Genomic DNA, 68055 nt, shown 5'->3' with positions numbered 1-68055 from the left:
CCAAATATTCTTGAGATATAGTTTGAGAACCACTTATTTGAACTTCTAGAAACCTGAGAGACCATAGTGTGCATCCATTTTCAAATGACCATGTCCATGCTCAAGTTACTTAGCCTTAACCCCTCTTAATAGTGCGATCACTATAAAACTATAAAACCTATACTAACCTAAGTGTCCTTCTCAACCTTGTGACACTTAGGACTAGAAAGATCCTTAGCCTTGACATATAATTGAATTGAAAACCGAGATCGCCTTTTTGAATAATGAAATTTAGGGGCCTCTTTTGACATATGACCAAATGAGCGATAATGATCTATTAAGCTGCACAAACTCATTAGTCACAATAATGGTTGTCATTAATCACCGAAACATACCTTGAGGGCCTAGATGCTTACACCCTCTGTACCCCCTTTAGGTCCCGGATCGGTTCCATCCAAGTGATGGCCGAGACTTTCTCAGGGTTGGGTTCAATGCCCCACTGGGAGACAATGAAGCCCAAGAGCATGCCTCGAGGGACTCCGAACACGCACTTCTCGGGGTTGAGTTTTACCCCTTTGGCCCTAAGGCAATCGAACGCAATCCTGAGATCGGCTACCAGGTCGTCCGCCTTCTGGATTTTACAACGATGTCGTCGACATATGCCTCTACAGTCTGCCCTATATGATCTCGAAACACATGGAGAATACATCGCTGGTACGTAGCTCCAGCATTTCTAAGGCCAAAGGGCATCGTGACGTAGCAGTACATGCCGAAAGGGGTGATAAAAGAAGTCATGCGCTGGTCGGACTCTTTCATCTTGATTTGGTGATAACCGGAATATGCATCAAGGAAGAATAAAAGTTCGCATCCCGCAGTTGAATTAATGATTTGATCAATGCGTGGCAAAGGAAAGGGAACTTTAGGACATGCTTTATTTAATCTAGTGTAATCTACACACATCCTCCACTTCCCACTCTTTTTCTTAACTAAGATAGGGTTAGCAAGCCACTTGGGATGGAATACCTCCTTGATGAATCCGGCCTCCAAAAGCTTGTGCACCTCCTCACCGATCACCCGTCGCTTGAGCTCGTCGAAGCGCCGCAGGCGTTGCTTGACCGGCTTGGAGTTCAGCAGGATATCAAGGGAGTGCTCGGCGACCTCCCTCGGGATGCCAGGCATGTCCGAGGGGCTCCACACGAAGATGTCAGCATTGGCACGGAGGAAGTCGACGAGCACCACTTTCTATTTGCTGCTGAGGGTGGCGCTGATCTTCAGCGTCTTGCCATCGGAGGTCTTTGGGTTGAGGGGAACATCCTTGGTGCCCTCGGCAGGCTCGAAGGTGCCCGCGTGCCGCTGCTTGGAGTCCATGGCCACCTCGGCCATTCCTTGCAGCTGCGCGGCGAGGGCCTCGTCGAGCGCCAGAGCCTCAGCGTGCTCGACGTCGCACTCGTAGGCGTGCTCGAACGAGGAGCCGACGGTGATGACACCCTTTGGGCCTGGCATCTTCAGCTTGAGGTAGGTGTAGTTGGAGATGGCCATGAACTTGGCGTAGCAGGGACGGCCAAGGATGGCGTGGTAGGCTCCTCGGAACCCCACCACCTCGAAAGTGAGCACTTCCTTGAGGAAGTTGGCTGCCGTGCCGAAGCAGACGGGTAGGTCGATCTGGCTGAGGGGTTGGACTTGCTTCCCCGGCGCCACACTGTGGAACGGTGACTTGCTGGGGCGGAGCTTGTCCAGTCCGATCCCCATGAGCTCCAAGGTGTGGGCGTACATGATGTTGAGGCTGCTGCCTCCGTCCATGAGCACCTTGGAGAAGCGGGTGCTGCCGATGATGGGGTCGACAATGAGTGGATACCGTCCCGGGTGCGGGACATAGTCGGGGTGGTCCTCGCGGCCAAAGGAAATGGTGTCCTTCGACCAGTCGAGGTAGGATGGCGTGGCCATGGTGACGGAGAAGACTTCCCGGTGCTCACGCTTGCGCTGCCGAGAGGTCATGTTCGTCGTCGGCCCTCCAAAGATGAAGAAGGGGGGAACTCGTCGTCTCCACCTTTGTCGCATGCGTCCTTCTTCTTGTCCTCGTCGCGATTCGCGATGTGGTTGTAGTATTTGCGGAACATCTCGCACTGCTCGAGGGTGTGGTTGACCGAGCCCTTGAGGTAAGGGCACGTTTTCTTGAGCATGTCGTCAAAAAGACCGCCACCACCTCGATGGGGGCCTCGAGGACCCTTGCGGTTCGGGGCCGCAACGAAGGCCTCGTCGGAGTCCTCCGCCTGCCCCTGTCCATGCTGATTCGGTGGGGCCGGCTTCTTTCCTTTCTTCCCCCGCTTTTGTTTCTTGGCGGGGACCTTGGTCTTGCTATTGCTGCCCTCTACGGGCGCATCTTCCTTGCGCATGTTCGCCTTGCCGTCAAAGATGGCACCAACTGCCTCCTTGCCAGCGACATAGTTGGTGGCAACGTCGAACAACTCGTTGGTGTTGGCGGGACGGCTTCGCACAAGCTCGTGCACCAGGTTCCTGCACGTCGTGCCTTCAAGGAAGGCATTGATGACCTCGACGTGGGTGACGCTGGGGAGCTCGGTGCATTGCTTGGAGAAGCGCCGCACATAGTCGCGCATGGACTCGTTGGGTTTCTGTCGACACCCTTTGAGGTCCCAGGAGTTTCCATGGCGCACGTAACTGCCCTGGAAGTTGCCCATGAAGATCATGACCAGGTCGGCCCAGTCATGGATCTGATCCGCAGGCAGGTGCTCGAGCCACGTTCGTGTGGCATCGGCAAGGTGAAGAGGAAGGTTGCAGATGATCACGGCGTCATCCGTTGCGTCGCCCAGCTATCATGCCAGGCGGTAGTCGTTGAGCCAGACCGCGGGATCGGTCTCGCTCGAGTACTTGATGAGGGTAGTGGGTTGTCGAAAGCGTGGGGAGAAGGGAGCGGTGCGAATCTCCCGACTGAACACGCGGATGCCCGGAGGCTCCAGTGACAGTACCCTGTCGTGCTCGGGATCGAAGCGGCCACCCCGTCGAGGGGTGTATATCCTCCCATTGATGATGTTGCGGGCATCGCCGTCGCCGGCGTGCCCGCGCGTGTCATGGAGGCGCTTCTTCGCAGGAGTCCTCTTGATGCGGTCGTGCACCGAGAGTGCTCTCGCGTCATCAGATGCGGCCGCCTTGCCTTTGTCTCCCGGGGGATTGTGCACCGAGGCCTCGTGGCCCTGATGCGCTGCTCCTCCGTCCTTTGAAGCCGCCGAGCGCATGCGAGATGCAGAACTCTCAGCTTGCTGGACTACAGCTTGCTGGACTGCAGCTTGCTGGATGAGCATCTTTGCCTCATTGCGCATATTGCGTCCCTCGGTCGTAGAGGGCTCCGGCATGGCTTGAAGCAGGTAAGCCGCAGCGATGAGTTTTTGCCTGGCCTTTTTCAGTTCCAGTGGTTTGTCGACATTGTTGTCGGCTAGGATCCGCTCCTGAGCGACGAATCCTGCCACCTGAGCCCGCGCACCACACGCGGCACGCTCCTGCTCAAGCGTAGAACGAAGTAGTCGTGTCTACCGACGCTCCTCGATCTTTTTCTCGAGCTCCGTGAGTTGCGCCAGCTGCGCCTGCCGCGACACCGAGCTTGATGAAGTGGCGGGGTTCGGAGGGGGCACTGCCCCCCGGTTCGCTGGTGGGGGTGCCACCACCTGGTTCGCAAGTGGATGCTCCCTGTGATTCCCGTCGTCGCTCGACGCTTCCTCGACGGCCCCATCCGCCAACTCTGCCATGAAGCATTCCCGAATGGGATCGTAATCCCCCTCGCTGGAATCCTCAAAGCAGGTCAGGCAGTAAGCCGTTGCAAGCTGGAACGAGCGGAAGACGTCGGGGTCACGGACTCCGTAGTAGTCTTCGGCCTCCTCGGCCGTGAAGTTGTCCATGAAGAAGTTGATGTTGTCGGCGATCAAACCCGCTGTCTCGGGGTAGGAGTCGTCTGGAGATGATGTGATGAGGTTGCGGATCGAGAAGAGGTGATGACCCGGCAGATCCTCGTACTTGGTGAAGTTGGTGCTGGATGAAGAGGCATAGGTGGCAGCGTTGCGTATCCCGAAGGGAAAGGGCGACGGCACAGTCGCGCCATCCCTGGGAGGCACTGGGGCTGCAGTCGATGGTGGTGCTGGCGCAGATGGTGCCGGAGCACGTGATGACAAAGTGGTGGCTCCGTCGGACGTGACGCTGAGCTGCGACATGCCAACCTCGACCCACGTGGGGGAGCTGAGGCGTGCCGCCCTACGCCGCTCCATGCGCGCTTGCCGCGAGCGCTGGCTCGAGCGCCTGTTGCGCCGGGCTGGTGAAGTCGGAGCGTCGGGGTTGCGTCTGGGCGAGAGGAGCTCCATGAGATAACCGTTGCCAGTTGCCCTGAACTCAAGACTCCAGAACTAAATCACGTATCCCGCTGGGAGCGGATCCGAGGCACCCATGGGAAATGGGTTGGATCTGCTCAGCATCCCTGGAGATCAAATGGGAACAAAAGAGGAATGTCACACAGCGCTCCCCTACCTGGCGCGCCAACTATCGGTGCCCAGACCCGGGCGGCCTAGCACCAACTAGTGATGATACTGCGTGTCCCTAGTCCCAGATGGTTGATGCAAGAGGCAACACAGTAACGCACGGGTTTATCCTGGTTCCGGCCGCGGGGCTGTACGTCCAGCAAAGGGGTGTGTGAGTGCACTGTACTATCTTGCACTGGGGGTGCCTGTAGTAGGGGGTACAAGCGAGGTGAGAGAGGGAGGGAAGCTCCCAAGTCTCTGCTAGAGGAGAAGTTGATTGAGGCGAGTGCCAATATCGGGAATCAGGAACGTGTGTGCTCTGTGAGTTGTGCTAAGTGTGGAGAATAGCCCAGATGGAGAAGATAGAGCTCGCATCCCCCTTTTATAGACACAAGGAGGGACGGTGTACATGCACGAGGAGATCGTGGAAGTCGTCATCTTCTCCCCGAATTGCGGGGGTGCAGTGGTCGAGCACTGTAGAAAGTACACTGTGGAGTATGGCGTCTGGCGTGGCAGTCGTCCTGGGCATCGTACTTGGCCTTACGGAGATCGCGTCGGCGTCCTGACAGCTCTAGCGGGCGGCGTGGTGGTTCCTGTGGAGAGTACCGTTCCCTGCGTTCGATGTGGCGGCGCTCCGAGGGTCCAGCAGGCGGGGGTCCTGCCCTGGTCAAGGTCGGGGCCGCTTTCGAGGGCCGTGCCCATGCCGTTCGAGGTTTCCGTAGAGGGGAAAGCACGAGGGAAGTACAAGGAGTTGGCAGCACAGTGGCTAGAGCAGTGCCGAGCACGTCTCGCACAGCATCGTAGGTTCCCACAGTGGTGCCACAGCGTCCGGAATGGCAGAGCAGTGACCGGAGTTGGCGGACGGGACTCCGGTCACTGCCACTGTGGGAAATGGAGGCCTGACGTAGTCTGACCCGGGCGCTGCAGAGGAGTGGTTGGCATTTAATGCCTCCGTACGGCGAGCGGGCGATCGGAAGGGCCGTTTGTCCTTTCCGTCGAGGTGTGGCCTCGAGAGAGGCGGAGTCAATCTTCTCTCTCGAGGGTAGGCTCGCTACCCTCGAGCGAGGCGGAGATGCGGGGCGCCTTCGAGGGTCTCAGCGGGAGGCCGTCGAGCGAGGTGGAGATTGCCCTGCGGGTTCGAGGGGTGTGCGGATGGGCCGCACTGTGTACTTGGGCCGTGGATTGGGCTTCTTTGAGTCCTTTACTTTCCTTTGGATTGGAGGGAGGCTGTAGGCCTTTGTGAGCCCGATCGCCTAACATATGTTTTGCGTTTTAAGGGTGATTTAGTCCCCTAGTTAGGGTGACCCTAATCATGGTACCCGACAAAACTCCTTTCATTATTTTGATTGAAAATCAGCTTTGGCCAGAAGATGAACTGGAATAATAAAATTTTGCAGTCACACATTCATCAATCAGCTTTGGCCAGAATGATGAACGTGTGCTACACTTAATCAGAGTGTTATTTCTTTTGCAGCGGAACCTTTATTGAAAATGACCCATATGACTTGACATAATTTCTCATTATTCATATAGTATTAGCTTAATCTGATGAAACTTAGTTTATGATTATGCCTAATATTGCTCAAGAGCTGGCAACTTAGTTACTCAACCAATCTTAGTGACATATGACCATATACAACTTTGGTCAGTATATAGTCATGAGTCACAAAATTAATCATAGTCTTCAGGCTGAGAATGACATGTGGCTACAAACAATTTTTTTTCAGTATGTAGTCACAAGTCATATAATTGGTTATGTTATGCTAATATTCTTTTAAGCAAATATTCACTTATCAGAGAAAACTTAGTGTTTCCCTGACATTCTTATCAACGTTATTTGTGGCTCAACTAAGAAAATATTCAAAAGCCATCTATTAAGATTTATGTAAAAAAATTGGACTCACTAAGTACGCATGGCTTAAGAATAATATACTTTATTAATGAATTAAATCATGATAATCCATGATTGTAAACAATTTTGGTTAGAGTACAACCATGAACCACCATTGAATATTCTGATCTTGAATCAAAATATCACGTTGGATTGATTCAAATCTGGGGTAAACTTAGAAGTCAGAGCCACTTAATCATTAGAATTTGTGTATTCCAATCGTTATAATAAATGATCCCTTAGTGGTGTTATAAATGGAATGCACATTTTCCAAATGTAAATGAAAGTATTAATGACATCAAACGAATATGGCCCATTATTTATATTTCTTAGGTAATTGGCCATTAAAGATGTCATTATTTGATTCTTCCCAAAATGGGTCTTAAGCTTTATGCTTAACTTACGGGCATATCAATTCTTATGAGTAAAATATGCTCACATAATTGATAATACTTATGGGTCATAAGATGCTTCATAACTAAGTCTCAATTCAAGTGGCACATAAGTATGTGGCAGATAGCTTAATTTCATAATGAAAGTAATTGATCATCATAATTGGATCATAAACATTACAAATAATGCTTCAAATAGACTTAAAACTGAATCTCAAACTTTACTAAAAACAATCCCAATTTAATTGGAGAGTATTTTTATGGTTTTCAGTGGTAACATAAATTGTACTAAGGCAAAACATAAACATAATAAAGTACTTTTAGAAATAAAGTGAAGTATTAAAACATAATGAGAATGCTTAACTATAAACATAAGAAAATACTTAATCATAAATGGAGAAAATTTTCCATAAGGCCTGACTTAAAACAGCATTATCTAAGCAAAAACTAATTATCCATGACTACATAAATTTACCATAATTTTGCTTAATTTTGGCTTTACTTAAAAAGAGAACTACTTATAGCACATAAAATAATAATTTTAAGTAATAGCCATAATGTAATCATCACAAAAATTAAATAAACATAAAAATTTCATCACTTAACAAGTCTAGTCATAATCCTTATTATTATTTGCTAAAGGCCAAATGATATATCTTTAAACTTTAAACATGAGATAATAATCATAATCGTAATACTTAAAGGTAAAACAATATTTATAACCTAAAACAACATTATTTCAGCCCAAAAAGCCTTTTAGGCCCAACACTATGCAGCCCAATATCATTTCATAATTTTCCTGAGAAAAAACATAATATAAATCGGCCCAATCTCAATTTTCCGGCCTTCGGCCCGGCCTACCAAACCGCGCCGCCTCTCTTCCCAGGCTCCAGGCCCAAAAACCTAGGCCTGGGCCGGGAAAACGCCGCGCCCGCCGGCCTCCGCCGGCCCGATTGGCGCCCAGCGCGCGCGAGCCGTTGGATTAAATCCAACGGCCGGCGTTCCTCCCCCGGCCGTATAAAAACAGCCGTCGGCCGCGCCCCCCAAACCCTAAGGCTCATTCTCTCTCTCTCTCTCTCTCTTCTCTCCACCCGGCGGCGGCGAGCGATGGCGCTGGCAGAGCAGCGCGCAGCGCTAGCGCGACGAGAGGGAGCGGCACCACCGCGCTCCGCTCGCCGGATCTGCGTGCCGCGGATGCGGGCGCGCAGCTCCGTCGACCGTTGCTCGACGGTGCCCTAAGGCACCGGCCGGCCGCGCCAAGATCTGCAGCGGCAGCGACGGCGGTCTACAGCAGATCCGGATTCGGCGAGCGGCCTACCACCTCGGGTTCATGGCGCGCGCGAGGGGTCGGCGGCGCCGGCGCGGGGGGCCGTGAGGCCACTCGGGACTAAGTCCCGAGCGCACGCTCGCCATCAGTGACGGCCATGGCAGCGGCCATGGCGACGGTGGTGGCCATGCCGACCCTTAAGGTAAGCCCCCGGCCTCTTCTTTAGATCTTAGGGTTAGGGTTTCGGCAGTGGGGATTTGGGGTGTTCTTTAGCCGATTTAGGGTTTCGGGCTTGCATAATTTTGGGCACGGATTTGGCTTGACAGAGGCACAACATGTGTAATTTGAGGACACAGAGAGCTAATAGGTTCCAATCGATGCTAGCCTAGCTCTTGATGCTATTGTTAAAAGTTCTAGGATCTTAAGCTCAAATAGGAACCACAAAATGACATACCTTGGTCACTAGGACCTCCCATTTTTATTTCTTCTCTTGTTCTTAGCCTCTGTATTTGAGTGTTTGGGCATGCCAGTGGAGCTTCCCCGGTGGTGGCAATGGGCAGCCGATCGGGCAGGCTGAACGGGTTTTCAACCCCTGTATTTATAGGCCCATTGACCACTGGGGAACCGACATCCCTTAGGTCGGTTTCCACCCCCGATCAGGGTGGAATGGGATGGAAACATCCTGTTCTTCTTATCTTTTTCATTTATTTCTTCATTAATTGCTTTGATGTACATTCACAGTTAAGCTTATTGTTTAAGCTTTACAGATCACTCGGTTCTAACAGAGGTGACATGGTCTGTGAGTTGTTGAAGGCAAAATATCCCTTGTTTAGTTGCATAATTCAAAATTCCAAAAAAATTTCCGGCACCTGTATGGAGACTTAAATCTAGACGAAATAAAAAACGCATTGCACAGTTTGCCTATAAATCGCGAGATGAATCTAGTGAACCTAATTAGGCCGTAATTAGATGCTAAATTGCTACAATAATGCTACAGTAAACAACCTCTAATGACGAATTAATTAGGCTCGTTAGATTCGTCTCGCAATTTACAGACAAGTTCTGTAATTAATTTTATGATTAATCTATGTTTAGTACTTCAAATGTAGAAAGATTTTCTTTCAAAAACTTTACACCCTGCAACTAAACAAGGCCATACTTGAAAAGGACTAACTATGCTAGTTACCAAGGAAAAAATGGGTCTCAGTTTTGTAAAGGAATAAATAAGCTAAAGAACAAATTTCTGTGGGGTGCTTCCTTTGTGATGTCCTGTTATTTGTTTACCAGAGTCCATACTGCATACGCAAGCACGAGTGCAACTCTTTGGTGATGATAATTTGGGATTGATAGACTTTGGTTGATCAGAGCTGAAGCTTGTTTGCGAATTGAAACGCCGGAATCAGACCGATGGCTGGGTGTTTGCTAAAGCTCATGCCCTCCAGACGAGCTCTGAAACTCTGAATCCGGTGATCACTCAGCTACGCAGCGCCCGGCGCGGTCTATGTGCTCCACCACCACCGCCCTCCCCGGCCGCCCCACACGGCACGGTGCTACTGTGCTAGTGTTGACGACTACGCAACCAGCCCGACGAGTCGGCGAGCTCCGGCGGTGGTCGCGCAACTTTCGGCGCCGGAATTCAACACGCATCACTACCTCGCTGGGGCTGGGGGAGACGACTAGAGGAGGGTGAGTGCGTGCTGGACCGACCAGGAGTGGCGGCCTAGAAAAGGAGCACACACCTCACCAACCGTTTGTCTCGCGTGCCGGCCAGGCGGTTAGGATTTCGACCCCGGGGTGGGTTCGACGCTTGGCGCTGATCCACTGTGCAGTCTCTCTCGCCACTTCATCATGGTAGCTATGTATGTGGGGGGCTCATGAAGTGGGTGACAAGCAAATGTGTTGCTTAAGCATGTCCCCCCTCCTTTTTGAGTGGACTCAATTTGAACCGGCAGAGGAGGAACGATGGCCAAGCGATTTTTTTGGGGCATGGCAATGTTTTGTTTTCCTGAAAATAAGTGTTTTTTCGAATGCGATTGGGACTTTGCATGAGAAATTATACTGAAAACTTTTTTTTGGGGGGGGGGGATAGAAAAAGGGTCCTAGAAATAGAGACAGGAAATTGGCCTAATCTACCTTTTTTTTTGTTTTTCTTGAAATATTTACACTTTGTTCCCTCTTTACAAGGTGCATGGTTTACTGCAGGGTAAAAAAAAAGAACCAAAACCGCACACACACCATGAGAATTCAATCCACATTCACATCGTGTGACCCCAGTTAATCGGCTTTCATATCAAAGAGGAACGGAAAAAAAAGGCAGCCATGAGCAGCAGTTCCTTTGCTCCCGGGCCAAACAATTGGGGGCAAAAAGGGAAACGAAGCGCCTGCGCCAAATGGGATGGCACGGTGCCTACAGCCTAGTACAGCCTAGGCCTAGGAGGACCAGCTCCTGAGGAGGGACGGCTTGCCGAACATTTGGTCGAGCGCGAGGACGACGGCCAGGGCCAGCGACACCTCCGTCCCGGGCTGCACCACCAGGCGGAACACGTCCGAGCCCACCGCCTCCTTGGGCCGCACCTCCGCCACCGCCCGCCGCCGCTCGTCGTACACCGTGCAGCACCGGCGCAGGTACGACCCCTCCACCTCGTACCCGCCGCCGGCCTGCTTGCCTCCCGCGGCGCCGGAGCACGGCGCGACGTGCGCCATGGACTTGCCGCCGCCGCGCATGTACTGCGCCGCCCGCTTCACGGCGTAGAGCGGCGGCAGGCGCGTCTCCTCGCCAGGGTACACCAGCCACTGGTCGGCCCCCAGGCCGATCACCTTCCTGCGGCGGACGGTGAGCACGGCGCGCCCCGCGGCGTCCATGAGCACGACCTCGGCGCGGGAGTCGGAGGCGTAGCTGTCCACGCGGTACACGAGGTTACCGCTGGCGTCGAACACCGTGAACCCCCTGCAGTTGAACAGCAGCGACTTGCGCCACACCGTCAGCGTGACCGGCTCCTCGTCGGCCGCCGCCGCCGCCGGCTGGCCGAGGTACGGCACGGCCACGTTCGGGTGCACCTTCGCCGTCATGCTTCGATATGGATGCAGAGACGGGCGGATCAAGATTCAAGAATGGTGGTAGTGGAGGGAGGAGGAAGAGGCAGTTAGGTCGCCAAGCTATCCGGGGGCTGAGGGAGGAGAGAGCGATGGGAGGGAGCTTATGATTGTGCCACGGCTTGAGAAATGGTGGGCGTGAGCAGAATATATACACGGCGCTTGGACAGGAATGCCCCTGGATAATTAGGTTGGGTAGGAAGGGTTATGTGGCAGATGGCTCTCACGTGTGTTGGGGGCAGGGGATGAGATTAATAACTATATATCCCTCTAATAATGCTCTGCCACTTTTTATGTAAAGTTAACTATTTTTTTCAAAAAAAACTAGTAATTTTGGACAATGGAGGCACATGTAGGCTCAGGCCGGTTAGCTTGAATCTTGGCTAGCATGCTCTTGGGGTCACTAAATATTGGGTAAAAGGATGCTTATATGTACTATATGTGTCACTTGGTCAAAAATATATATTTTTTCGATGAACGTCACAAATATATGAGTCGATTTGTCGAAATGTATGTGGCAATCGTTATTCCCCTGCAAAGTCAGTTCACCAAAATGAGGTTATAATTATAATATCATTGTATAGTGGTAGTGAGGTTGCAGGAGGGCTCATAAGTCATAAGAGTGTAGTAGAAACAAAAAAAACATTGTTATTAGATATATATTAAGATTATAACCACACCAAACTGTCCTTAGTTTCATAGAAGATAGCAAGAGGTGGAAACCCCAACAAAATGTGCACCGACTTGCGAGATGCTATCCGAGAACTTTAAGCAACACCAAGTTGATGCACACTGTCCAGTGCCTCACTTATTCTTGCCATATGCTTGGGAATTCAAACCTTCACCAATTTCCTTGAATAAATTGGATCTTGGCACACCTGAAGCATCATTCGCAACCAAGGAAAAAAATACAATCAGTGAATTAAGAGCATCTCCAAGAGATTAGCTAAATCATTTTGTGAATGTAAATTTGACTATTGCTAAAGAAAAAAGGTCTCCAACGGACTTTGTAAATGACCCTCCAAATTTAGTGGCTCTCCATCCCACCTTATTTGTTCTATATTTTTTTATAGCCTACCTGACTGGCCATCCTCACAGAGTCTGTTGGACTACTCTGTTATTTTCTTGTCAAGTCTATTTTAGAGAGTAACTAAATCAATAAATTTGACTATTTTTTTAACTAATCTCTTGAAGATGCTATAACAGTGTAGGTAACAGTTGCCAACTCCTCTCCCTTGCAACTGCAACTCCATAAGCTAATCACCTTTTACTTGCCAAGACCTGGAGCTGGATTCATTACACTGTCCTCCTTTGATTTTTCTCATGCCCCTCACTGTACATTTCCAGCCACCTCATCTCGGCTCGACGTCACATCCTATGTACAACCACATAAAAAACCCCATATTTTTTCACATTCGGCGATCGCTATCATCAGCCCGGTCGTGCGATTCTGGTTTTGGTTAGGACAAAACATTTCTTTACGCAGTCTTGCCTTTGTTCTACGCTGCTGCCGGTCAAAATCATTCCTTGAAATGGACAGAGCCGACGCGTGGCAGAAGACGGAGGCTCGGGTGGCCAGGATGAGGCGAGCGCGCGAGGAGGGGCGGCACCCTCCTCCGGGGCCCCGCCGCCCCCGGTCGTCAGCACCCGGCGCGGTCGGCTGGGGATTACGATAAAAACGATTCATTAGCGGCAACAAGCGCGCGAGATCTTTATCTCCAACCATAAGCGAGAACGGCGAGCCTTATGGGTTTTAAAATTGCTGCTAAGTGATGTGATTAGTACTTTAGTAGCTGGTAGCTTAAGATTATTTTACTTGGAAAAAATCTAATGGCTATGAAGTGATCGTCGTTGGAGTTTCAGTGTTGATTTGTCGTGATGGAAGAGATGAGGTAATGCATGCCTAGGATACTCTGATAATCCATGCCATGCATTTTTTTTATAGAGAGTTCATGAGTTTTTTTAAAATCTTTTTATTGAATTTTCTGCAAAGAAAAAAAGGTAGACATCATCCGGTGCAGAACTGGGAATCCAGATATAATAATTCCAGGAAACGAGAAACGGAGATGGTCTGGAGCATGAGCCTGTCAAATTGAATTTCCCATTAAATACACAGATTCGTAATCCCAACTGACCGATGCGTCTGCAAGCAACAAACCAGATCCACAAGTTCGAAAAATGTACTACATCATCACAATGTACTAGCAGCTCTAGCTCATCTCCCTCAGATGCTGTATGAACACACGAAGAACAATGTAAAGTTTTGTCGTCTAAGCATGGTTACGAAGCTAATGGCGACGACGGGGAGGCGATATTTTTTAGCCGTGGATGGCTGTTCCCGGCCGGATCACGTTGCGAGCACTGCAGCCACCAGAAAGATCAGTGCTCAGAGTGAACCAGGGTGCCAGAAGCCAAGCTACACACACACACACACACACACAGATGACCGCAAATAAAGGACAGCCATCACATTAGTGCAGGCCATGTACTGTATCATCTAATTGCCAGTAAACAAAGCTTGATGATGTTAACGTCTAGCGAATAACTAATGATTGATGATCTGGTTGATGACTTGCATCGAGCATTTTTCGGTTGCATCCGACGTAGATCCTTGAGCTGGTAGCTGGTCGTTGCCTTGTTGGTGTACTGCATGTTCTATATATATACACACAAACTTCCCCCTTAATTTTCTGAAAGAAAAAGCAAGTGAGTCCAACTAAGTCCATATCACTTTTTAAACACATCTTTATGCTATCAATTTTCTTGCTTTATACCAGTGGTTTCTCTTCAATTATATGAACGGCGATTAACTGAATCATACGGGGCGATCCTTCAATTTGTTTGCTCTAAAATTAATAAATTAAATGTACCGTATCCGATCTTTTTCCTAAGAAAAATAAAATTCTCTTTTTGTGCAATTAACCCCAAGTATAATATTTAGAGAATCATTTCTGTTCATAACCAATCATTAGATTTCCTAATCATTGGTCTGGACGCAGAAAAATGAACAGACCTACCTTGCATTGGTTGCTAGATGTCAATCAGCTAGGTGTTTTGAAATCAATTCAGTACAGCAGATGGAGTTGAGGAATTGGTCAGGAACTCTTTAGCTGCTAGTAGGCCACTGGTGTCTTAATTTTCCAATGCGCACAGGCACAGGAAAACGATGTTTCGCAGTCAATAGATCCTGTCGAAATCTCAGGATTAAACTAACAAACGGACCTTATTGCTTCCACCGCTGTTCTAGAGCGTTCCGTTCCCCTCACCTGGCCTGGCCTCAAAAGGTAGCTGAGATATTTGCCAAAGGCTAGTCTCTGTTTCCACACTATATTCTTGGCCCTTAATTTCATGAAGCCAACCAATCTGCATGCACTGATCAATTATTTGTGTTTGTGTTTTTTCCCAATGATTTTCACCATAATAAAATTGTCTCGCCTCAGTGAATTGGGATTTCTAATTTCATAGTCTAAGTGAATTGCATCAGAAGCCCTTCAGCTAGCTAGACCAGTTGCATTGCCTGGATCTCTCAAGTTTTGTATCTGCAGATCTGCTGGACCAATGACCTCACAAGAATTTACCGACAACAGTATAACTCCTTTGGGGCCATTTGGCCATGTCAGTTCAAGATCATAGGTCCATAGCTCGAATTTACCGACGACAGCAGAAATAAGAGGGAGCATGACTGGTTCCATATTTGCATCAACGTAACCTAAGCACATTTCATCCTCGCTCGCTCGATCCTGTTCCTTTCTGCCGAGCCATGCATCAAGCAGCCCTCGCGTCACGCCATGCTGTTCGCCGGCCCCTCCACGATTCGACTGAGAGGGGACGCTGCTGCCCACGGGATGGAGTAGAGAAGAGATCGCAAATGATTCTGCCCATTATATTCGTCCGATCCATCTGGCTGCCTGCCTGCCAGTGCCACTGTATATCCACAGCCGCATGGCATCAGTGGCAGGAGATGGATGATCGATCGGAAGAGTCCAAGCGGAACTGTTACGCGATCGACGTCGGTTGACCGGACCGGGCCTGATTGCAGCTCGGGATGGCGCGCTGGAGCAGCAGCAGCGTTACCTGCCTGCTCAGGGGTTGCTGCCCGTGCCATCTTCAGGCAGCACATGGTGCGGGACACCGTCACCAAACAAACTGTCAATCAGCCCGGGCCAGCTTCAACTCTCAACTGCCGGCTTGCGATCTTTCTGCACGTCTCACTCTGCCCAGGAATTTCCTCCAGTGTCCCAGACTGTGTGTAGTTCACTTGTGTGACGGCAGCCTACGGAAGTTATCCTGTATTCCTGTTGCGTCGAGGTAGTTGGGTTCAGTTCAGGTATCCGCATCTCTGGCTGCTTTGCCTGGTACATTACATCAAAAATATTTTTCTTTTGAAACAAACCAAGAAAGTTCATCATCGAAATGTTATCGGGGTTCGCTTTTCCTTTTCTCTGATGTGGCAACTGGCAAATGCTGCAGGTGTTGAGCAACTTTCCATCAGGAAAGCTTGGGACAGTGCGCGCTCAGATCCACAGTATTTTCGCCGAGATCGCGCTGGGTGAGGGGTGAGGCTTGCCTTCTGAATTTCCGGAGTGGGCGCTCCGCCTTTCTGACATCATTAGCAGATAAACAAAGCGCGGAAAGGAAACCGGCCATGTGCGGCCCGTCGATCCTACGCCATTCAAGGGATCGACTGAACTGAACAATCGCACGATCAGAAAGATTGTTATCAGAAAGAAACGTTAGGGCACAGTGGCACCCCCTCCCTGCCCGCCATTGTCCATACCTGTAGACCATCACCTGGGAAAGGATAAGAGCGAGTGGAAGCTGCTCTCCATCTTTATGCTACTGCTGCTCACAGTTTTCTAAGCAGATCACCTGTCCGTTGTGTTGTTGGCATCTCTGGAAGAGAAGGAACGGGATCACCTTCCGTCAAGAAAGCATGTCGCTGCGGCAGACACTGCAAGCGTGCAAGAACGAAGCTCGACTGTGGAGCTGCCGCCTGCCGTGCGGCGAGAGAAATATTACTGCACATTGGTGCTCTTTATTTTCTTTGGCAGTGTAAGCCCAAACCACAAAGGTAACATCTGCTACTATCTTATCATTAAGGGCCAAATATTAAATGAATGAATCAGGTGGGGCCCTCTCCCCCTCTGTTGACCCCTCAAAAAAAAGCAGATCACCTGTCCGGATGAGTCACCCCACGCGCCCTACACGGGTCCCGGGCTCCTTTCAGTTGGGCGGGGACCCATGCAGAAATATAATCCGTGGGCACTGCTGCTCCAATCCAAACAGATAAGAGTACTGACGAACAGTGAGTAATTCAGTACTGGTCCTACCAGAAAACAATCGATGGGTTGGCCTGGAAATGGTGTCCGATCGATCGGTGTCTGTGAAAGCCTTCGTAACTGTTCTGAAGATCAAAGCATTGTTTCAGCTGGCCCTTGGCCGCCCATAAGAAATGGAGAACTACTAGACTAGTACTTTATTGCCAAGAAAACAGAAGAGTGATCTCCGATCAGTGTTCGTGAATGTTCCGGTAACAATGTTCGAGCAGAGATAAAACAAAAGGGGAGGAAAATAAACGCAAAAAAGGAAGATACTACTAGTAGGAGCACTATAGCTAAGCAACCGCCATCTTGGGTGTCTCTGTGTCTGTTTGCCGCACACCTCTCTCTACAGACTAGTACTACAGGTGAACAGGGTCCACGAGCCCGGCCCTTTTCAACAACCGAGCTGAAGACACGGCGGCATGCCGGCACCGAGACCCCCGACCTTGTCCCCCTCCCGCGGCGACGTCGGCCACCGTCTCCCCTCCAGCGCGCCCCCATCCATGGACCACGGCCCGTGACGCTGCCGGAATCGAACGCACCTACGAACAGCCCATGCCCGACCGGCTGCCTGGGCGTCTGCGCCGCCTCACCCTGGCGGTCTCCCCTGGCCGGGCCTCCCCGCCGTCGAATTGATGATGATGCTCCCGGCTCGAGCAAACGCGTGCATGGAGACGGTGGCGGTGGCCGTGTAGCGCGTGGCGCAGCCGCGGCGCGCGGCCACCCGCTACACGTGCTCGCTCGCGAACGTGTAGGCAGCGTCTCCGTCGAGTCACCCCGGTCCCCGGCCGGCTGCTGTTCCTCGCCGGGCGGCCTCGCTCCCCTCATCAAAGCTGGCGGCGGGCTCCAACTTCCGAACGACCTCGGCCGGCTCTTGATGAGCAGCAGCAGCAGCCAGCAGCAGTGAACGGTGATGACTGAGACTGACCAGAATGGAAGTGATGCGTGGCCCCGAGGGACACCAGGCGCAACGCCGCATCGGCACTCCACGCTGCAAGGAGACAACGCGCGGGCCGAGGGGCTCCATGTCCATGAGGCGGAGCAGGCCATGTGGAGGGTTAGGGAAAAAAAAGAGAGGATAAAGGCCAGGTGGTCAGGCACCTTTGCTAGGGGGGTCTCTCGAGGGTTAGTGATCCAAGAAAGCCTTCTGTGGATTGAAGCCCACGCCGGTCGCCGGCCGCCGGATAAGCGGATTAGAAAACGATGGAGCGCGCGCGCAGGGTGATCCAAGTGTGGCGTGGTGCCGCGCGCGCTGTTGCATTGCATTTCATCCCCCTTCTTCTGCTTGGTTTATGAACAAAGTACGTGTTAGGGTATGGTTCATAAATATAAATTCCATAAGTAGGTGTAATTGGTGGAGCTGGACCTTGTCTCCAATTCCATGTAAGATTTGGACTACATTTGCTTCCACGAGAAAGGAAGAACGCCGAAAGAAAGACCAAACGTAGCAAAAATCCCTTGTACTTAGTTTAACTTCGAGAGCAATTTTTACCACTGAATCCTTATCAGCAAACTCTAGATCTAGTTACTAGGTCTGTTGGTGAGAAATAGTTGACAACTTCATACTAATATGGTAAACCATTATTAGTTTCTGCGGGACTGCAAATATTTATTAACAAAGTTTCGATGTCTGGAAATAAAGGAAATAATAGAATCAATATTCATTTCTAATAACATGGATGGAATGAGTATAAATTCTAATGGAATTGAAGAATCTTTTTCTTCCTTGTCCCTCCCCTCTATTTCGAGCTTGATGTTGTTTCTCATTTTCGTAACAAGTGGTCCGATCCATATTTGTGTTTTATATTCTCACACCCTTTCTCCTATCGCTACGTGCTACTTGATCAATCCGAGGCAGGTGGAGCACGTGTTGGCTGCTGGTTATCGCAGGAGGATCAAATCAATTTGAGTTTCAAAGTTCAGATATGATTTTTCTCTTAAATTGTTAATCCATTTTCAAATCTGTTTGAACCACGGTGTTAGTTAGAATTAACACCACAACATAGATCTGATATGATCACATTCTTATTTATATTCTTGTAAAACTCAACATCTAGAGTGCAGAGTTTTAACAATTTGCTTATAGTAGTACAACATTTGGTCATATTTTTAGGGGAAAAAAAAGAGAGAAAAGTTTGCTCAGCTCTGGGCCGCATTTTGCTGCTGCTTTTGCTAGGCGTGTGCTTAATTGCTTGGGCTCCGGTCCATCCTTGCTGCTGCTAGCACTTGGGCAGGTTTCGCACGTACTTGGGCTATGCGATTCCGCTGTTTGGCACATATCGCACAAGGTATATAGAACCCCCTACCAATAACTCTACTCGAGGCAATCTCGTGCAGGAGGAGCCCTATGTCACTTGCTCCTCCCCCCATTACGTCCTCTTCTCCATTGTAACCTCTTGGGGGAGGGGGCTTTCGCCCCCCCCCCCCCCCACTGGGTGCAACCTCCATTGAAATGAGGGGGAGCTAGTGGAGGAGAAAGTCAAGGGGGGGGGAGAGAGATGAAGTAGGGGAAGATAAATTGAAGAAGACTTCATCCACTTTGTGGCTATGGGCTGGATGCACCACAATTGTAACCCACAACCACGAGCATGGACCTCCTCACTAGGTCATCCTTGTGGCCCACAACTAGGAGCATGGAGCTCCTCCGCTAGGTTTTCTTCATCTAGCAGCAGCTACTCAACTACTCGCGGCTCAGCCATTGGTAACATATGCGTAGCTAGTGGTATGCACGGGTATGGCCCGGCATACCCTAGTCTAGCCCAACAAACAAATATATCTATCTATATTTATATCTATTTCTATATATATATATATATTTATTTTTAAAATAAGTAAAGTTTTCACCTAAATTTTTTATTTGGTCCGTCATATATCATTGACATGTGGGTCTTAGTCCATCTCGTATGCGAGTCAGACCATCCCTCCGTTCAAGACTCGATCACGTAGATTCCTACAAATTAACGCACAGTCAATTTACCAACCTTGTCCATAGCAACATACGGACATAATTGCCTATTATACTATAACAAAAGTTGAAAGCGTTGAAACTCTTTATTACCAAGATTAGACCCACTGTACTTCTCACAGAGGTCCCACTTGCTAGGTCAAAGAATTGACGAAAGAGGATGACCCACGATAATGATCTTTTGGTAAGACTTGTTTGACATCCTAACTTGTCGTGCCGCCTCGGTTCCTCGCTCTCGTCAGGCACCAGGCCGCCTCCCACCTCCAGACCTGGTGAGAGCATTTTCTCCTTCATTCTCTCCTCAAGTTTTCTCTAAATATATAACCCTAACTTTTCTTTACTGCAACCAAATTTGTTAGCTAGTTTTGTTGTAAGATTTAGAATGATTTAGTTCAATTGATGTAGGTTGTAGATGTATGCAGTAGAAATTAGGGTTGTATTGCATTGGTCGATTACTCACTCACGTATTATGCGGACTTAGGAAAAACACAAGAACACAACAGATCCAGGAAACCAACAAGTGAGCCAAGAACTGACACAAACGACACGAGTTTCCCGCTCAACGTTCCACTTCGCTCCACTGTTAGATAGGCAATTCAATAGTTACCGACGAAAGGAGTTCTATGCCATTTAGTAGTTTTTGCCGAATTATTGGATTATTTTTATGAAATTTTACAGAATTGCTAAATAAATTTTACTAGTTTGCATACAAAATTTTGGTTTGGCATACCCCATACAAAAATCCTAGCTACGCCACTGATTGGTAACCCTTGCCCGCATCTACGATGAAGGTCTCTCTATCATTAGTTGTTGTTTGGTTTTGTTCCAACGATAGTAACTCTGACACAAAGGGAACAAGTAGCTCCATAGTTTTGGTATAAAATTTATTTGATTCTACTGTGGTAATAACGGGGAGGAAAATGGAACGCACCGGTGACATGCTTGCTAGCCATGCTCGAGGATGGCATAGATGATAGATGGGCGCTCATATTCATATGGCTTCACCGTCATGGTCCATGGGAGGCTAGGTTGGGAGCGGAGGGGGAGAAGCGCGAGGAATAATATGGAAGGTGTCTGTTCCTTTTGCTGTAAGCTAGTAACCTCAACAACATGCTAGTATTCCCTCCGTTCAAAGATATAGGTCATTCTGATAAATCTGCCCCCTTTCCCGTTTCAGTGTCTTGTAAAAGTTTTCAAATCCATAATTCATTAATAAATTTACCTTAAAATAAAAAATCTTGCACACTAATACATTATCATATGTTAAAAATTATAAGGCTTTATTCTTTTGGGCTGATTCTTAGGGTGTGCTAGAGCCCACTCAGTCCACACTTTGGATCCACCAGTGCATGAGGGTGTGGATCAGATGACCATATTGTGCCAGATGGGTTTCATCGTGATGAAACTCTCCTCACATCCCATGAAACTCCATCCTTCTCTCACCTTGTTATATTAGCAAAATTGATGATATCTAATATCATGAAACCCTTCATGAAAACCCCAATGAGACTGGCCTTAGTATCGCTCGTGCGTGCAAGATACTCGGAGTGGTGGCAACTTAGGCACATCTCCAAGAGTCTTTCTAAATTTCACTCTCTAAATCATCATTTGAAGAGTCATATACATAAAAATCGCTCTCTGTACATCTTCACTCTCCAACAGTTTTTCTATATCTTGTTTATACTCTAGAGAGCCATTTTCGCTATCTTTGACTAGCGAGAAATCCAGAATAGATGATGGCTATATTTGAATAACCACTTAGAGAAACTCTTGTGGGCTATTTTTCCATTAAAATCTCTATTTCTAACAGTTAAGATAAATATAGAGAGTCTCTTGAAGTTGCTGTTAACTAGGGCGAAGAAATGGAGAAGATGAACCGTTGGATCAGCCAGATCAAAGTCAGAAATTTCAGTGTACGGTGAACTTGAAGTGCTTACTGCTTAGGTGCAAAATGGATAGACCCAAAGTTCTGTTTGCAATCTAGTATGCGTACTTGCTCTGGAAGTGATTTCATATTCGTCAGTTGCCTGCACGGGCACTGACATATCAAAATTAGGCAACGGGAAGCGCAAAGTCCCCGGAGAACCGGCCAAAATTTAGCCGTGTGGAACCCCTGCCACGCGTGTTGGCGCCCGGCTCTGACCGTTTCCACGCCCCGGGCCATTTCTGCTCACTGCATGCTCTCCCTCCCGAACCTTTCTCCTCTCCCACAGTCGTCCTAGGGCGCTCGCAGTCGCAGCTCGCCACGACGCTCGGGGGGTCACGCTCGCCCATGCGCCGAGATGGCCACGGTGCTGCCGACGGCGGGGGCGGCCGGCATGCTGCCGCCGAGGAACGCCACGGCGCAGGTGACGCCGCGCGGCAACATCTCGAGCGCCGCCTCGGTGGTGTGCTACTCGCCGATGATGGTCACGGCCTACGGCATCTGGCAGGGGGTGAACCCGCTCGAGTTCTCGCTCCCGCTCTTCATCCTCCAGACGGCCATCATCGTCGCCACCACCCGCCTCCTCGTGCTCCTCCTCAAGCCCATCCGCCAGCCCCGCGTCATCGCTGAGATCCTCGTGCGTAAGCCTGATCGAGCTTGGTTTTTGGTTTTTTTTGGTTGCCGGCATGCCGGGCGCCCTGCGCGAGACATGAGTCACTGACACCTGCCGGGATACGCCTGCTGCTGCATTGTTGATGTGATGCGCGCGCAGGCCGGTGTGATCCTCGGGCCGTCGGTGATGGGGCAGGTGGAGGTCTGGGCGACCACGGTGTTCCCGCTGCGGAGCCTGCTGACGCTGGAGACGGTGGCGCACCTCGGCCTCCTCTACTTCCTCTTCCTCGTCGGCCTCGAGATGGACGTCAACGTGATCAAGCGGTCGGGGACGAAGGCGGTCATCATCGCCGTGGCCGGGATGGCGCTGCCCTTCTGCATCGGCACGGCCACGTCCTTCGTCTTCCGGCACCAGGTGTCCAAGAACGTGCACCAGGCCTCCTTCCTGCTCTTCCTCGGCGTCGCGCTCTCCGTGACGGCGTTCCCGGTGCTGGCGCGCATCCTCGCCGAGATCAAGCTGCTCAACTCGGACCTCGGCCGCATCGCCATGTCCGCCGCCATCGTCAACGACATGTGCGCGTGGATCCTGCTCGCGCTCGCCATCGCCATCTCCGAGGTGAACAGCACCGCCTTCTCGTCCCTGTGGGTGCTCCTCGCCGGGGTCCTCTTCGTGCTCGTCTGCTTCTACGCCGTGCGCCCGCTCATGTGGTGGATCGTGCGCCGCGTCCCCGAGGGCGAGACCATCAGCGACGTGCACGTCACGCTCATCCTCACCGGCGTCATGGTCGCCGGCGTCTGCACCGACGCCATCGGCATCCACTCCGTGTTCGGCGCCTTCGTCTACGGGCTGGTCATACCCAGCGGCCAGCTCGGCGTCGTGCTCATCGAGAAGCTTGAGGACTTCGTCACGGGGCTGCTGCTCCCGCTCTTCTTCGCCATCAGCGGCCTCCGCACCAACGTCACCCGGGTGCACGACCCCGTCACCGTGGGGCTCCTCGTGCTCGTCTTCACCATGGCCAGCTTCGCCAAGATCATGGGCACCATCCTCATCGCTATCTCCTACACCATGACGTTCCGCGACGGCGTCGCCCTCGGCTTCCTCATGAACACCAGGGGGCTCGTCGAGATGATCGTGCTCAACATCGGGAGGGACAAGGAGGTCAGTACCTAACTGCTGGTTATCAACTGTGACTGCGTGATGATCAGAGCCTTAGTATGAACCAACCAACGAACGTACCAACGAAACCTGCAGGTGCTGGACGACGAGTCGTTCGCCGTGATGGTGCTGGTGTCGGTGGCCATGACGGCGCTGGTGACGCCGGTGGTGACGACGGTGTACCGGCCGGCGCGGCGGCTGGTCGGGTACAAGCGGCGCAACCTGCAGCGCTCCAAGCACGACGCGGAGCTGCGCATGCTGGCGTGCGTGCACACCACCCGCAACGTGCCGTCCATCATCTCGCTGCTGGAGCTGTCCAACCCCACCAAGCGCTCCCCCATCTTCATCTACGCTCTGCACCTGGTGGAGCTCACGGGGCGCGCCTCCAACATGCTCGCCGCCCACCACTCGGCCTCCAACCAGAGCCGCAGCGCCGGCGCCAGCGAGCACATCTTCAACGCCTTCGAGAGCTACGAGGAGAGCGTCGGCGGCGTCTCCATCCAGGCGCTCACGGCGGTGTCGCCGTACCAGACGATGCACGAGGACGTGTCGGTGCTGGCCGAGGACAAGCACGTGTCCCTCATCGTGCTCCCCTTCCACAAGCAGCAGACGGTGGACGGCGGCATGGAGCCCATCAACGCCTCCCTCCGGGGCTTCAACGAGAGCATCCTCGCGTCGGCGCCCTGCTCCGTGGGCATCCTGGTGGACCGCGGCCTCAGCGCCGCGGCGGCGCGCATGGCGAGCGTGCACCACGTGGCGCTGCTCTTCTTCGGCGGGCCCGACGACCGCGAGGGCCTCGCCTACGCGTGGCGGATGGTGGAGCACCCCGGCGTGTGCCTCACCATCGTGCGGTTCATCCCGCCGGACTACAAGGCCCCCGCGCCGGCGGCGCCGCCGCACATGGCGCCGCCCCCCCGCGACGCGCGCGCCATCACCATCGTCCCCGACGCCGCCAAGAGCGAGCGGCAGATGGACGAGGAGTACCTGAACGAGTTCCGAACGCGCAACGTCGGCAACGACGCCATCCTGTACATGGAGCAGGTGGTGGCCAACAGCGAGGAGACGCTGGCGGCCATCCGGGACCTGGACAGCGCGCACGAGCTCTACGTCGTGGGCAGGCACCCCGGCGAGGAAGGCTCGCCGCTGACGTCGGCGCTGGCCGACTGGATGGAGTCGCCGGAGCTGGGGCCCATCGGCGACCTGCTGGTGTCGTCCGAGTTCTCCAAGATGGTGTCCGTGCTGGTGATGCAGCAGTACGTCATCACCACGCCGCAGCCGGCGGTGGGGCCGGCCGTGCCCGTCACCGATGACCCCGTCCGGCAGTACGTGACCAACGCCAACCAGCGGACGGCGGTGACGGGCCGCGCCGGCTGGGGCGGCAGCGCCGCCGACTTCTGACCTGCTAGCTCTTTCGTCGGTATAGAAGGTTACTGTACGTTAATTTTTTAGGGGCTTTCTTTTTCTTTTTTCTTTTTCTGGTTGACGACACGTACGTACGTTTATAGCAGCAGGGACTGGGAGTTGTGATGGTTGTCATGTGTACAATTCTAGCTGAACATTGCTCGTTGATTTGCCTAACTGATGATGCTCATTGATTAATTTCACAAAATTGTCAGGAACAATGCACATGCCCATTTGTTACCGTAGGTGGCCGTGTGCTGTGTGGTCATTGCTTTCACAAACGAGTCTTTTACTTGTGTATTATTAAAAAAGATAGTGCTTATTTGTGTACCACTAAAAAATTCGTTCGCACTTGTGTACCATCGCACGAATTTTCTTTGCCCTGTGTATCATTTTGAACGGATGGACAAGTAATAGAGACTAACGGGAATGCAAAAAGACCATTATACCCTTTAATTTCTAAAATGGTTTGTCCTCCATACCACTCTGTTGTGTGCACCCTTCGGTGGCTGCTGGCTCGTCGGTGGCACCGCGGCAAGGACAGCCGCGACGAGGGCCTCGTCAAACGCACTATCGTCGGGCAGCTCCGGCCATCTGTCCTCAGCCGAGAGCGACTTCCTCCTGCCGCTGTTCTCGTCAGTGCTCTGCTCCCTGTCCGCCACTGTCCATACAATTGCTGGATCGTGTTCTCTTCAGGTTGCCCAAGGGATCATGGACCGGAGCAGGCTTCTGCTGCTGAGGCAGGGTGTTCTGTAGCTTCGCTGCAAGCGGTGGCATCCGCAGGGAGTAGAAGTGCTGCGCGTCCACATTGAGTGTGTGTTGGAATTATGGGCTTGACCCATTTATTCAAATCAATGCAATAAAAGAATTTAAAACTCACCATTAAATGCTAGGGAATCAATTACTTAATTCCATATCGGGATTTGAGGAGGATCTCAACCGACTTAAAGAGTGGACCTCGTGTACACCACTTGTGAAGCCAATAAGAGGAGGTCGGTGAACCACACGCGCGCGCTCGCTCGCCGCGCCGGGCCGGGGCCGGAGGCGCGGTCGGACGTGACGTGCTGAGATGAGAGAACGTTTTGATTTGAAAGCATTAAAACAAAAACAATAAAATATTGGCATTAACAGGTGAACGATGACACAGAATAAAACCTTTGCGATTAATGAGATTCTTGTGACTCAATTGCCCATTATAACGTCCAGGTTCGTTGAATCTGAGGCACCTCCACGCCTATATAAACCAGGTCCTCTACTCATCCTCACACCACAAGCACTCTTGCTTCAGGTACTCCTGTTTAGGAGACCTCTCCCTTTTCCCTCTGCTGCTTTTTGCCATTCCCATCGCTAGCGTTGCGCGCACAGCTCTAGTGAGAGCAGACCTCCGGAACCTCTGCTCGCTGAAGGTCCTGCACGGGGCGCGGGCAATCAGGTTTTTAGGGAGCGTCTTGACGCGACTGCTCGCTCCCTGAACGACTACTTCGTCTACATCCCGGCGTGAACGACTACTTTGTCTACTTCCTGGCTGAAGGTCCTACACGGGGCGTGGACAATCAGGTTTTTGGGGAGCGTCTTGACGCGACTGCTCGCCCCCTGAACGACTATTTATCTACATCCCGGCGTGAATGACTACTTCGTCTACTTCCTGGTGACTGTTCGTCGGACTGCACTACGAATCTCTTCCTGTATCAACGTCGTTCGGCTACATCAGGCATGGCCAGTCGAATAGAATGTCTATTCCATCTGGTAACGGCGCAACTGGTGGCTCCGGCACTGGTCCCGCCTTAGGGTACATTCTAAATCTATTCTGGTTTAATATTTTATTCATACTTATTAGTGAGAATAACATAAACACAAGCACATATTTTGTTCACACATTATCACTCTTTTTATGCCATAAAATTACTAGTAATATTTAGAATTAAAATATACCGAAAATTGTCTAGATTCTAACAGCATGTTCGCCTGTTGTGGTGCCATACTGCCATCCTCTTGCTCATGACGGCATTTTCATCGCCCGGGACCGAGGTCGCCCGCGCCCGCGCTCGCGCCGGCCGGGTCCGAGGTCGCCCGCGCCCGCGGCGGCCGGGGCCGAGCTCGCCGGCGCCCGCGCCCGCGGCGGCCGGGAACGAGACTAGCAGACGGGCCGACACCTCCCCGCAAGGCCCCCCCGAGCAGCGCGGCCTCCTCGCGAAACGTCTCCTCCGCGGGGCGGCGCTGCTCTTGCTGGCCTTGGTGCACTCTTGCTGGCGCTCGCCGCGCCCGCGCCTACGGCGGTCGGAAACCAGACCGCCCCGCACGGCGGCCTCCTCGCGGAACGCCTCCTCCGCGGGGCCGCGCTCCTTGCTGGCTGTGGCGGGCGGCGCCAGGCGACGCCGACAGAGGTGCCGGGTGGTGGACACTCGATCTGCACGCTGCCACCTGCCAGGCTGGGGATCGATCCCCTGGTGGAGAGATATACGTTTTTCTTTTTTTCTTTTTGAAACTTGAGAGGATAAGGTGCCTTTCCGGTAACTTTAAGTGTAAAGGGTAAGATGGTCAATTTACACATTCGGTCCCACCTGTCAGTGCTTTCAAATCGTTAAATTTTAACGGAAGGTGGACGAAATAGTAAACAGGACAAAGAAAATTCGCGCGATGGTACACAGGTGTGAATGAATTTTTTAGTGGTACACATATAAGTACCATCTTTTTTAATGGTACACAGATAAAAGACTCTTCACAAACAGTAGCCATCAGAATGATTTCTATCTATGTCCATATTAACCACATAGGTGATTAGAGTTCTGGATCGCCGCCGTCACGAGGATTCAAATTCAACAATGCAAGTCTACGTACAATCGCGTAATGGCGAAGCAAAAAAAAATCAACTACGTTCCAAGAATCAGTGGGGCCGTTGAGTCCAATTAACCTCACGGCATCAGAGCCAAACCGCAAATCCGGGGGCTCTGTGCGAAACAATAGACTAGATTTTAGTAGTCTAGTAATAACTAATAACTACAATAAAAATGACATATATACTATAATATAGTACATGTAACCAAAATGTTTCAAGAATTATCATACTTATTCACTATTCAACTGTTTTTTACATGATCTTCACTTGAAGAATGTCATTCTTTTAGTGTCTTGGATTTGCGGAAGACATAACTAGCAACAGAAACAACAAATGAACAAAATTAATAGATGCATATGGAACCAGTAAAGTAATCACTAATATAATTATTTCAAGAAATTAAAACAAACTGTATTGTCTTGGAGCCCTGCGCCTTTGGCCTTTGCTCTTGCCGGCTTGCCTGAGCAGTTGCAGGCTTGCAGCACGCGGGAGTGGGACGCGGCCTGACGCCTGGTCGCCTACGAGTCGGAGTCGCGATGCGGCGGCGCCGACGTTGTCGGTCTGCTATCTGGATGGACGGTGGTGGCGAGGCTGTGCCGCCGTGGGCACTAGCGTGACGGGCGACGCCGCACTAGGCAGGTCGGCACTCAGTAGGATCGCGAACAAGCGCAGCAGTCAGCAAGCGTGATGTGCGAAAGTCAGCAAGTGTGACGAGCGAAAGAAAGCCGCAAGCGATACGTCTACAACGATTCATCTTCCAGAAGCAATTTGAGTCACATTTTACCATAAATTAGACCAACAATCAACTAAATTAAAGCATCTAGCCTTCTTCATAATTATACTTAATGTATGCATAATATTTCGAGAACCTTTTGAATTTGGCAGTCCGCACTCCGCACGGGCCAAAAACGGGCCTGAAGGCATCAGCTAGTGGGCCGCGCCAGACCGCTGGATCCTACTCAGTCTTTTTTTTTTAACGATCCTAATGTATCGGCATAAAAAAAAAGACGCACAGTTTCTTTCATATGACTGGTCGCCAACACATCCTCCGCCGCCTCGCACAGGCTGCGTCCGCGCTGGTACGCCGTACAGGTGAGGGAGGGACCGAGGGAGATTCTACTTGTCCGCTGCACTGCGGCGACACGTACGTACGGACCAAAAATATAAGTATTTGTTGATTTCTGCTGATTATATTTGACTATTCATCTTATTAAAAAATTTAAGAAAAAATAAAAATAATTAAAATATACTTCAAATATATACGATGATAAACATGTCATAATAAAATAAATAATAATTTTACACACTTTTTAAATAAAACGAATGGTCAAACATGATCAGCAAAAGTCAACAAATATTTATATTTTGGGACGGAGGTAGTACTACCATGCACGGCGGGCGCTGAAGTTGCGCTGCGGCGTGCTGGTCGGTCTCCGCCTCCCATGGACATGGGATGCGAGTGGGACTCGTTTCACAGCCGTAGACTCTGACGAGCGATGACGACGGGTCCACTGACTTGACCGTTGCTACTTAATTCCGTTACGGAGAAAAAAAATCGTGCGCGGCTGGTCAAAATCGGCTACACTCCATCGCATTACATCCTTCTTGTGATTAACGAAAAGCGGAGACTTTTGGTTCCACCGGTCCGGTCCCGTCCCGTGCCCGCGCGTCTCGTTCTGGAAGAAGAAAAAGAAAAAGAAGAGAAGAGATCGAGGCGTTGTTGCATTCGGACCGACCCGACGTGGTGGTGAAGTCGTCTTCGGCCCGCGCGGCCGGCCCGTTCTATAAGACCGCCGCCACCGCACCCCGGGCGGGACGCGAAGCAAATAAACTCGTTGCCACCCCACCAGCACCGTCACGAGCCGGGCCGCCTTCTTCTCCGACAGATCGACCACCCACCGCCGAGTTCTGATCTGCCTGCGAACGGAGGCGGCATCATGGACGTTGGTTTCGGGCCCGACGAGCGGATCCTGTGGCCGGCCTCGGTCCTCGCCGGGGTCGCCATGTGCGGAGCCGTAAGCCATCATCTTCTCAATCATCGCCTCCTCTTATCGCCTGCTAGCAATTCCAATGCTAGACTACGTACCGACCGTTAAAACCAAATTTTCGCTTGATGACAGGTTTTCCGTTCCTGAAAAGCACAATTTTTAGTTCCTGATTTTACTTCAGCTTTTTTCCTACCTAGACTACTAGGAGAGATGAGTAATAATTAACAGCGTTGCTGTTGTGTTCTTGCAGGTGTACGACTTGACTCGCCAGGTCAGCTCCCGGTGCTTCAAGGGCTACAGCGGGCTAAACGAGATGCACAAAGTCGAGTGGAACAACAGGTGAGAGCGAGAGACCTAGCTTCGATCTGAGCTTCGTCCTAAAACCTAACCGTGAACTAGTACAATTTATTTCTGCAGAAAGATATTCCTGGTCTGTATAGTTTCGCATTCCTTGCACTGCATGGTAACTATAGTTTCGTATTCCAGGGGATTCTCTACGTTCCACGCACTGGCCGCGGCGGCGGTCTCCTTCTACCTGCTGGTCATGTCTGGCCTCTTCAGCGACGACGCTCATAGTGCCGCCGTGATAGACAGGAAGTCATGGCTATCAGATGCTATGTTCGGGGTAAGTTTATTTGCCCCTGAACTGCGCCGCGCACAACAGATACATGATGCTCCTAGATACCCCAACCCAAAACGGTTCATGGGAAATGTGTGCTCAACGATGTTAAATCCACTGTGTTTTTCCTTCTTTCCGTTCTGTATGGCAGGTTTCTCTTGGCTACTTCTTGACAGACTTGGCGATGATCCTGTGGTACTTCCCTCGCCTAGGCGGAAAGGAATACGTAAGCAAGCTCATAACTTCATAGCACCATACAGAATCATGGAACAGATGGAAGTCATATAATTCTTTTTTTCTGACTTTTTACTCTTGCTGCTACGAATTCGTTCTGGTGGCACAATTCGATCTGCAGCTCCTGCACCATGGGCTCTCCATGTACGCGATCTCTCTTGCCCTGCTTAGCGGCAAGGGGCACGTCTATATCCTCATGGTCCTCTTCACCGAAGCGACCACTCCCTTCGTAAACCTGAGATGGTAATAATCTTCAGTTTTCAGACATTTTAGATCTCTAGGTACAGGTACACATGCTACTTCAGCCATCGTGGTTCAACAATTCGATCCGAATTGTGCCTTGTTTTTTTTTTCCTGCAGGTATCTGGATCTTGCTGGCCGGAAGGGTTCTAAGCTCTACCTGTACAATGGACTGGCTCTGTTTGTCGGATGGCTGGTATGGTCTGCAAGCTGCTTTACTGAACTTAAACCTCTGTCCCTCTTTTTTTTTTGGCAAAACTTATGTCTACAAAGCAGCAAGCATTCATGCCTTTTCATCTGTGTGATTGCTCCTCCTCCGATGTCTGATGCTGCAGATTGCTCGGATCATACTGTTCGCCTACTTCTTCGCCCACATGTACCTTCACTTCGATCAGGTAACCCACTCCTCCGAGTCGTCATCCTAAGCACATGTTCTTCTTCAGTCTTTTCAAAAAAGGAAACAAGTAGATGTCATGGTGGTGTTTTGTTTGTGCCCCCAGGTGCGGTCGGTGTTCCCGCTGGGGTTCTACAGCATCCTGACGGTGCCGCCGGTGCTCTCGCTGATGAACCTCTTCTGGTTCTGCAAGATCTGCAAGGGCATGGTGAAAACGCTGTGCAAAGCGAAGCAGAGTGCGAAAACGGACTAGGCTGTACCAACGGATCGAGGCAGGTTGCTGAGAGTACTTACAGCGCCACTAGATTGCGTTCATCCATTGTTTTGGTTTCCTGGCTCCTTGCCGTCAGGACTCAGGAGCATGTGATTACCTGCTGAAATTTTAGAAATGTTCAGTGCAAGGGAAATTGCTCAGTCAGCCTGGGATATATATATATATATATATATATATATATATATATATATATATATATATATATATATATAGAGGGGGGTCAGCCTGGGATATATACTAGCTAGTGCATCAATACATGGGCCGTTCTATGTTTGTTGGGCCTCCGTGGGCGCGCTTTGCCATTCGAAAAAATTACGCCGCTTTCCAGTCCTAAAATAAACGGCTTTTTGGGTAAGTTGTTGCCTTGGGCCTTGGTGGTGGCTGCCGAAACTTTTTCTCATTTTGTTGGGCAGGGCAGGGCTGCTCCAGTCAGTCGTCGTCGGTCCGTCACCCCCGGTGGTGTCGCAAATTGCCACGCCGTTGCAGGGAGACCCTAGCAACCTATCTAGCTGCTCCCTTGCTACGTATAGTGCTGACACCGCACGTAGCAAATGTAACGACGCGGTGAACAAACCGATCACATCATCTAGAATGACTTTGGACAAAAAATTGCTAGAACATATTTTTACATTGATACCATATAATTCTGATATGAATATTTTTATAATATAAATCTGTTTTATGCATCTATCTTATTGACAAAATTTATATATAATTATTACCCACGTGCTACTCTACATCCTAGGTGTAGCTACACCCAACTAATTACTAAATAAAATTTCAATAATAACTGCTGCACGCGATTACTGAACACTATTTTACAGAACGTAATTCAATAATTCGACAACTTGGTTCAGAAATTTCTAGTCAGTTCGCACAGTAATTTTGACATATGGATGTAGAATAAGCGCTACATCTAATAAAGTGTAAACTAGCACTACCATAATTATTATTGCTATTATTACTATCACTATTTTTTAAAGGGTCTCAAAACCCAACTATAATCCCTCGCTCCCGACCTCGATCTAAATTCTCGGGACCGTCCCTGCACTGCGTACACGTAGCGGATGACGCATGCGCGCACTGCTGCCGTCCGATCGATGTTTGTCCTCGTGCGTCAAGATATACTACCAGCACAGAGATTAACCGGGCAGCAGCAGCGGGGGTCGAGGCGGGGCCACCGTCGTTGACGCGGAGCGCCGCCTGTCGCCTAGTCGAGCTCGCTTAGCGGATTAACCCTTGTGCCGCCGGCAGCTGATGAGCTTTGCTCTGTCTCTTTGTCTGTCCGTCTGTCTGTCTGTCGGCGCTACATGTGTCTAACTACCCTGGAAGGGTTGCCATCAGTCGCGCGCCCATGTACGCCCGCACCTGGATCCCGGTGATGCCCATTACGATCCAAGCACACGCATTATTTGTTAACCTATAATCTATACATATATATACAGTTTGCTGGCACGGCCGCCGCCGCCGGCGAGCTGCGGCGTCGTCATGCATGCATGTACATCCAAGTCGTCGATGAGAGAGAGATGGAGGTCGGAATCGAAGCAGCAGATACTAGCTTGGATTTGGTTGTTCTACTCGCCGGCTGTTTCCCTGCTGGGCTTGTCTGTCTATGAAAAGATCCTACCCAATCAATGCAATAGCATCTCCTGTCCTGCGGGCCCAGTTTGGCCACCGGCTGCATATATCATCAACACCCCGGCCGTATCCAGCTCGATCGTCGCGTGTGGAGACGATCGATGATGAAGCTAGCTTGGATTTGTTTCTACGTATATATATACTCTTCACCAGCTGATGCTTGTTGATTGATTACCCCGATATGAAGCTCCACGTGACGTAGACTACCGATGTCTCCTTTTCGTTTTTGAGGACGACCACTGATCGACCATCTCCTGCATACGACCATGGATGTGCAGACAAAGGAAGGGGTAGCCGTCAGCTTGATCGATCGGGTTTTGTCACCGATGACTGTGTCTCGATCGCGCGCCTTCGAACGACCAAGCCCCAGCCGTACGTGTCAATCTGATCCACCACCGGCCTCATCAACAACAGTTTTTATATATATATGCCATATGAATATGATATATAACACGCATGGCCTCGGTCAAAAGTATATATATGCGTAGCAAATCTGTAGCTTGCTTTAATTTCTTAGCGCAAAGAAAAGGATGAGCTTGACATTTGGAGGCAGGAATGAGCGCGACGTCCGGGGCTTGGCCATGTCAATCGCGCGCGGCCAAGTGAACCGACGCGGCCTTTCTCAAACTTTAATTTCAGGCTGCACTGCACCTAGGTGTACCAGAGAATATCCCTAGCTCACTGGTTTAGTGGTTTAATTGCTGCATGCATCTACCATTGATACTCTTCTTTTTGTTAGGGCACACAGCGCATCACTCTGTTTATAAATAAATGAGTAAAATGTACTCAGGGTCCTCAAACTTTTGGGGACCTCCCATCTACGTCCATGAACTATAGAAGCAATTATCTAGGTCTCTGATCTATTGCTGGCGTGCACCAAAGGTCCAAAACTAGTCATGCCAGCACCAATAGCTGACGTGGCCATGCCACGGTGGCAGCCGGTTAACATGGCCACGAAAACTTTTCAAAAAAGCCCGGTCCCATTTCTGTTTCTCACTTCTAGCTCCTTCCTCTCCTTGAACAAATAGAGCAGGGCCGCATGGGGAGTGCCAGGCTGGTGCCCGATTCGACGGCGGTGACCAACCCGTCGGTGGGGAGCACAAGCCCTGTGCGGACCTGGACCCGGCTCAGGCTCCATGAGGGATAGGTTGCAACGGGTCACCATCGGAGAAGGGTGGTGAGCGCGGCTGCAGCCTGACGTCGAGGCATGCGAGCGATGGCGGCGGCAGCAGTGACGTTGAGGCGCCGGAGGCGTGGACACCGACAGAAGACCACCGTGGGCGCGCGAGGGTGCGAGGAGCGCAGAGCTGCGCGCCGGCTGCAACGTCCCGTACACGCCCGCCTCGCTTCACGGAGGGACCCGCTCAATGGCGAGGCGGCGCGGGGCGGCGGCGGCGCAGGGGTGGCGCGCGGTGCACATGCGGTGGCGGAGGCGTGAGGGCGCGGCGGCAAAGGCAGGCTCGGCCGGCGTAGCGGCCATGGCGGGCGGCGGCGTAGATCGGCGCAAGCAGGGATGGGGGCGGACCGGCAGCAGGGCGGGCGTGGTGTTTCTTCCTCCTCCCATCCCCCATGGCTCCACCCCGCGCCGCCACCCCACCCTCGCCGGCGGCCACCCCTGTCCTAGCGACCAGCCACGCGGCCGGCCTAATTCCGAGCCGATCGGACACCCACCTCTCCCCTGCGGCCTCTCCTTTCTTTCCCTGCGCGCGGTGGCAGGCGGGGCCGCGAGCGGCTGCGCGCGCCGGTCGACGGTGCGCGAGTGATGGTGCGTGGTAGCCGGCAAGGGCGCGTGAGCAGCGGCTTGCGCACGAGAGACGGCTCGCCTCGCCCGGCAGCGGCGGCGGCCCCATCTGACACCGCGAAAGCCACCCAACCCTCTCTGCTGCCGCGCCTTGTCGTCCACTACACGCCCACCCGCCTCGCCACCCGCGCATCGCACGCCGCGCCCACCCGCCTCGCCACCCGCGCATCGCACGCCGCGCCCACCCGAGAGCTCGGCGTCGCCTCCCGCGCCATTGTTGTGTAGGAGGCGAGCTCTGCCCCCTTTCGAAATCTGGCGACCTCACTCTGCCATTCTCCGATTCCCCGCACCAGTAGCAGCCCCGCGACCTCCTCCCTTGATTCCACCCACTGGCCGCGTGCGCCGCTCGCCGGAGCGGCCTTGTGCCGGCCACCCGCCACCACCCGGCGCCGCCATCGTCAACCTCCACGGTGAGTACCGGGCGCCGTTCATTTTCTTGCTGACAAACCATGGTTAGCGCGGGTGAGGGACAGCAATGGTCGCCCTGGAGGCGAGACGGCGGCGGCGGCCCGCAGGGGAGACTGGGGCAGCGGAGGACGCCGCCGCCGAAGTGCTGGACCTGGAGGTCCTCCACACGGGCGACGAGGGGGAGCGTGGCTATAACGACCCGGTCCGGGATAATGGCTAAGATTTATTATGCACGTTGAGTAAACCACACCTGCTAAATAACTCTCTTGCGCTTTCGTCCTCGCTTGTGCAAAAGGTTGCAACCGGAGTTACTAGCTTCGCAGAGACCGGCTATTTAAGCTGGTTCAACTCCCTCTCGTTTTTCAATTTGGGACTAAAAGGCACTACCACACGGTGCTACAGTAGCTTCGCTACAGTAACCATGCGGCCCACTGGCCCACTGGGCCGTTCTGTTACAATCACCTACCCTTTAGGATTCGACACCCCCGTCGAATCATCGAACCAGCTTACCCATACGGGACACAGGACCAGGATCTCCTCTCTTGGCTCACGACTGTATGTCCTAGTGCCAATCAACACATGTACACGTCCGTGCGTCCAGTGCTAACGGCACATCCCAGATGCCCGCGCACTGACCTGCACATGCCCGTGTACATGCTGGGCCCGTGACCCACACCTACCCGTGAAACTGCGAGAGTCGGCTCTGATACCAATGTAACGACCCAGTCCGGGATAATGGCTAAGATCTATTCTGCACGTTGAGTAAACCACACCTGCTAAATAACTCTCTTGCGCTTTCGTCCTCGCTTCGCGCAAAAAGTTGCAACCGGAGTTACTAGCTTCCCAGAGACCGGCTATTTAAGCCGGTTCAACTCCCTCTCGTTTTTCAGTTTGGGGCTAAAGGTCAATGGCCCGTGGTGCTACAGTAGCATCGCTACAGTAACCACTGGCCCACTGGGCCGTTCTGTTACAGTGGCGATGGCGGGAAGCGGCTTGCGCACGCCGGAAATGAGGTCGAGCAGGTGCATCTCGCCACGCTCGTCCGCGGCGATAATCGCGCCGCGTGCGGAGCCGAGATGCACAAACTGGCACGGGTTCACACGACCGCGGTCGGGGCACACCATTAGGCGGTCGCCGTCGAGGGCAAGGTTGGCGCTGACATTCGTGGGGAGGAGCAGCCAAGGGCAGCTGCGGCGGGCAGTGAAGGCAGCTGCGGTGGTGCGCCAGGAGCCACAGACGGCGTGGAAACGGAGGAGGTCGAGGCCACAGACGGCGTGGAAACGGAGGAGGTCGAGCAACGCCAGTGCGCGTCGAGCCCGCCCAAGGCCGCGGCGATCTGCACATGCCCATGGTTGTCGTCTCCTGCTCACGCGCCCGCGTGCCACGGCGGCGACGGCAAGGCTCTGGTACGGGAGTGAGAAATAGAAATGGGACATGACTTTTTTTGGAAAGTTTCTATGGCCATGTTGATCGGCTGCCACCGTGGCATGGCCACATCAGCTATTGGCGCTGGCGTGGCTAGTTTTGGACCTTTGGTGCGCACCAGCAATAGATCTGGGATCTAAATAGTCGCTTCTATAGTTCGAGGACGTAGATGGGAGGTCCCCAAAAATTTGAAGACTCTGGGTGCATTTTACTCTAAATAAAATATATGGACGGTGTTTATGTTAGCTGAATAAAAAAACTCCATCCATCCACTTTTGATAGCTATATTTCTAAAACTTAAATATTAAAAAAGATAGTTATATTTGCAATTAGCATGGGCTATATCAATAAATAGCACTAGTGACGAGGAGTTCCTAATTAAAATATTAGAGGACCAACAAAAAAGTCTGTGTTGCATTTATTATATGATAAGTAAGGTTATTTTTTATCATTATATTAAGGTGAAATATAGCTAATGTTAAAACTAAAAATAAAATTAGGACAGCTAGTTCAGCTTTGTGTTCTCTCTGCTTCTTATATGGGATCTGACGTAGTTAATTAGTCTCCATCCTTCTCAACAGCTACAGCAAATAAATTTATTTCTTCTCCCAAACTTCGCTCTTACGCGGAAACCCGGTATGGTAATATCTAGCTAGCTGGTCCAGGTGTTTTCTGGAAGAGCACGGAATCGTCATAACTGATAACAGCGGTGAAACACCACACATTAGATAATCACTGCGTTCGGCTGGTCTCCAGCCCTCCAGCGCTACAGTATTTCCCTCTCACATCGCTCTAGCTCCAGCCACCAGCCAGATAACAGTGTTTTTCTCTCACACCACACCAGCTCCAGCCTGCCGAACGCAGTGAATAGTAGTAAACCATGATTTTGTTTGGTTAACAAAAGCAGCTTAGTACTTTGGTAGGATCGTCATCATGTATGTCACTAATCCCTATAACTTTGTCATTGGCACACAAGACCGGCATGTACTTTGCAAAACTATGTTCATTATTAGCCTTTTTTTAACTGCAAGACATTATTAGAAGACATTAGCGCTCTAGAACGAAGCAGCGGTACCCAATCATCTCAATTTATTTTTAATGCCCTGCCTCCTTGTGACCTAGGACTCCCAATGGCTCGGTTTCGATTTTCTCTGTGTGCCCAACATTGAGATGTACATCACAAGCGTGAAATATAGTTTCATCTCTCTCTAGGAACTAACGAAGAAAGAGGAAGCATACCATTATACATTAAGCAGTTTGCGCAACAATGGCATGATCGTCATAACTTCCTAATTCCAAGTGTCATTGTCAGTAGTTTTAATACACTGTAAGTGCGTGGTAACTTATATTGCTCTTTACGCGCATACAGATCATACCCTTAACTAGAAAAGTAGAAATGAATAAAAAAAAGGAAACGAATTTATTTCTCTCCGAATTCCCGGAACATTCCAGATGCTGCAGTTTAAATCTGCAGTGAGATTAAGAGCTAACGAATTATCCCGACTTAACTATTAAGTTGCATGCACTAACACATTCAATCCAAAAATTTATGTCGCCAGACCTTAAAAGCGAAAATTGGAGTCCGCTGTAATTATTTTATTTAATCGTGTCTGCCAAGATTTGAACTCGAGACTTCTAGCTAATACCATATTGAATTTTATGTACTAACCAATTCAATCCAAAAACTTAAACGATGATACTTATATTTCAATATTAACTACTAGTAGCCCCCAGATAAACACTGGTGACCAAGCAGCTGAAAGTGCCGGCCAAGCCTACGGGTCAATCTGGATGCCGCTCCAAGAATCACCAGGCCGATGTTTCGCAGATTCCTGCCGTGCTTGTTCTGAAACTGCCACTAGCTTCCAGGTTTGACCTAGTTAATACCCCAGGTCCAAGTCCATACATATAGTCATGGCTCTCTTTGCTCCCCTTCTCTCTCCAACTATGCAAAAGCAAAACCCTAGCTGATTGAGCATCAATCATCTTATGAGTACAGGAAGGGGCGGCTCAGACATGCAAGATTCTCTAAGCTTGATGCAGTTCCATGATCCGTACATCTACAGCGGCAACGCTGTCGTCGGCGCCAACCTGCCACTGTCGTCGTCATCACACTCTTTCTTGCCTCATCACCAAGAATTTGTTCATACGGGTGATCGTTGCCCCGGCAAGGACGTGCCGGAGTTCGTCGACCAGGCCGCGGCCGAGGTAAGCGGCGAGCAGGAGTTGGCAGTAAACAAGGAGGTTTCTGGGAGAGGAGGTGATGGCGCGGTGGAGGAGCATCAGAATGGGGCGGCGACGGCCAGGGGCGAGGAGGAGGCTCACGGCGTGCGGATGATCGCGCTGCTCATGGAGTGCGCGGTGGCCGTGTCCGTGGGCAACCTCGCCGACGCCAACGGGATGCTCCTGGAGCTGGGGCAGATGGCGTCACCGTACGCGTCGTCGTGCGGCGAGCGGCTCGTGGCCTACTTCACCAAGGCCATGGCGGCGCGGCTGATGAGCTCGTGGGTCGGCATCTGCGCGCCGCTGGCGCCGCCGTGCGCGGCCGTCCACGCCGCGTTCAGGGCCTTCTACAACGTCTCGCCGCTCGCGAGGTTCGCCTACCTGGCGTGCAACAAGGCCATCCTGGAGGCGTTCCACGGCAAGCGCCTTGTCCACATTGTGGACCTCGACGTCGTGCCCGGCGGCGCGCTCCAGTGGCTCTCGCTCCTCCCCGCGCTGGCGGCGCGGCCTGGCGGCCCGCCTTTGCTCCGCGTGACCGGGTTCGGCGTGTCGGCGTCGGCGCTCCATGACACCGGCAACCAGCTTGCCGGCCTGGCGAGCAAGCTGAGCATCCCGTTCGAGTTCTACGCCGTCGCGAAGCGGCCCGGTGACGTCGACGCAGCGGCAGCAGTGCCCAGCAGGAGGCCAGGGGAGGCCCTGGCCGTGCACTGGCTGCGGCACGCCATGTACGACGCGGCCGGGGGCGACGGCGCCACCATGCGGCTGGTGCGGTGGCTGGAGCCCAAGGTGCTGACGCTGGTGGAGCAGGAGCGGGGCGGGGCGCCCGGGGACGGCGGCGGCGCGGGCCACGACCACGGCCACTTCCTGGACCGGTTCGTCTCCGCGCTGCACCACTACTCGGCGCTGTTCGACTCCCTGGGCGCGTCGCGGCCGGCCGACGAGGACGCGAGCAGGCACCTGGTGGAGCACGGCGTGCTCGGCAGGGAGATCGGCAACGTGCTGGCGGTGGGCGGGCCGTCGCGGAGCGGGCGGGACAAGTTGGGCTGCTGGCAGGCGGAGCTCGCCCGGCACGGGTTCCTGCGCGCCGGAGGAGCCGGGCGCGCGCAGCTGGTGGCCGGGGCGTGCCCGCCGGGGCTGGGCTACACGGTGGCGGACGACCACGACGGCACGGTGCGACTGGGGTGGAAGGGCACGCCGCTGTACGCGGTCTCCACATGGACGTGGTGCCCCTCGCCCCACGCGCAGCGTTAACCGGGTCAGGCCAATCGCTTTGTGTTTGTACCAGTACAGTGTGTGATACGCTAGAGTGGTCTCTTACAAGTGGGCCCGTATAGGCAGTCTGTGTCTCCTGGGCCGACTTGTCAGTGACCAATTCTGGTTAGTGGTTACTTTTTATATGGAGTATGTTCGTTTGGCTCTAATTTGGTTATCGCAATCAAAAGGATATAGTACTAGAAGAATGGACCAGATGGTTGCTGGTCGCAGAAATGAGGAACTGGTGCCTGCCTTAAAGACTTGCACAGATGATACAAACCGGCTGAGGTGAAAAATACACTAATCATGGTTATAAAAGGTTCCACATGTAAATAAGACAACCAGATAAACCTAGGAAAAACGACAGCAGAGTTCACATGTCAATTGTATCCATGCACGTGCACTAATTTAATTGCCATTAAATCAAAAACTAACGAGACAGTAGATTACAATAAGGCAGGCACAAGCTTATTCTGGAAAACTGTGATTAATATTCCAAAGAACCTAATCTACTGAATCTACATTCTACCACCCAAGACTCAACTAACTACAACACATCCTCAACCAAATTGTGGTGTTGCTCACTGTACATAAGTCAGAAAATGATAGGCAACCTATCTGCAAAAAGTCGCAGCAAATTTCCATCGCATCTCAGCAACATCTTGAGCAATCAGGATTTCTGCACTGGAGTTCCCCTCAGATATAAAATGGAAACTTTCCTTGCATACAAATGCATGCTCTTGCCATTTTTGCATGATTTATCCCTTGCAAACAAGAGTTTATGAATCCCAAAACTCAAAATGTGCCATGTCATGGGTTTACATTGCAATCCATCATAAATACATCATCCCTTGGCAGGTACCTCTTCCAGTATTTTTTGTACCGGTGTATCCCAAGCTCTAACCAGGGTTTCATGTTACCATTGTAGTGCAATATGGCAGCTTTCTTTATAGCACCATGAGCGAGTCCATAGTCATGGCCAAGCCCGAATTGAACCCACTGGCCTTCAATAGGATGGATCAGATTTTGAAAAGCAAGCAGGCCTGCAGGGAGTGCTGCAGATCTCCAGGAAGCTTCTGTGTCATGTCGCAGCTAGTAAAGGCAAGACAAGCAGGAGCTCTATCAGGTCAGAGTTTGCAAAATCCTAGTTTAAGCTAAGAAATGTGCATTAAGGCAGGGAGCTGGGCAACTTCTACTTCTAATGAAAACAAGGAAACAGGTTGCCAATATAATCATAGCATTAATATATTTGAAACGTACAGGAAAAGAGCGGCAATTAAATGTCATTATCAAACTAACCTTCTCTAGAATTCGGTGATGAATTCCAGTGACATCATGTTCCCTCCATTCATCGAGATCAATAATGCTCACTCCAGACATCCATATGCATGAACTAGAATTATAGGGGAAGTCAGGCAAGTATGCTCTGAGTTGATGAAATTTAACTTGACAAAACTGGACAGCACCAATCACTTTTCCCTTTAAGTCAAGGTTCCACAGGAGCGACAAGTCTCTCTGGACTATAGTATCGTCTTCCAAGACAATGACCCTTTTAAGATTGGTAAACAATTCAGGAAGCAAGAAAAGGGAGTGCCCAAACATTGAAATATACTCAGTCCTCGTAAGAGTGTTTAACGTTAGAGCATTGCTATTGGAGGTGATTCGGAACTCTTCAGATGGTGATAATTGATCAACTATCCCATTACCCAAATTCTTCATTTGCAAATATTCAAAATTAAGGACTCTTATGGTAGCTCCCTTGTAGGAATTTCTGATGAACCAGTTCTTAAATGCATAAAAGTTTTGTCCATCGGTCATCAGATGGAAAACCATATTTGCTGATTCCTGAGACACTATCAACAGAACTGGTAAGCGAACTGAAGCAGAAGTTCAAATAATAACTCCAGCGCCATATAGAATGTCATACCTCAGAATTTATCACACTTGAGTTGATAGTCATGGATGACGCAAGAAGGTTGGTGGAGAAAATGACATGGTGTTGGAATGCTGGATTTCCAAACTTTTCAGCATCTGAATGCTCCATGTCAGATGATGCATTGAAGTAATCAACAGTCAATCTCATTGAAAGGCAGTGGAGGCTCTTGGGCAATGTCTGAACTCCAAGCCTGTAAAGATAAGCGCTCTGTCTTGCATGAAAAAGAGCTTCATCTTCAGTCATATCAAGCAACTGCGTCAGCTTTTTCTCAACATTAGTGCATTCTGCGTCACATGATTTAGCTGCAGCAATTGTCTGATCCATCTTGGCCATATTGACTCTATGACTATAAAAATAGCAACAAAGATTCATTATAATGACCTATTCAGCAAATGCAAAGTCAAGTTGGATAAGATCATAACAAGCAAGACCCTTGGGCATAACAAGCAAGATCCTTGGGAATGCGTACTTTTACTTTAAGCTATCAGCTGATTAGCCCATTCGTTACTTTCCAACCCACAACTTAATGCCAATTTTAAGTGACAAACTATCATTCCCAAGATTGCACTTCTAGATTATTCAACCAGACTAAATACTGCTACTGAGGTCCACAAAGAGCAAAGCACAGAAAACATCATAAAGTAATGTCAACTCAAAACACAATCTCAGTTGGGTAAATAGACTATTCGAATATCAATATGACCCTCTTTTTTCTAGTTAATGTAAATGGACCAAGCTGGTAAATGTATACTCCCTCTGTTCCCGAAAGTTTGATAAACAAAATTCGATTAAATATTGGCTTTGATATTAATCTGCTTAGGTATGAGGGCTGGAATAAGAGATGGATTCTACTCTCTGCATATGTGCATATCACACTACTGGGGCACCACATGTCCGTGAAATTTAACTAAGCAACAACTAGGAAGACTGAAATATAACTTGCTACACTTAACTAATAAGATATTTTTGCAGTCAGTGCACAAGGCATGAATTCGAACACTTCTATGTGGACAAACATCTGATCTGTGAAAGTTAGTTGTATTTTAGATCACAAAGGTAGTTATAATGAAAAGTGAAACTGAAGAAAGTAATATTGTAATATCAGACTTACAGTTCAGGAAGATCAGCATCAGATATGGCTTCACTAAGCATATGCCCATGTTCTTGGATATTTTGTTTCATTTCATGTGAAAGGTTTTCCATTCCATCAAGTTTCACAATGCTTGGATAGTAAGCTCTCGCAACAAACAGCTGATCTTTAAGTCGCTTCACTATGAAATCTTTCATGACTTCCTCATGTTCTACAGACCAAAGACAATAGCTTCCAAACTCAAGCTGACAGGATTTTCCATTCTCATCACCAGGTAAACCTTGCTCAAAACTGTCCCTCAGATAAGTGCCAGTAATCTGCAAAAGCTGGCTTAGAAAGATGAAATGACATGATTTTATCATTCAGAACAGTAATCTATGAAATCCATACATTTAAATGATACGTGAACAGCTGTTAATAAATGTTATCATAAGAAACTATCTACATTGTTTACTGGTAAGCTTTTACGATACTCCAACTATACTTCAAAAATGGATGGTAGCATGGTATCGGAAATCAAAACCTCTTAAGTATTGTGACTCTTACATTGAGCAACGAAGAATTTTCCAATACTGTATCTTGCTGGATAGGAGAAGCTGCATGTTAAATAAGAATTAGAGAAATGCAGTCATAGGCTATGAAAGTGGCTGACAACATAAACCCTAATTTACCTGGATGAATTGAGATATTACCAATAACCGTGTCGGATTGACTGCCATTTGTATTGGTCCACTCCTGTTAGATGAATAGTAAACTTAGCAAAAGGATAGGCCCCAGTGCTGCACCTCCCACGTGATGTGGGGTCTGGGGGAGGAATATTCCCAGGCTAGCCTTACCCCCGCATGCAGAGAGGCCGCTCGAACCCAGGTCTCCTGGCACCAGTGGGATGGCTTTACCACTGCGCCAGGGCCTGTCCTCTAATAGTAAACTTAGAAAGAGAATAAAAAAAACAAGTAATGGTATATAAACAAGATGTATGAGACCACACAGTCAACACTTTATTCGGGGAAAAAAACATCACTCTAAGCACGTAGTTTATGTGCTAATAAAAGCTTTCTTTTCAAAAATAAATAAATGAAACAGATTCCCTTGATCAAATCATCAAAATACTACTCCCTCCATTCTCCCTCCATTAAATGTGTGTCCATAGAACACCATGCACACTGACCAAGGAAGCATTAGTCCCAAGTGAAAGTCAATGTGAAATGACCATCCATACTCCTATTATGCATTTAATTAGGGTAATAAGCAGAAACATTGCAATAACTAAACTTTTGCTATCCTCAATGAACAAACATCATTAGATGTTTTCTCCCATAGCCATAAACAAGCGAACTGGAGCAAGTATATTTAGATATATTTATGCGACTAGTTACAGGAAGTTGACACCCAACATATAAGTTAAATTTAGGGGCATTTGTGTTTTTGAACCTACTTTGCATTGCAATTGTGATTTTGCCATCATTTTTTCCAACTTTGTGATTTCACCCCTAGTAAGGTCAAATCACAAAGTTGGAAAAAAGAGGGCAAAATCACAATTGCATTGCAAAGTAGGGGCAAGAGCACCAATTTCTCTTAAATTTAACACTGTTAGCCCAGCCAGAACAAGCTATATATTCTGCATTTCAAGATAAATGTAAGCCAACCACTGAAATTTTCCCTCTCCCTTCCTGGACTTGTGCATGGACTGACACCCTAACAATCCCAAAATAAATCAAATACCAAATGGGAATGGGATTATAGTTCCCACTTAATCACCACAGAAGTTGAAGCTTATAGTTTCTTTCAACGAGTTCATTGGTTCATAATTCAAATTGGTATCTCAAAAAATCAATATAGCAATAAAGCCACAACAAATTACAGTACAAGCTCCAATTCAGGAAACATTATGCAGTTCAGTCATTATACATGGACAAAAGCTTTTTCAAATAGTATTATAGCAATGACTATAACATGAGTAACTCTCTACCGCCCATATTTGGCTAAAATAGATCATCACTAAACAATAATTTACCACCCAAGATGAAGGATTTAAAAGCTCCCACAATCATCATGCCCAATTTGTCACAAAGAAAAAAAACCAATCTTCACAGTATCTCATAATATACATGGATTCACTAAAAGCATGCATTTAAAAAATGAGAACTAAAACTCCTGACATAATATTACTAAAAGTCTAGAATACTGTGTGTTCTTGAATACCAAACGGAAAGAAAAATTTTACTTGCAGACTGCACTAGAATTGCAAGAGTAAATAACAATAGGTAAAGATCGCTACAGCATTGAAACTGAAATGCCTACCCTGAAAACAGTTCTATTTCAACACTGCCATAGGATTAGAGCTGAAGCAACACAAATAGCACAGCATGATAGCAACACACGACAAGCATGCTGCTCTGAAAAAAGTCGTTCACTAACAATAAACCCACAAACAAATGGAATTGCACTTGCAAACCTTCGGAGTAGGCAGCACAAACTCCTTCACGGTGTTGTTGACCTGCAATGTGTCATTTTCCTGGGGAAAAAAACTGCCATCAGTGTAACCTGATTTTTATATTCTTCCAACAAAGGACCATCATTGACCAAATCTAACAAAGATAAAGACAGAGCTAACAACACCCCCACGTGATTGGGACATTTGTAGAATTGGAATAAAAGATAAGATAATCCAGAAATGCCAATTATTAGGAGTTGAGGACCCCTACCTCCGTCGGAATTGGCTCCCAACTACCACCTTCGCTGCCGTCATAAACCTATGCATCAGGAATGCAGGGCAACGTTTAACAACCATCGAATTAGACGGGGGCGGACGACGAAAACACGGCCAATCAGTTTCAATTGACACTCACCGACACAGCGCTCTCGTCAACCAAGTACACTGCAGAGACCAAAGAGATCAACAGAACTCGAGTCAAAATAAATGTTTCTAGCGGCGGGGGTGCAATCAACTCAGCACTCAGATCGCGCTCGAGCCGGAACCGGCGGGACGCCCGGATCTGGGAAGCGAGCGGCGCCGCGAGGGAGTAAGAAAAAAGGTAGGGTTTTGGGGCGGGGCGAGGCACGCACTCGAGGGGAAGCGCGCGTGGAGGCCGAGGAGCACGGCGAGCGGCACGACGACGGAGAAGAAGGCCAGCGCCACCGCGGCGCCCGCCGCCGCCACGCACCGCCACCGCCTCTTCCCCGCCGGGGCCGCGGAGCCGGCCGCCGTTCCCGGGCCCTTCATCCCGCGCCCCCACGCCCCGCCCGGGGCAGCGGCGTCGACTGGGCCGGCGGGCGGCCGGAGCTTCCGAGAAGCCGGGCTAGAAGAGCCGGGAGGCCGCGTCGGCGGGGGCGTCTAGAAGGCAGCCGTGGCGGCGTCCTGGAGCAGGCGGCGGCGGCGGCGGGGCCGTCCGTACATTTGCCCCTGCGCGTTCCCTGGCCTCGGTATTCGTGCGGCGAATCGCCCCCGCCGCTATTGGAAAATTATTTTTGTGCTGCGATGCGAGCGGGCAGCCATGCTGACTAGACGACACCACGGACTGGGCCGAGGAGAGCGGAACATGTGATGCGGCTGCGGCCCACGGTTGTATTACCTGTACCGCACGAGCGTGGCGCCACGCCATTCCCTTCCCTCGGTCCCCCTCCCCCATCCCCACCAATCAAAAACAAAACGCATCCCCTTCAAAAAAAAATCAAAAACACATCCATAAACCATGGGTGCTACGAGCATTTGTATTTATTTATTTATACAACAAGATGACATGCGCTACTATGAATGATGCATGGTTACGAATCCGTATCCGCTCAACTCCGTCTATGAACGGATTGTATCTTAGGGTGTGTTTAGTCCGCGAAATTTTTTGGTTTCGGCTATGGTAGCACTTTCGTTTTTATTTGATAATTATTATCTAATCATGGACTAATTATGCTCAAAAGATTCATCTCATCATTTACAGCTAAACTGTGCAATTGGTTATTTTTTTAAAAGTACATTTAATACTCCATGCATGTGTCTAAAAATTCGATGTGACGGGAAATCTTTGCTATGTACTAATTAGGACTAATTTTGCTATTTACTTAAATATATATTATATCTAGATACATAGCAAATGCTATGGATTTTAGAAACTCAAAACGACCTATAATCTGGAACGGAGTGAGTAGTTGATTGTGTTCCTTATGATGGAATATAGAAATATAGATATCCAAATTCGAATACTCAAATCAGGACGAGTGCTCATATTGTTCAAATTGTCGATATAAAATTGAACGGAGTATGTTGATGTGTTGATTTACTAGAGACATGTTTTCAACTCTTTTTTCTAGATTTTAACATACGTTCTTGATTTACCAAAGTCCAAAGATATGTTTCCAAGCAAAAAAAAAACATAAAAAGAGCTTAAAGAATGTAGAACTTTACAACGGGCCTCCAGTTTACTTTTTTTTTTGGTGAGTGCTTATACGAGTCTATAGTAGTGACCAATCATGCACCCTTTGTTATGTATCTTGGCAAAATATTTGGATAATTGATGTAAATCCGGACCTTAGAGCACATTCAGGATGTGTTTAGTTCGCGAAAAAAGTTTGGGTTCTAGGTACTGTAGCACTTTCGTTGTTATTTAGCAATTAATGTTCAATCATAGACTAATTAAACTTAAAAGATTCGTCTCGTGCCAATCAGTTGAACTGTGTAATTAGTTATTTTTTTAACTGTATTTAATACTCCATACATGTGTTCGAAGATTCGATGTAATAGATACTGTAGGAAAAAGTTTGAAAACTAAACAGTGGCGGCCCTGTTTAGTTCCCAAAAATTTTCTTATAGTACCTATCACATCCAATCTTTAGACATATGTAAGGAGCATTAAATGCAGTTGAAAAAAATAACTAATTACTTAGTTTAACTGTAAATGACAATATGAATTTTTTAAACCTAATTAATTCATAATTGGACATTAATTACTAAATAACAACGAAAGTGCTACGGTACCAACATTCAAAAAATTTCGCGAACTAAACACAGCCACATCGAATCTATAATCCATTTTTTTCTCTGCAAAGCTTGTAGCGTGTCAAAGAATCAATGAGAAAAAGTCACAAGATAGGGAAGGAAGCATCCGCGACACGTAAGACAGGTATAACAATGCTCTAGCGTCACCCTTAACATTGAAAAAAAATTATTGGACAAGAGGCCATTGTTGCCATGGTTGGCGCGAGCACGGCGCATAAGAAAAGAAATGGTTCTTATGATGAGAATGGGGGCTGAGGAAGTACAGGCGCCATTATCAGAGATAGCTCGGGGGTATGATTGCGGCATCAAGCACCTTTATCCCCTATCTAGTGGATGCACCAATGGCGGAAGCCTTTGCTCTAAAGGAGGGCTTGATGTTAGCCCAACATATTGGAGGTAATTGGCTAATTGTTCAGTCGGATTGTATAGAGGTTGTTGACATCATGAAGGATGAAGGGTTCACTGCAAATTCAGCGGCCGCAATATATGATGAATGCAGTACGGTTTGGAATGGTTTTGATGAGATATCCATTGAACATTTAAGCAGGGAAGCAAATCAAGTGGCACATGAATTAGCTAGGCAAGCTATGTCTTCTAAAGAAAACTGTATTTGGGACGATGATCCCCCTAGTTTCATTTTCCAGTTGTTAGTTAATGATGCAACTATCCTCAATTAATAAAGCTTGCCTAAGGGCTTTGATAAAAAGAAAAGAAATGGTTCTTCAGGTGGGAAATGATATTTGTTGACCTAATTGCTTGAAACCGGTAACGAACCCCGGGCCCCGGCCCGATCTCAAGATTAAGGATAAACACAAGAGAGGAAAATTACAAAATAATGTAATCAAAGCACTCCAAACATACACATAAGCAGCAGGGCCTTTTTTTTGGGTGTAGGTATAAACGGTGAGATATAGTTTTTATAACTCCCATTACAATATATGATTTGAGAGGGCATCTCAAGATTACAACATACTCCACGCATGCGTTACCGGCCAGCCGACGTTCCTGCTTTTGTTCCCTTCCCTACCAGAGCTTCTTTTTCTATTTCGTCTTTAACTTTTGTTCTCCGAGTTTGATTTTTGATGCCCCGGCCGGTTGCTTATTCAGCCGAGGCAGGAGATTGATTTTCCTCAAGAACAACAGTAGTACACACCGGAATGGGTCGATCGATCGGTCACAAGCAAGTCAGTCTCCTAGCGCGCGGGGGCGTAGGACGGCGGCAGCGGCAGCCCGACGACCTTGCCGCAGCGGAGGGCGTTGTCGGGCATGTTGTACTCGTCGCGCAGCGACCTCGCCGGCGACATGACGCTCATGTAGAGCTGCTCGCCGAGGTAGTGGCGCTCCCAGATGTTGGACCGGATGTTCCACATGCCCGCGTTGTCGAACGTCAGCATGATGGCGGACCACGACCGCGGGTACACCTGCACCGTGTGCCGGCTCACCGCGTCCAGCAGGTTGTACGTCTTCCTCAGCTCCGGCGACCACTTCCCCGGCCCCATCCTGCGATAGATGCAGGAACAATAATTAATTTCTTGCTCCTGCCTTTGCAAATCATAGGATGGAATTGATCAGCATCCAGCCAGCCAGGCCATGCACGCACCCGACGGCGAAGAAGGCGTAGCCGTCGAGGTGGAACGAGTCCATGCTCTTCTCGGGGTTCTCGAAGACGACCTCGATGAAGGTGCGGAACTCGGCGGTGATGACGTTGGGGATGACGTGGAGGGGCCCGTTCACGGCGGGGGGCACGTCGCCCATCTGGTTGTAGCTGAACACCCCGTCGGTGACGTTGAAGTACTCGGCGAGCTTCAGGGGGGTGTCGGCGTCCCGGTGGGAGACGCCGTTGAAGCCGTACCGGAGCTTGCCGTCGACGTAGCCGCGGGTGACCATGAGCTTGATGGTGCGGGTGATGTTGATCTGGCCGTAGTGGTAGGAGCCCTGCGGGTTGGGCCGCGCCGCGCTGGCCGTCAGGTTCCACCGGAAGGACCTCCACTGGTTGAGCGACCAGGCCCAGCCGGCGGGCGGCTCGGGCACGTTGGACGACGGCGGGGTGCTGGAGCCGGCGTAGCGGATGATGGCGGAGGCCGACCGGGCGTCGTGGATGAAGCGGGTGGAGGCGACCAGGTAGTAGTCACCGGGCTTCTGGTCGGCGTCGACGAGCACGGAGAAGCAGTGGCCGACGTGGACGTCCAGCGAGTCGTACATGTCCTGCACCGTGTGGGAGCCGTCCATCTCCACGAGCTTCATGTCGTGGCCCTGGATGCGGAAGTTGAGGGACGCCTTGATGCCGGTGTTGCAGACGCGGAGGCGGTAGGTCTTGCCGGCCTCGAAGGTGAACACGGGCGGCCCGGCCGCCAGGTCCTTGCCGCCCCGGCCGTTGATGAGCACGCCGTTGGGGCGGCCGACGGTGCGGCCGGCGTCCAGCAGGCGGGCCATGACCTCGTGGTCCTTGGTGTACCAGTCGCCGGCGAGCACCACGTGGTCGCTCTCCGGCGGCGGCTGGTCGAAGGGCACCGGGATGAGGAGGCGGCTGACGACGGTGATGGCCCCGTACCCGCCCGCCGCGCGCTGCATGCCCACGGACGGGAAGTAGAAGAAGCTGCCGATCTGGTCCTTGGGCTGCCACTTGTACGTGAAGTTGGTGTTGGGCGCGATGGGGCACTGCGTGCCCGGCAACCCGTCCATCCACGAGTTCTTCCTGTGCTGCATCCCGTTCCTGTATGCACACAACAATAATGTCATGTCATGTCATGTCATGTCATGTCATGTCATGTCAGCAGCTGGTGAATCGATCTCGATTTGGCCGGGCCAGGAGCAGTGGAGCACGGACCAGGTGAAGAGCAGCGGCTGGTCGAGCTGGTTGAAGACGTTGATGACGATGTTGTTGTTGGAGGAGCAGTTGATCCTGGGGCCGGGGAACTCGCCGTTGATGAGGATCACCTTCTGGGGCGCACCCAGCAGGGTCTTGGTCCCGTACGTCACCTTCCACTCGAAGAACAGGTAGGGGTCCTCGGCCCCCGCCTGCAGGGCCAGCGCCGACAGCACCAGCAGCACGCCGGCGGCCACGCGCGCCGTCGTCGCCATGTTCATTCCCGTTCGTTCACCAGATCGAGCTGGCACGCCGCACCGATCGATCGACCGGCAGCTCTCGCGCGGTGGCGCGCCGCAGCCCGCACAGGGGCCTCTCTCCTAGTGTGCAGTGTGTGGGTGGGTGCTCTCTTGAAGGATGATGTAATGAGGAGTTGCGGTGGAGATAGGGCCGGGTAGGTCTACGAGGAGGCCATGGAAGACGTCCCGGGTTCTAGTGTTTAAAAGGGGTCAGGTGGAGGGGCCGGCGGGGAACCGGGAGGCTTCGGGCTGACGAGGGGACGCCGGGGCGGGGGATTTATAGCGCCACGCGACGGGCGGTCGGGGACGGCCGGACGCGCTCTGGCCGTGGCCGGAAATGGCAGGTCGCGCGGGTTGCCCGCGCCGCCGCCCGTTCGCGGCCGCGTGCGTGCGTGCGTCCCGGTGATCTGTCCATGCATGGTTGCCCCCCCCCCCCCCCCCCCCCCCCCCCACGCACGCGTGCTCCCCGGCGTTGGCGGCCGAGATCCCAGCCTGGGCTAGCTTGACCTGTTCCTGAGTTCCCGGGCGGACGCGTGAGACAAAAGCCCCCTGCAGGATTGTACACGATCATCGAAGCTGGTATGCCTCCTTCCGATCCAAGCGTATGCGAATCTGATTGCATTTTATATAAAAAAAAATCTGATTGCATGCCCCTGCAGAACTGTACGCGATCATCGCCATTGTTCGATCAGAACCGCGACCAAGTATAACGTTGACACTTCACTAGAGAAAAAAAAAGTAAATTATCTTGCAAATGCATATTTCTAGGCATGTACTACAAAACAATTGTGACTCCACTGCAAGAAAAAAAAAAGTAAGGAAAAGCTATATGTCACTCAAGTGATTTGGCTCTCCTTCTCACTCGAATTTTTTGGTCGTCCGATCCCAACAGTGCGGCTCAATTTTCTTTTCTGCTTTGCTGAGTCTGATATATGGGCCTCATTTTTTTGGTTTCCGCGCTCTTTTGTTTCTTTTCTCCCGCTCTCTCTCTTCTCTTCCCGTTGGGTTTCATTTCGTCTTTCCCCTTGTGAGCTCGGCCTCCGTCTCGCAGGCGATTCTAGGGTTCCGGTGAGTTTTGTTTCTCCCCTATTTGATTTCCCTCTTTGTCACGTGATTTGTTCTATGTGATTTCCGCTTTGTATTTTCTTTGTGATTTTGTTCCCCGGTGTGAACCCAGTTGTTGGCATCCTGTAGTTTGGTTCGTTCCGTGCGATTCTCCTTCTCTAGATCTCGATTCGGCATTTGCAGCTACGCCGCCTCTGCCGTCCCCTTCTGGACAGATTCCGCATCCTTTTGCTGCGGCGGCGCGGGCTGCCGTCTCGCTTTGCTGCAGCGGCGCGGGCTGCCATCTCCAGGCCCTCTCTTTCTCTCTCCCCTGGTGTGCTTTATTGCCTTTGTCGGCTGCCTGCAGAGCTCTTCAATTTTTTCCCCTCTGATTTTTTCTGCATCCCCTTTACCTGAGTGATGGACTCCTTCCTTTCTATGTTGGTCAGTCTTAGTAGATCCATTTTTTCTTGTGGGATTTTGTTTGGGGGGCGTTGTTCCCATGGGTCAATTCGTAGAGATTTTTTTGAGTTAATCCTATATGTTAGCCTTTGTTTGTCTTTTTGTTCTGTTCTGTTCACAAGGTGGCTGCTGATTGGTGCATATTTGCTAGGGGATTTTGGTTTCCCAGAGTACTGTTTGAAAATCTGTTTGTTATTAAGGGATTTGGGGGGTTCCATGGGGAATGGTTTTCTCGGTATTTTGGAGGGGCAACTAGCTAATCCAATTTTTTTATAGTGATTCATGCCGCACCACCAGACATTTTAGTCTCTTAGATATGTGAGGACAATTTGATAGGGTTATATGGTTTTGTTCTTTTATTTGAGTTTTTAACTCAAAATGGAAAATGTGTTGTGTGTCACATTTTTTGTGGTGTTCTTCTAGTATTCCCAGATCATGATGCAACTATATTTCTTTTTTGTGTATATAGTTATAGCAGTCATTTCTCTTATCTGCGGTGCCTGAATTACATTTGCAGCTTCTCTAGTCTATATTTCGACTATCCAATTCACTATGTTACATGCATCTAGGTTGAGACACAGCCAAGCTGAATTGCCTTTGCAACGAACTTACAACTATCAATCTAGTATTCCTAGTTCCTATAGAGTTTTTTTTTCTAATGATGATAAGCTTAATATGGTGGATGATGCTCCTAATAACCTTAGTATGGTGGACGATGCTCCTTGTGTCTGTGAATTTGTAGGGACAATGACATGAAAAGCTTAAGCATTGTTTCAGTTACTACTACTAAATATCTTGTTCATCAATTACATTGTTTCAGTTCTAGGTTAATGTTTTTTTCTCAATGCCATAATGTTTTTCTTCTAAAAGTTGCTGCCATCTTTGATGTGTTAATTACATGCACGGGTGATAGATTAAAATATTCTTATCCTCTTTATTCATACCTTGAGTTCTAGTATTTTAGTTACAGTTGGTAATCATTATTTTTATAGTGCAATATTCATTGTATAATCTATATAAGATAACTGTCAATAGGTAACAAGTTAACTTTCAAAGGTAGGGGAGAGTGGAGGTTGAGTGGTGGTAATCGTGTTGTAATTTTTAAGAGTTTTGATCTCTAATAGAACAAATAGATTTCCGTATATCTTACAACTTTTTTTATGCACATAGAAGCTGAATTTCTATCTACTATGTCATCTATATATGATATATTTATATGCATCTATATCTGTATTTCAATAATTGAAGCTTGACAGTTTACACTAGTCGATTTGGCAATGTTTCATTTCCTGTCATTTCTTAGTTAAATAACTGTCATCAATAATGTATATGAATTTTGCATATAGTAGACACAACTCATACTTTCTAATATTCAACAATTGATAATAGTATCATTTCTATGTGAATTGATATCATTTCCCTTTTTTGTTTGAATAGATGCCTTCCCTAACTTTCTTTGAACTCTGTATTATCTGACATAATCATTTGTTATTTTCATGTCAACCTCCAACTGCTGTGAATATCAGCCTTCAACTTTGATTAAGATGCTTGACATCTGATGATATTTTCATATCTGCAACTTTAAACCATCAACTTTGTGAACTTACAGTTAGCTCTTACTATCTTTACACCACCAACTACACTGTCATTTCAATGTAATCGAGGCGTAAATTATTACCCTTTTGTTTGTATTTGGATGTCGAGATGCTGATAGTAACATGGATGCCCCCTTGTGTTTGTTAACAAGTTTGAGGTATGTGGCCTATGGATTAGTTCATCAGAATGTTGTTTATGGCCCTCATGAAGGTGGCTGGGAGAATGCTAGCATGTATAGGGTTATTTTTTGTGACCAATTCCATTTTGGGATATAGAAATTATAAACTTTTTGTGGTTCATCTTGGAGAATTTTGCCCTGGTCTATTCATCAGTGAAGATGCTATAAATTTCATGGCAAGTGCAAGGAATTTATGTTGCATGTCATTTGTTGGTTTCTCCATTTACCTATTCTCTCTAGACTCGTTAGGATCCCTGATGTTTGAATTGTTCCCCAATGAACTGCTTGTGTGCATTTATTTATGGTTCGGGCCCTTGAGGAGTGAAGCAATGAGGTGGCATTGGTTCTGTTGGAGTGTGATGATCATCTATTTGCTAGGAAGTTACAGCTTGCTTCTAGTTGAGCTACTTTCATGAAGACGATATCTTAGTTTGTTTATTATTGACAACACAATATTGTTTCAATGACAGTGTCAAATGGACCGTCATTTGTACTATGTTATCATGTAAATGATAGTGCAATGCCACTTCCATACAATTTAGGTGCTGGTCATTGTTCTTTTCATTTGCATCTTCCGGGTTTAAGTACATCCCCAGCTAATTTGTAGTTTGACAAACCATAGTAAAAATTTGTTAATCTGTCCATCTTTATATTTGCCAGGTATTTTTTGAATTTTCTATGATTCAGTGTAATGTTATTTTTTGTTTTAAGCAAATATCAGATTTGAAATGTATTGTAAGGTTATATCACTTAGTAAAGAATTTGTCCATCTAGTTCTTGGTGTTCCTTTTGGAGTCAAGTCTTTCCCTGTTGATTCTTCTATTGAATTACCTCATCCTTCCAATACGACAGTGCATTTCGATAAAAATTACAGTATTCATAATACTGTAATCTATATATATTTTCGGTGTAATTAGCTGTATTACTTATGGTTAGAGTGCTCAATTTTTTCTGGTTTGTTCATTTGCCTTTTGCATTTGTGGGATTACACACTGCTCCCCAAAAAATTATGAATTTTTGTAATTCATAAAAATATTTTGTAAATTCTGTATTTGCCTTTTAGCCTACCCCAACTTGCTTGGGAAAAAAATCTATGTTGTTGTTGTATTTGCCTTTTGCATTTGTGGGATTACACACTGCCCCCAAAAAAATCTGATTTTTTGTAATCCATATAAATATTTTGTAAATTCTGTATTTGCCTTTTGCATTTTGTGTACTATAGAAATATTTTGTTTATTATGTCATTTTGGCATCTGCTATTTGGCATTTGACATTTGAGGGGTTTACCACAGTGCTCAAAAGTTATGTTATTTTGTGTACTATAGAAATATTTTGTTTATTCTGGCATTTGGTATTTGCCATTTGGCGTTTTAGTGGTTTTATTCTGCCTTCTATTGGATCAGATCCACTTATTCAAATCGTGGATTTTGGTTCAATTTTCTTCTAAGTTGCATTTTTTCTATTTATATTATGTTATTTTTCATTTTTTGGACGTATATCTTATTTTGAGTGATTTGTGTACCTGAATCACTCAGTTTTGGTTGTTTACATACATTCGAGTGATTTGGTTGTCTTGCTCACTCGGGTGAGACTAGTCTTTGTTTCACTCGGTTTTTCTTTTTATCTGATCCGTGTGATTTGTTCTCTTTGGTCACTTGAGTGTCATAGCCCCCCAAATCACCCGAGTATGATATAGACAGACCCAAAAGTAAAGTAAATTTCTTGCAAATGCATATTTGTAGGCATGTACAATTCGTGTCGTCTCACGGCGAGTAGCATGGTAAAAAGAACTGGACAAGCAAACCAATGGATATACACATCACGTAAAAATCTACAATTTCATCCACAAGCTGCAGCAAAACGAATGGCCGGGGGTTGTTGCAATGGGAAGCAAGGACACCCCAGAATTTTCTACTTGGGCTTGACCTCGAAGTAGGGCATGTACTCGGACCCGTTGTCCCCGTACGACCCTCTCGTGATCTCGGCGTCGCTGTAGGGGTGCGCGCGCGCGCCGTCGAACTCGTTGGCCGACGAGCCCGCGGAGCTGGCCCCGTCGGCGCCGGACGCCTCGTTCTGCAGCATGGCCTCGATCTCCTTCACCACCTCGCCCATGCCTGGCCGCGCCACCGCCGACTCGTCCACGCACCGCATCGCCAGCTGCACGAACCGCCGGAACCCGGCGGTGCGCGCCGACTCCCGGATCGCCGGGTCGAGGAGCCCCCGCAGGCCGTAGTAGTCGCGGTCGCTGGGGTCCATGGCCAGCCGGACCTCGCGCACGATGTACTTGCCGCTCTCGATCGGCTGCCGCCCGCTCACCAGCTCCAGCATCACCACCCCGAAGCTGTACACGTCGCTCTTCTCCGACAGCTGCTGCGTCATGTAGTACTCCGGGTCCAAGTAACCCTATCATCAAGAAGCACCAATCAATTTTACATGCTTCAGTTAATAAGAAGTTTTTTTATGATCAGAAAACTAACATTTTCATTAGGTTTCTATACATGATGTTTCCACTACTGTGCACGGACTTTTAACTTATGCACGATCGAATGAGAGTGATCATGGTTGCTCACCAGTGTTCCCTTCACTTGAGTGGAGACGTGGCCCTTCTGGGTGTCCGCGACGAGCTTGGAGAGGCCGAAGTCGGCGACCTTGGCCTTGAGGTGGTCGTCGAGGAGGATGTTGGTGGACTTGACGTCCCGGTGGATGATGGGCGGGTCGGCGAGCTCGTGAAGGTACGCGAGCCCCCTCGCCGACCCGAGCGCGATCCTGAGCCTCTTCTTCCAGTCCAGGTACGTCCCTCTCACTGCACATGGCCGTGCACATACGCAGGTTGGATCGACTGATGATTGCTTTGATTGCACAAGAGATGGAAAATCTCTGACAGTGTTGTGTGGGGGGTAGTTTTGTCGAATTACCTAGCAAGTTCTCTCTGAGTGTTCCGTTGGAGACGTACTCGTACACCAGCATCTGCTCCCCTTGTTCGTAGCAGAAGCCGATCAGGCTCACCAGGTTCCGGTGATGAACCCTGGAGAGCAGCTCGATCTCGTTCTTGAACTCCACCACGCCTTGCATTGATCCTCGCTCTGCTCGCTTTATCGCCACCCGCGTTCCATCCACAAGTGTTCCTTTGTACACCTTTTGAATGTACCAATTTTTGATATTTTGTAAGTTGCCTTTTTTTTTTGAAGTGTACGCAGAAGCCAGCTATTGGATTTAGGTCCTATGGTATAACTGTTTTAACTGTTGGTGCAGGCCCTCTTTAAGAGACCTGAACAGTGAGTTGTTTTTGTTTGATACCTTGCCATAGCCTCCTGAGCCTATCTCATGGGTGTCTGAGAAATTGTTGGTGCAGTTCCTCAGTTCAGTAAAAGAGAAGTTCCTTGCTCCTTTCAGCTGTGGAGCCCCTCCACTGTCTTTCTGAGAGACTCCCCATGAAGCTGCAATTTTAAAACACAATTCAGTTCAGTCTTCAGTTCAAGTACTGTTACTCTTTAGCAAGTAGTGACGTGAACTAAGAGAAACTCAAACCATGGCAATCTTCTATGTTCATCGGTTCAGGATTATTTAAAGATGTTTCGGTAACATAATAGGAATTGAAATGCAAATAACTTTTGAAAGCCCTTACCGAAAGGGTCACTTCGTCCTGTCACTGCTTCATTAGCCCTTCTTTTCTGTCGTAAAGCAAATAATACCATGGTAATGAGGGCAATCACAAGTAGTCCACCGGCTGCAGCAATTCCAGCAATGGCACCTGTGCTGATCTGTGATTTCTTACCACCAGGAGAAGAAGCACCTGACACAGAACATCGCAGTGAGTTTCATAGCTCCACAGAACTTATTCTTCATCGTGTTTTTCCAAAAAAAAAATATATATAGATGGGAGTTCTGGATGGTGAAGCTAAAGTACCTGCCAAAGGGGCATACGGGTCTGCGATGAAGAAATAAGGTCCAAAATTTTTTGGTGGTTTGTAAGTCTGGTTGCTCAGATCAAAGCCTATCCGTATCAGATCAGACACGTTGAAGGACAGCCCTGACGACGGGAACAGCTTCACCTGAGCCTGAAGGTAGTTGTCACCGTCGAAGTGGATATTGGACAGGAACACTGAGCCATCACGCAGAGACAGCTGCGTCGTGAGGCTTGTCTCCAGCTGCTGAAAGGTGTCGCTGTTCGTCAGGTCTGTGAAGAAGGGCGCTCTGAAAACCATCTTCCCGGTGTAGGGGTAGGCGCATCCACAGTTTGCCGGGTTCAAACTCTGATCATTGGAACATGAAGCTTGCGAGGAACATTTGCTCAGGCTGGTGGCGTATGCTATCATGTTCTCCTGCTGCATGCTGCAGAAGGATTTTCTGGGGAAATCTGGGTCGAAGCACACCGGGTTCCCAAATAGACTGCATGAAGGTTTGAAAACAAGAAATGAGGTGTTTCTGAATTGGTTGGATAGAAAGAAAAAAAAAGCACTTGTGGTGGCACTTAGGCTGAGTGTGCAGGTTCTTACACCAGAGTCTTGTTGTAGCTTGTGGTAATATTGCCAGCGATGATACGGTTATTCATGAGGTTAATAGACTGCAGTTGTTTGTTGATGCTGCCTGTGATCTCAAGCGTTCCATTGAATGCGTTGTTGCTCAGCACACTGTTTGATCAGCGACAAAAAATGGTCAACTTAATTTTTTTCCTTTTGGTTAATTAACTCATTTTTTCAGTATAAGTTGCCAGAAACATTACACTTGCTGCAGCTGGGGCAATCTGAAGAGACCCTTAGGGACCTCGCCAGTAAGTTGTCCACCAGTTATTGACCTAAAACATCAGAAAACAAAAGGATGAGTGCAAAATATCACAACAAGGATTGTTTGAAGAGTGAATAGTCTATGATAACTCACATAGAGGTGAGGGATGTTAAAGTCGTGAACCAATCTGGGGCTACTGAAACAGTAAACGTGTTGTTGCTTAAATCTCTGGTCATGAATGAACGGATTCATCAGTAATTATCCAGGCAATTTATATGAACCAACAAAGTGGCAGGGTATTATAATAAAAAGTTTCTTACACAACATTTAATTTGGCCATGCTGCTGAGATCTGGTAGTGATCCAGTAAGCCGGTTGCTTGCCAAGTTCCTGCAAAAGATTTTTTTTAAAAAAGGCCGCCATCTTATATAACAGATTGTTTAAGGTCATAGGCCACTTACAGTTCATTTAGATTTACCAAACTGCTAAGGCTGGGAGGAACTGCGCCCGCAAAACCGTTCCTATCAAGTCGGCTGTCAAAGAGACAAAGCAGGTCAAATATATGACAAAAATTTGCTAAAAAGGAAAATATGATAAAACAATGTTTGTGAGAAAAAAAACTTGAAGTCCCCTGATTCTAAGATACTTACAGAACCTGAAGTGTTGTAACGCCCCCTAGCTCTGCTGGGATTGGGCCAGTAAATTGATTGCTATCAAACAGTCTGACATAGATGACAAAACGAGTTAGCAGGATTCACTACACGACATGATATAAACTATGAAACGAAACTCTTGTGACCCCTTACATGTGAATCAGAGTCATGTTGGAGTTGAAGAGGCCTGTAAGCGTTCCAGATAACTGGTTCTTGTTGAAATGGCTGTTCATCGATTAGAATTTATAAATATGAAATAAACGGAAAGGAGGTGCAGATATTACAAGTGAAGAAAATAAGATTGGCATCACTTACAAGTGCTGTGTGTTGGTAAGTAGGTCAAGTCCTGGCGTGGTTGCCGTTGAGATCGGTATTGATCCAGTGAGCTGGTTATCAGCCAGATCGAACCAGTTGAGGTTCGTGAGTAAACCGAGTGAAGCCGGAATTTTGCCCGTAAACTTGTTTGAGTTCAGCGCTCTAAAGCGAATGCGTGACAAAACCAGTTAATAATCTTTTGTATGTCGAGTGCAAGAAACGAGAAATAAAATGGATGAATATACAAACTAGCAGTACTCACAGGAACGTGAGTTGTTTTAGGTTGCCTAGTTCTTGTGGAATGCTTCCTGTGAAGCTGCAGCCAGCCAGGATCCTGACAAGTAAAGTCACAATTACGCATGTCAGTCAGCCTGTTTGGAGAATGTTTCACAAGGAAAGATAGGATGGAGAACAAGAGTTGTGCAGCTCATACAGTATGCTAAGCTCAGACAGGCTCCCAATCGAAGCGGGCATCGTACCGCCAAGACCAATGTTGAATGAAACATCCCTGCAAACGCGTGTGTTGTGAGCCAGAATGCACTTTCACTAGTGCAGATAAATCATTTTTATTTAAGAAATTGACAGACCATTTTTGCTCCAATATACATTCATATTTATTTTTTTTTACTAAATTTCCGATAACCTGTCCATGCTAACAAAAGTATCCTAATCCATGTTGATTTGATCTAGAAGATTGGTCAGAGCCTACAACCTGTCAAACTTGAATTGGTCAAGCCTGGAGGAAGCAGAGTTTATAAGCTAAGCTAGAAGCCTAGAAGAAAAATTCATCTAAAGAGTTCTGACCGATTCAAAACCATCCTATCCCGAATCCTCTGAAACGCTATAGCATCATCCAAGCCGAAATGTCGCGAATCATGGTGTTTCACTTTCTCAGCTAATGATCTCGACGTCGGGAGAGCAGGCGAGAGAGGTGTGACTTACAGATACATGAGCTGGCTGAGCTGGCCGATGCTGTCGCTGAGCGTGCCCTGAATGTTGACACTTGACAGCCTCCTGCAGAGCAAACAAAACAAAGAACGCATGCGGATGATGAGGACCCGTTCGTTCAGAGGAGGTGCTCGCCTCGCGTAGTCGCGTGGCGACAGCGCGCGATCGATGGATGCAGGTAGCTAAGGCGAGGGCGCGCGGCACTCACAGCGACGTGACCCTGCCGTTGCTGCACATGACGCCGTCCCACCCCCCGTCGCAGGGGTCGCTCGCCGAGGACCAGCTCGACGGGGCGTTCGTCCATTGGCTCTTGAGGGAGTTGAGCGCAGAAGCTGCAAAACAAAGGTTTTGAAAAAAAAACAGGGGCAAGCTTGTAAGAGAAGCTAGCAAGTCTTGGATCAGAATCTCCTTGGGCTGGCAGTGAAAACGGGAATCGAAGGAAGGACGAAGAAGCCGCGCTGCGAGATGCAGGGTACGTTGACCGGAGTCCACTAACCATCTTGAGGATTGATGGCGCCGAAGCCTGACGGAACGCCCGCCGCCAGCAGCAGCAACACCAGCATCACCAGCGGCGGCGGGGCCGTGGCCGGCCGCCGCGTCGCCGCCTCCATCCCGCGCACGGAGCGCCGGCGATCGGAGCAAACGGAAGCACGCTCGCTCGCCCGCCGCGACGCCTCTTCCGTCTCCCTCCCCTCTCGTCCTGTCGCGAGGCCAGCTAAGAAGAGAGTAATCGGAGAAGAGATGGCCGCGCGCGAGGTCGTGGATGGCAAGTTGTAAAGCCGAGGCGAGAGCCCTCTCAAGTCCACGCGACCGAGCCGCGCTGTGCCGTTTATACGCGCGTTGAATGCGGAGCCGGCGGCGGCACCAACCGCATTTCCTCTTCTCCTACCTCCACCCCTCCCCCCCCCGGGTCCCCGGCTGCGTCCCGCACGCGGAGGGAGGGAAGAGGTCAACCCAAGCAAATGGCGGACGCGAGCCCATGCGTTCAGAGCTAGTACTCATCCATGTCGCGCTGCGGCGCCGGTCAAAGGGGACGCAGGAACGACTACGAACCGGGGCGCTGATGCCAGCACGTTTCCCGCTTTTTCTTCTTTTGCTATTAATCCTTTTGCTCGGCGACTGATTGGTGGCATGTAGCCGAGCCCCGAGGATTAATTGCGCACTGGCTTAATTGTGATTACCCGCGTCTGCATCGCCCGGCTTTTCCCCTTTTATTAAGTACTAATGATAATCCTCGTGCAGTTGGGCGCTCTTCTGATGGTGCCGTCAGCTAAGCTACAGTCCAACCAACCAACGTCCGGTTGCGTCTTGTTTAGAGTTTCGACGACGGCCAGGCTTACGCGACTAATCTAAGCGAAGGATCGGGGGTAATGCGCCGCAGCCCGGTGCGTATTATATTACGTGCTGCGGTTGAAGTGGTATCGAGGGTTCAGGGTCCCTGCCGTCCGGCAGGGATGAAGGCCGCGATTGGCCTTGTTTGGTTTGTATTAGTTTTGTAGCGTGCTAGTGAATAGTGATATTTTGACCACTAATTACAGTGTCAAACAAAACCAGTTTAAAAAACCAACTTCAAAACCCCCACGCTAGTGACTCTGAAGAATCTAATAAGGACTTTGACCGCGCGATTAGAGGATGGTCACTGTAGCAAATCATCGATTAATTACCGTCATCAGATTCGTCGCGAAAAGTTACACTCATTCCTAAAAAAATTTTACAAATAAACTCCATTTAGTACTTTATGCATGCGAAATTCTCTTTTCAAAAAAACATACGCGCTAGTTTTGAACAAGGCCGATACTCGCGACTGCGAAGACTTGCTGATCGGATTGGGTGGGGACTGTTCCTCTTAGCTTTGGGCACAGGGCGGCCGGGAGAGGCGAGGGACGCGACAGGACAGCGTGGAGGTTGAGCCCTTGCCCTCCTTCCTTGGTCAATCGGGCTGGCTATCCTATCCTGGTCGCCGTCGATCCTAGGCTTCTTTCTACTCTCGCAATCAGCCAGCTCTGACCGAAACATCCAAAGTCCAATCAGCGGGGCATGATGCTGCTCCACGTACAAACGGCCATGGACAACACGCCCGACCGACGTCTCAATCGTTAGCCCAAGCCGGCAAGCCCCAAAGGCCTCGGGCCTCCCCGGTTTCTCCTTGCCGACCGGATTCCTGGCTGTTTCGTGCCTGCGTGACGTGAGCTCGTTCATCTAAATCCCCCCGCGCCGACCCGCTCCGGCCTGCACGCATCCCCCGCTGAACGGCCTCGCAGGGACGGGGCTGCACGGCCGGGAAGCGGTCCGCGCCCGACGCCCGCCCGCATGTCACCCAGCGCCGCAGGCGTTTTAGGTTTTACCCGGCAGCCCCAGCCCCAGACCCGGATGAAAATTTCCCGGGGTTAGGTATTGACGGCGTCGCGACGCACCACCCCCAAACAAAAGGAAAAATAGCCCAACGACAAAGCTTGAATGCAATGCACGGCGAGTTCGGCAAAAAGGAAAGTGATATCAAGAAAAATGGTGTGACAGTACATATTACCTAGTCAATGGATCAGACAAACATCAGAATGTGACCTCGGCGCGAACGCACTAGAATCCAGGATTCTCAGCTGGGGTTTCGCACCAGTATCCAGGATTCTCAGCTGAGGTTCGAGTCCACTGGGGGGCCAGGGGATCTCGGTTTGATCTACAAATGAGTCATGGTTCGTACATGCATATCGATGCTTCTGATCTTCTATCCTGTGCTCAGTGCCGCCTCACTTTAGGCTCGCTCCTCGCGAGGGTCATGCCGGAGAGCTTGTCAACCTCGTAAAGGAGCCCCGCAGAAAACAGAAAGCTGCAGCAGAGTGAACCAGAAGGGTTAGTTTGTTTGCAGGGTTCGTGCATGTGAGGCTGCAGAAAAAATAAAACTGAATTGTGATCAAGGGAGAGGATGAGAACCAAAACAAGGAAAAGTATACTAGGGTCTAGGATGAGTACTCTATAATATTGTGACAGTGGTGTCTATCCGCAGCCCGATCTTTCAGAGCAAATAACCCCAGAAATTACAATATAGGTTCCACCAACACACTTTTACCGGGCATTGCCAGTGCCATTTCGTGCAACATGAATAAAATTAGAAAAATGCTGATTCCTCAAGTACCAGAGAAAAAGCGAGTTCTAATAAAACTGTCAATACCACAATGCTATGTCAAAGCCATGGTTGACAATAAATCTTACCACAAGTCCACAACATGGCCCTAAAATATAATTGACCAATCTCAGATAGCTAGCATTCTCATAGAAACCATGGTTGTTAGGTGGCTGAGTTCTGCCAAATATTTGGTGTACTTTTAGTTTGCAAGCAATGGTAACTCACTGTAACTCTGAGAGGGACTACAGAACGATCGGTAACATAACATTTTATAAATAGATTTTATGCAGCTACTAGCCCAGTAGCCATCCATCTTAGAAATGTAAACATCGTGCTGGCCACATGAGGCATCTATTAGGATCGAAAAAACATGAAACACATGAACAGCAGTGCAGTGAGGCTGTAGCTTTTTCAGTAGTTTTTGCACAATGTAAACATAATACTGGTAGTATTCATAACAACATCAGACAGTTAACAACAGCATACAAATGGCTAGATACTGCATATAGCTCTAGTGCTCTACTGTTATGCTACTGCACTTGATTATCAAGCGGATGACCAGATATCGATTCTGACCAACACACAATGGATGGGTTATCAACGTGGACTTTATAGGTGGTTTTAAGATTGAACATGCATGTTGTATATATTTACACTAAAAACACACCCAGGTTCAAATGAAAAAGGTATATTAAATACAAATGTGATGTTTGCTGTATGCTTTAGTAACAAAAAATTCTGCTGTGCATACGATTTAACTTAAACTTTAAATTCCTTTACTCACAAAACAACTGAATTGTTTTCTTTTATCAGAAATGTTATGTCTATTTCTCTCCACTGGATTTTTTAAAAAAAAATAAAAACTCATAAGCAAACATTCCATTAGAATGTTGACTAGCTCCCTTGACAATCTCAACACAATAAATGCTGATGGCTGGTTCGATAAAAGCAGTGAAGTGTTTTCAAGGTAACGTACCATGTTGTGATACAGACGCGGTGGACAGTGCCAGCTACAATAAGAGCAACAAGCTGTGCTACAACAACTGCACATGAAGAGCGACATAGATGAATTGCAGTCAAATAAAGACCATGCAAAGCTATGAGAACAAGTTCAGATGCCACATATACCTGCACCCCACCCAGTTCTATCTCCACTAGCTTCTTGGTAATTCCCAATAAACTGCAACAGTCGTTCCGATAATTAATTCATCATAAGGCAAGATTCCAGGCAGCAAAACACACTTGTTGATGAAGAGTTGATGAACGCAGAACTCGGTAATCTTATAACATAAAGCCACAGAAACGGTGGCGACTGATGTATGGACCAACTAAATGTTTTGCAAATTGCAATAGCTTCACTATATTGTTCGAGTTTCTACCACTCCAATTTATCAAAGCAGAAAGAGGAACAATAATGAAAGTGTTGACGCAGAATTGGTCAACACACAAGCGCTAGAACGCGCAGGATCGCAATGATCGCAACTGGACGAAGTCTCCTGGCGACCGGTCAGACCGGTCGCGCCAACCGGTCAGACCGGTTGGGCGCAGAAAGCTTCGCGAAGACCTAGAACCTCAAGCTCGGGAGGGACCCCATCGGAGCTCGAAGATCTAGGGTTGTCTTGAGGTCGGCAGGCCACCCAAGAGGCCCTTGAACGCCGTCGAGATGATCAAAGAACAGCACGAGATTGGAAAAGCTAGGGTTTGGAGAAAAATAGGAAAATTGTAAATTGATTGATTCGATTGGGTAGAAGGACCTTAATCGGCCGTGGCCTTTATATTTAAAGGCCGGGGAAGACATACCCCTTCCAAATGAGTTACAAACGGATTCCATAATACAAACCCTAACTCTAACTCTACTCGGACTGCACAGGCCCAGACCGGTCGGTCGGCCTCGGTGTATTTTGGCCTCCAACAGAAAGGGCTTATCCTGTTATGCACAAACAAAGGTAAAACCAACAGGGACAGGAGGGGCAACGCACAGTGAGGAGTAGCAGGAAGAGGAGGGAGCAGATGAATCCACCGGCGATGGTCATGAGCTCCGACGAGGCGAACTTGGCACTGTACATCTCGAGCAGCGACAGCGTCACCGCGAAGAGTAGCAGCGACAGCAGCATCGATCGCCCCGTGCTCGCCATCTGAGAACAGGACTGCAAAATCAGCAACAGATCTCTGGTTTTCTAGAAATCAGCAACAGATCTCTGGCAACAGAGGCGGACCCAGCATAGGACATGGGTGTACACAAGTACACCCGATAATTCTTGCAAACGAAATCGAAGTTAGTAACTGGATTCAGATCCGATTACAAATAGTAATGTTAGGGTTTGGGGTTCTCCGTCTCGCACAGCAGAAGGAAAGAGAAGGGGCGGGCATACCTCGAGGATGCGGTCGTCGCCGGCAAAGGGCTGGGCGAAGACAGGATAAATGGCGCCGCCGCTCGCTCAGTCGCCGCCAGGGAAGGAAGAGCAAGGGAGGAGAGAGTCCGATAGAAGGGGAAGAGAAACAGGGAGGAGATAAACCTGAGCGGGTGGGCTGTGAACGAGCCGGGCTCGAGCGAGCCTGCCCCTAAAGCCTGGACCCTGAGCCGAGGTCGATCCGAGCCCGTGGTGTTTTTTTTTAGGCAAAGCCCGTGAGGTTGTTAATCCATTTGATTAGGGCGCGTTTAGTTCCAAAAATTTTCACCCAAAAATTTTCACCTCCCCTTTAAACACATGTATGAAGCACTAAATGTAATTAAATAACAAAACTAATTACACAGTTTGAATGTACATGACGAGACGAATAAGCCTAATTAGTGCATGATTAGCCATAAGTGCTACAGTAACCCACATGTGCTAATGACGCGGTCAAAGGCCTCAAAAGATTCGTCTCGTGGTTTCCAAGTGAGTTCTGAAATTAGTTTTTTAATTAGTGTCCGAAAAGTCTTCCCGATATCCGGTCAAAGTGCTGATTTGACATCCAAAAATTTTTGGATGGAGAACTAAACGCGCCCTTAGACTATGGATGCCAAACAAAAACTGTTATGGATTGTGAAGTGCGGAAATGCTGCTATGAGTTAGATGAGACGAAGGGTACAAATCTAATATTGAGCATGAAGCAAGGGGCGACAAAGAGCAGGGCGTGGAGCTAAGCCCAGCCCCACCCCTCGCGCTTATATAGAGCACTCATGTGTAGAATCACGTGCAAACACGTGAAAGGGATGCATATGCATCCTAAATGCCCGAGCGGTGAGATAGGGGCTTAATCGTCTTTTTCCATACCCAACTCTTCGCCTCCGCCCAGCGAGCCACCCATCATTAAATGATTTCACTAATGGCGAAAGTCTTCGAGCATGTTTCTTCTTGCACAGGCGCTACGGACGGTCGCGCGCGACAGTCCGAAGGATGGCGCTTCGAGCGGCGTTTCATGTGCCAGATGTCGAGGCTATGGCTCTCCCAAGTAACACTCGCAACCTCGAGAGTCTATTGTTGAGGAAGCCACCTTCGTACCAACGCCAAAGGCCTACGCCCGAAGACCCACGCCCGCAGGACAGCGACAGCTCGGCGGCAAGAGAGCCCAATGCCGAAGACCCGCGTCCGAAGGGTGGCGGCGGCTCGGCGGCGAGGGAGAAAAGCGGCTGTCAAAGAACGCCGAAGACCCGCTGGCGAAGGGTTGAATCAACGAAGCCCGCCAACGAAGGGAGGGCTTCGACATGGCATCACAAAGTCTTCGTTCGACAGATGAAAAGCCAGCTAGTGAAGTAGGTGAAGAGTCTGTGGGTCCATTGTGGGACCCTGGACGAGTGCAAACTACAATCCATGATCTATGTAAAATTACTTGTGAACCCATGGAATATTCCCGGAATCTACTCTTTGAGGGGTAAAAAGATGTAAATAGGCAAAGGGGTAGTTGGATCGGTGCCTACAAATACCTCGTGTAACCACTGTTGACGGGACATTCGATATAGATTTATTGCTACACCATTATTGCATCGTTACTGTGTTGTCGTTGAGTCACGCGTTGTCGGCTCGGAATATGGCCGACAGAAAAACTACTCGATTTCTA

At 49.3% G+C, this 68055-nt stretch overlaps 8 protein-coding genes across 13 annotated transcripts; 3 read left to right on the top strand and 5 right to left on the bottom strand.

Annotated features, from left to right (window-relative positions):
- Nucleotides 1-10158: 10158 nt before the first annotated feature.
- On the bottom strand, nucleotides 10159-11257 carry LOC120665125 (protein LURP-one-related 8-like). Its single transcript, XM_039944572.1, has one exon. It carries the CDS (start codon nucleotides 11113-11115, stop codon nucleotides 10477-10479), a length of 639 nt encoding a protein of 212 aa, XP_039800506.1. The 5' UTR covers nucleotides 11116-11257; the 3' UTR covers nucleotides 10159-10476.
- A 10450-nt stretch (nucleotides 11258-21707) lies between these two features.
- Nucleotides 21708-24721, top strand: LOC120667669 (cation/H(+) antiporter 15-like). Its single transcript, XM_039947698.1, has 3 exons — nucleotides 21708-21986; nucleotides 22122-23120; nucleotides 23214-24721. Exons 1-3 carry the CDS (start codon nucleotides 21708-21710, stop codon nucleotides 24513-24515), a joined length of 2580 nt encoding a protein of 859 aa, XP_039803632.1. The 3' UTR covers nucleotides 24516-24721.
- A 4464-nt stretch (nucleotides 24722-29185) lies between these two features.
- On the top strand, nucleotides 29186-31255 carry LOC120665123 (TLC domain-containing protein 4-B-like). 3 transcript variants are annotated; one of them, XM_039944571.1, is made up of 8 exons: nucleotides 29186-29369; nucleotides 29593-29681; nucleotides 29829-29967; nucleotides 30113-30187; nucleotides 30317-30438; nucleotides 30556-30631; nucleotides 30771-30830; nucleotides 30936-31130. In XM_039944571.1, the coding sequence occupies exons 1-8, from the start codon at nucleotides 29292-29294 to the stop codon at nucleotides 31080-31082; spliced, it is 786 nt and encodes a 261-aa protein (XP_039800505.1). In that variant the 5' UTR covers nucleotides 29186-29291; the 3' UTR covers nucleotides 31083-31130. The 3 variants fall into 3 exon arrangements, with proteins under 3 accessions (XP_039800505.1, XP_039800504.1, XP_039800503.1); XM_039944570.1 differs by having other exon boundaries at nucleotides 30556-30830; nucleotides 30936-31255; XM_039944569.1 differs by having other exon boundaries at nucleotides 30556-31255.
- Nucleotides 31256-38391: 7136 nt separating this feature from the next.
- On the top strand, nucleotides 38392-39849 carry LOC120667668 (protein SCARECROW-like). Its single transcript, XM_039947697.1, has one exon. It carries the CDS (start codon nucleotides 38392-38394, stop codon nucleotides 39847-39849), a length of 1458 nt encoding a protein of 485 aa, XP_039803631.1.
- Nucleotides 39850-40230: 381 nt separating this feature from the next.
- Nucleotides 40231-46320, bottom strand: LOC120665122 (probable galacturonosyltransferase 7). Of its 4 annotated transcripts, none has more exons than XM_039944565.1 (10): nucleotides 45945-46320; nucleotides 45728-45756; nucleotides 45584-45631; nucleotides 45334-45393; nucleotides 43550-43613; nucleotides 43425-43474; nucleotides 42900-43204; nucleotides 41780-42134; nucleotides 41152-41697; nucleotides 40231-40944 (listed from the first exon to the last, which is right to left on the bottom strand). In XM_039944565.1, the coding sequence occupies exons 1-10, from the start codon at nucleotides 46099-46101 to the stop codon at nucleotides 40663-40665; spliced, it is 1896 nt and encodes a 631-aa protein (XP_039800499.1). In that variant the 5' UTR covers nucleotides 46102-46320; the 3' UTR covers nucleotides 40231-40662. The 4 variants fall into 4 exon arrangements, with proteins under 4 accessions (XP_039800499.1, XP_039800501.1, XP_039800502.1 ...); XM_039944567.1 differs by having other exon boundaries at nucleotides 43571-43613; XM_039944568.1 differs by having other exon boundaries at nucleotides 42900-43195; nucleotides 43571-43613.
- Nucleotides 46321-48746: 2426 nt separating this feature from the next.
- Nucleotides 48747-51208, bottom strand: LOC120667429 (L-ascorbate oxidase homolog). The gene is made up of 3 exons (XM_039947504.1): nucleotides 50696-51208; nucleotides 49469-50581; nucleotides 48747-49368 (listed from the first exon to the last, which is right to left on the bottom strand). The coding sequence occupies exons 1-3, from the start codon at nucleotides 50953-50955 to the stop codon at nucleotides 49062-49064; spliced, it is 1680 nt and encodes a 559-aa protein (XP_039803438.1). The 5' UTR covers nucleotides 50956-51208; the 3' UTR covers nucleotides 48747-49061.
- A 4740-nt stretch (nucleotides 51209-55948) lies between these two features.
- LOC120665121 (leucine-rich repeat receptor protein kinase HPCA1-like) lies at nucleotides 55949-61834 on the bottom strand. The gene is made up of 19 exons (XM_039944564.1): nucleotides 61390-61834; nucleotides 61102-61225; nucleotides 60888-60959; nucleotides 60379-60453; nucleotides 60208-60279; nucleotides 59946-60107; nucleotides 59784-59855; nucleotides 59628-59699; nucleotides 59439-59510; nucleotides 59299-59367; nucleotides 59132-59206; nucleotides 58977-59048; nucleotides 58750-58884; nucleotides 58161-58642; nucleotides 57879-58046; nucleotides 57551-57690; nucleotides 57169-57388; nucleotides 56824-57056; nucleotides 55949-56656 (listed from the first exon to the last, which is right to left on the bottom strand). The coding sequence occupies exons 1-19, from the start codon at nucleotides 61502-61504 to the stop codon at nucleotides 56165-56167; spliced, it is 2922 nt and encodes a 973-aa protein (XP_039800498.1). The 5' UTR covers nucleotides 61505-61834; the 3' UTR covers nucleotides 55949-56164.
- A 1533-nt stretch (nucleotides 61835-63367) lies between these two features.
- LOC120665120 (protein KRTCAP2 homolog) lies at nucleotides 63368-66581 on the bottom strand. Its single transcript, XM_039944563.1, has 5 exons — nucleotides 66387-66581; nucleotides 65994-66149; nucleotides 65143-65194; nucleotides 64991-65057; nucleotides 63368-63717 (listed from the first exon to the last, which is right to left on the bottom strand). Exons 2-5 carry the CDS (start codon nucleotides 66147-66149, stop codon nucleotides 63627-63629), a joined length of 366 nt encoding a protein of 121 aa, XP_039800497.1. The 5' UTR covers nucleotides 66387-66581; the 3' UTR covers nucleotides 63368-63626.
- Nucleotides 66582-68055: the final 1474 nt, after the last annotated feature.

Source organism: Panicum virgatum, chromosome 3N (assembly GCF_016808335.1).
Source record: "Panicum virgatum strain AP13 chromosome 3N, P.virgatum_v5, whole genome shotgun sequence".
Taxonomy (NCBI): Eukaryota; Viridiplantae; Streptophyta; class Magnoliopsida; order Poales; family Poaceae; genus Panicum; species Panicum virgatum.
The sequence above is the reverse complement of the archived record's forward strand: the minus strand, read 5'-3'. Positions and strand labels throughout refer to the sequence as shown.

Coding starts and splice junctions, on each gene's coding strand:
- LOC120665125 (XM_039944572.1), bottom strand. CDS start 11,115: ATGACGGCGAAGGTGCACCCGAACGTGGCCGTGCCGTACCTCGGCCAG.
- LOC120667669 (XM_039947698.1), top strand. CDS start 21,708: ATGGCCACGGTGCTGCCGACGGCGGGGGCGGCCGGCATGCTGCCGCCG. Junction 21,987..22,121: donor GCGTCATCGCTGAGATCCTC/GTGCGTAAGCCT, acceptor ATGCGCGCGCAG/GCCGGTGTGATCCTCGGGCC. Junction 23,121..23,213: donor ACATCGGGAGGGACAAGGAG/GTCAGTACCTAA, acceptor CGAAACCTGCAG/GTGCTGGACGACGAGTCGTT.
- LOC120665123 (XM_039944569.1), top strand. CDS start 29,292: ATGGACGTTGGTTTCGGGCCCGACGAGCGGATCCTGTGGCCGGCCTCG. Junction 30,188..30,316: donor GCCTAGGCGGAAAGGAATAC/GTAAGCAAGCTC, acceptor TTCGATCTGCAG/CTCCTGCACCATGGGCTCTC. Junction 30,439..30,555: donor CCCTTCGTAAACCTGAGATG/GTAATAATCTTC, acceptor TTTTTCCTGCAG/GTATCTGGATCTTGCTGGCC.
- LOC120667668 (XM_039947697.1), top strand. CDS start 38,392: ATGCAAGATTCTCTAAGCTTGATGCAGTTCCATGATCCGTACATCTAC.
- LOC120665122 (XM_039944565.1), bottom strand. CDS start 46,101: ATGAAGGGCCCGGGAACGGCGGCCGGCTCCGCGGCCCCGGCGGGGAAG. Junction 45,394..45,583: donor GGGAGCCAATTCCGACGGAG/GTAGGGGTCCTC, acceptor TTTTTTCCCCAG/GAAAATGACACATTGCAGGT. Junction 43,614..45,333: donor TTGTGCTGCCTACTCCGAAG/GTTTGCAAGTGC, acceptor TTCATCTAACAG/GAGTGGACCAATACAAATGG.
- LOC120667429 (XM_039947504.1), bottom strand. CDS start 50,955: ATGAACATGGCGACGACGGCGCGCGTGGCCGCCGGCGTGCTGCTGGTG. Junction 50,582..50,695: donor CAGCCGCTGCTCTTCACCTG/GTCCGTGCTCCA, acceptor GTGTGCATACAG/GAACGGGATGCAGCACAGGA. Junction 49,369..49,468: donor TACGCCTTCTTCGCCGTCGG/GTGCGTGCATGG, acceptor CATCTATCGCAG/GATGGGGCCGGGGAAGTGGT.
- LOC120665121 (XM_039944564.1), bottom strand. CDS start 61,504: ATGGAGGCGGCGACGCGGCGGCCGGCCACGGCCCCGCCGCCGCTGGTG. Junction 59,207..59,298: donor ATGGCCAAATTAAATGTTGT/GTAAGAAACTTT, acceptor ATTCATGACCAG/AGATTTAAGCAACAACACGT. Junction 57,691..57,878: donor AGGACGAAGTGACCCTTTCG/GTAAGGGCTTTC, acceptor TTAAAATTGCAG/CTTCATGGGGAGTCTCTCAG.
- LOC120665120 (XM_039944563.1), bottom strand. CDS start 66,149: ATGGCGAGCACGGGGCGATCGATGCTGCTGTCGCTGCTACTCTTCGCG. Junction 65,195..65,993: donor TCTTCCTGCTACTCCTCACT/GTGCGTTGCCCC, acceptor CGACTGTTGCAG/TTTATTGGGAATTACCAAGA. Junction 63,718..64,990: donor CGCGTCTGTATCACAACATG/GTACGTTACCTT, acceptor ACTCTGCTGCAG/CTTTCTGTTTTCTGCGGGGC.